General features: G+C 34.8%; 4 long non-coding RNA genes and 1 pseudogene across 5 annotated transcripts; 4 read left to right on the forward strand and 1 right to left on the reverse strand.

The window, feature by feature from the left end:
- The first annotated feature begins 5,695 nt into the window (after positions 1-5,695).
- On the forward strand, positions 5,696-7,043 carry LOC144567126 (protein NRT1/ PTR FAMILY 5.2 pseudogene; annotated as a pseudogene).
- Positions 7,044-23,663: 16,620 nt separating this feature from the next.
- Positions 23,664-24,628, forward strand: LOC144567560 (uncharacterized). The gene is made up of 3 exons (XR_013515442.1): positions 23,664-23,727; positions 23,989-24,176; positions 24,423-24,628. It is a non-coding gene; the product is annotated as an uncharacterized LOC144567560 (long non-coding RNA).
- A 779-nt stretch (positions 24,629-25,407) lies between these two features.
- Positions 25,408-27,647, forward strand: LOC144567559 (uncharacterized). Its single transcript, XR_013515441.1, has 4 exons — positions 25,408-25,862; positions 26,901-27,057; positions 27,217-27,296; positions 27,576-27,647. It is a non-coding gene; the product is annotated as an uncharacterized LOC144567559 (long non-coding RNA).
- Positions 27,648-40,480: 12,833 nt separating this feature from the next.
- On the forward strand, positions 40,481-41,747 carry LOC144567019 (uncharacterized). The gene is made up of 3 exons (XR_013515342.1): positions 40,481-40,588; positions 40,818-40,895; positions 41,117-41,747. It is a non-coding gene; the product is annotated as an uncharacterized LOC144567019 (long non-coding RNA).
- A 25,228-nt stretch (positions 41,748-66,975) lies between these two features.
- On the reverse strand, positions 66,976-68,153 carry LOC144567013 (uncharacterized). Of its 2 annotated transcripts, XR_013515340.1 has the most exons (5): positions 68,049-68,153; positions 67,881-67,959; positions 67,494-67,596; positions 67,274-67,374; positions 66,976-67,184 (listed from the first exon to the last, which is right to left on the reverse strand). It is a non-coding gene; the product is annotated as an uncharacterized LOC144567013 (long non-coding RNA). The 2 variants fall into 2 exon arrangements; XR_013515339.1 differs by having other exon boundaries at positions 67,274-67,596.
- Between the last annotated feature and the right edge of the window lie 3,936 nt (positions 68,154-72,089).

The following is a 72,089-nucleotide window of genomic DNA, read 5'->3' on the forward strand; positions in this document are numbered from 1 at the left end:
AATTGTGAAACTCCATAATTAAGATGATATATATTCTTAAGAAGTCACTAACCGAGGTAATTAGCAGGAACACTAATTAACCGTTACTAGGTTAGTATGTGGATTAAAAGATGGTTAAGTTTTACAAACCATAGACACGAGATGTCATTTTAATCACATAGATACATGTTCTAGGAACATGGTATTTGACAGACCTCGAATGAAACATTGAATAGAATTGTGTTCGTGTCATTCATGTTTTCATTCAGTGTAAAGTTCTACAGTATGAGGTATTCATCGTTCTAGCTAAGAGATGTGTATGTGTGAGTGTTATCTAACGTTGTCCGTAAAAAACAGTCATAACGGTAGCACTTCCATATGTATAGCTTAGCTAAGGAAGTGATGGCTTACCAAAAGTATTATTGTCACTCGTATTTTGTACGAGCTATAGCATCACTGGGCCCCTTGGTAGAGTTAGATTATCTGCATGCGGTATAATTACAAGAGTAATTATATTTGATAATCTACTCAAGATCAAGAAAAGATTAAGTTAACAAGGATGACACACACACCTATCTTGAAACTAATCTGATAGCTATGTGACAAAAGAACTGACACAAGTAAATTGTTTACTGGATCGTGATATTGTACAGTACAACATCATCTGTGTAATTGGATGGTCATGATGTATTCTGCCAGATGCCTCTCATGATTATAGAAGTTAAAACAGTTTTAACTCTATTTACCAACATAACACAGATCCTATTGGGTCACACCATATAGGAGCTATTCGGAGAATCTTACTGATTAATTATAAATTGATTATAATTAATATTAAGATGGTTATAATTAATATTAAGATGGTTATAATTAATTATACGTGATATAATTAAATTATAAATGTCATATAAAAATGACAAGCAGAAACAACGGTTAATTTATAAACGTACATGTTACGTTGTATAAAAGTTACCGAAATAACAACCGCAAGAAATATAATTGTTCAGAATAATTATACGGATCTTAATTGTATTCGGGCCAAGGGCATTTGGGTCTTTTCAGATTCGTCCTTATCCACATGACATGTCATCGATCTTATCCAGATGACACGTCATCAATCCTATCCACATAACACCTCACCCCCCTAGGTGGCATGCCTTGTCATAGGGGTATTTTGGTCTTTTCACACCATTTTAGAGGCTATAAATAGAGGGGTGCATGAAGATATTAAAATACTAATTCACTCGTATCGTTCCATGTCGAAAAGAATCGGTATTTTCTCTCTTTCTCGGTTTCTCTCCCAAATAGTGTTTCGGTTGAGAAAAGAAAGTTATACGTAGTTGACGTATAATCTTGCGGGTTGTTGTGAAGTATATTTATGGGATCGATGAATAGTGTTTTCCCGAATTTCACGGTATTTTAGTTTTGCTCATTGATGAAACTGAGTAATCGAAAATTCGTGTTTATGGGTTTTCGTCTTTTCCCTGTGAATAGTATTTTTGTAGAATCCCGCGGTTTATAGTATTTATGGCAAAAGAAATAAACCGCTCTCCGGTTAGTCCTGGTAGATAACATAATGAAATTGGTTGTTGTTGAAACTTTTTTATTAAATCCTGGCGGTTTATAGTATTTTTGGCAAAAGATATTCGTGTTTTATATATTAATTTTTTTAAATATATTGTTATTTGGTTGTTGTTGAAACTTTTTTATTAAATCCTGGTTCCCAATTTAATTATTCTACAAATTTAGTACAAGGACGTAGGCAGCAAAATAGGCAAGGAATTATTGAATGAAAGAGAAATAGCATAATGAAATTGATTCATTTTAATTTAACAATAGCAATAAAAAAATCTGAGTAAATTGAAAGTCCTCAAATTGTGCATTTGCTTGTGTTACTATATATGTTTCCTTCCAGCAAAATTGAAACTGAGATTCATTTTAAGTCCTAGAATTATTTTGTTATGTCATAATACCTTAATTATGAGTGTATTACAACAGTAAGTAGAGATTACTTGATGCCTCACGCTTTGAATATATATCCAATTAATTCATGTGATGATTCATATATATATCACTACAACAGAATGATTTTTTAGCGACCGGTATCAGCGACCGGTGCTAACGCCGGTCTCTGATAGTAATTTTTCCCCAAAAAAAAATAAAAAAGAAAAATCAGCGGCGACCAACACTTTTCAACGACTGGTATCAGCGACCGGCGCCATCGCCGGTCGCTGAAAGTTTTTTTTTTTTAAATCGCTGGAATTTTTCGCTGAAAAAAAAGGCGCCAGAACCCTCGTCTCCGCCAAAACCCTTCTTCTTCTCCGCCAGAACCCTAGCCTCCCCAAAAATTTTCTTCTCCGCGCCATCTTCTCCTCTGCGCCGTCTTCTCCTCCTCGCCATCTTCTCCTCCTCGCCATCTTCTTCTCCGCGCGACCAGCACCAGCCTTCTTCTCCGTGCCGTCTTCTGGACTCACGACCAGCACCACCAACGACTCGCCCAGACCGCACGCCGTGAACCGACGACACTGGTATCTTCTTACTTGATTTTTCTTGCTGATTTCTTTGTTTGTCGTGATGATTCGTAGAATTGGATTTGATAAATCGAGTGCGGATTGTTGATTTTTCCGACACGATTGAATTACTTGATTTTGGGTGTTACGCGGCTTTGATTCTTGTAACTCTGTCTGTAATTTTTGTTGCTGCCTTTTTGCTTGTGTGGTGGCAGTGTTGGTACCAATGGTACCCGTCCAGTATTGTAGATTGTATAAAGCAGTGAGTTTTGGTAGTTATAATTTTACCAGAATGTCACATTAAGGTTTTGGTAGTTATAATTTTAGTCAAATAAATAGCTTTAATGCATGTAAGTAGGACTTATATTTTTGTGTCAGTTCAATTGGATTTAAAATGAAGAATCGATGGTTAAATTAGGCATTACCAGCACATAGAACACCATGCCAAAAGACATGACGTCTGTTTAAATACAAACCCTAAAAGCAGAAAATACATAAAAAAAAACATAAAAGACCCTAAAAACTCTAAAATTATAAAAAAGGTCCAAAAGTCCATGAAGGAAGACTCGGATCGCGAATCTGAGCCCGCATGGGCAAAACGAATCATAGATTGGTTTTGCATTCGGTTTTGGGCTGTGGAGTTCCTGTCAAAATTTCAGCCCGATCCGACGGACGGATCAAAAGTTACGCCCCTTTTCGTGAAGCATGCGCAGGACCATATTGCATCAATCGGCTTATCGTTTGAAGCTGAAATTTCTCGCAATAAGTCCTTCTTGATTGGTACCCTTTATTAATTGGTGTTACTATCATTTGCATTTGTTAGATTCATGGCCGATCATCATGCTCGGAGAGAACTCAATGTGTGTATATGTATGTCATGATTTTTTATTTATGTTATATGATATCATGTTGTATGTCAATATTGAATTGTTGTACGATATTTGATATTAAATTCAAATCAAGCTATTATGTATGTTATGATTATTTGATATTATATTCGAATTGAGCTATTATTTGATATTATTGTTTGATCGATGTGAATGTGGAATTATATGTCATTTGTTGTCTTATTTTTGTTATTTGTTGTCTTATTTATGTTATTTGAAATGTCATGGAGAAATGTAAATAACAAAATATACAAAAAAAAGGCTGATATAAGTATCAGCGACCGGTATTTAGGTATCAGAGACCGGTTACACCGGTCTCTGATACCTTTTCATGACGTCAGTAAAAAACAACTGCGACCAAAAAATTTGGTCGCAGAAAAATTATCAGCGACCGGATGATGTCATTCAGCGACCGGTGACGTCATCAGGAGGGTATCTGCGACAATGCTTTCAGCGACCGGGATATTAGCGACTGTTTTTCACTTTCTGCGACCGGATTGATTTTCTGCGACCAGCGCCTATACTTTCTGCGACCGGAAAACCGGTCGCAGAAAGTGGAATTTGCTGTAGTGTATAATTGTTATAAACCATGCATGCATGCATCCCGAACAGCGTATTAATGGTGTCATGATTAGCCAGCCGCTGGGCTCTAACTCTAAGATACGCAATGCAATGCAATGATATTCACCTAATTAATATCTGACCATTAATGGAACCCTCTTTAATTTGCCAAGTGTGACTTTAGTTTTTAGCCAATTTCTTCTTTTCGAAAATGAAATTAATGGAATTTATAATTTCATACTTACAAAGTACTAAGCTGCAAATTTATTAAACAATAAAAAATCATACAACCCTGTTAATTAAATCTGACCACTTGCCCAGCAAACGATCACAGACCGGTTATAGATGAAATAAATGAATTCAAGTAGGATGTAATGTACCGGTTTGAATAAAATTACAAGCACGACATTTATTTTGGACTCGAAAGTCAAATAAGTCAAAGTTGCTATCTCATCATCATCATTCCTTTTGAGTTCTAGCTGTATCTTGTATGCATATGGTGTATTGGTACTATTGGCTCGTGCTATAAAATCAAATTTTGATTCGAACCATTTAATATAGTTTTTATATGAAATAGAAAATCATTGTTTACAAGTGATTTTCAGATAAAATTATATTCTATTCATCTAAAAAACTAATATAAAATTCAAAAATATATAAAATTTAGTTTATAATTATATATATTCATAAAATCGTCTTGAATGTTTCAACTGATCAATGGTTCAATTTTTAAAAATAAAAATATTGATCCATAGTACGGACCAATCCACGCTATGCATATTATCATAGCCTTCATCTTGATTATTTGTTATCTAAAAAATCATTTGTCACTATGTCATTTAAAGAACGCTCTCTCGAAAACTCTAAATTGTACACATAGTATGTTTTTGACGTTTTCAAAGCTTGTTTCTGAAAAAGAAAATTATAGGACTGATAAGAGGAGTTACATATTTCATATGAAGTCAATTGACTCCCAATTCTTTTTAAAAAATTATACTTCATGATTTTCTATATAATTAAGTGTGAAATGCTGTGCATTATGTAAATTGATTCCCAATGCAACTTGAATATTGTATATAATTAACATCATTCACATTTGATGCTCATTATTTGAAAGTCTAGCTCTATCTTTGAAATTGATGGTTTCATATCCAATTAATTCGTATTTTATTGTCAACCACATGCACATCAATCGAGATCATTGAAACAATTCAACTATTTTACTCAAAAAAAAAAATCAGCTGTTCAATACAAATTCAAATTAAATTGATTACAAACCCAAGTCATTTTATAGTTTTAAAACGAATCTAATTTTTTAAAAGTAACTTATAACAAATTGTTGCTAAGGCTATCAGTAAATGTTTAGCAAACTTTTTAATTACTAGTGCAAAGTTATTTTATTACTAGAATTAATTATAGTTCCGCGAAGGTTCCTAATTGTTAAGATTTTAGTTTACCACTAAAACAATTAATTGTGATTATAACAAAATTAGCAAAACAATTATAGTACAATGTATTATATAGTACATATAAAAAAAATACGGTGTTGATCAAAATAAGACGTGGTCTCTAAATTAATGTAGTTATATAATTTTTCAATTGATAGTTGCATTAAATATTATTTTTCATACTTTTTCTCCCCTCTTTCTTTCTCTTAGTCCTTTTGAAATTATTCAAGAACTTGATCAATCATTGGGAAGGTTAGGTGATCCAATTACTATTATATTATATGATAATATGCTTGATTAGTGAATTAACATGACTGTTGAGAAGACAAATTATGCAGTCCTTTCTCTTTACATCCTTGCTATTGGCACAGGTGGCACCAAACCCAACATTTCCACAATTGGTGCTGATCAATTTGATGTGTTTGATCCGAAAGAACGATTCCATAAACTCTCCTTCTTCAACTGGTGGATGTTCAGTATTATTCTTTGGTACATTATTTGCTAATAATGTACTGGTATACATCTAAGATAATGTCGGATGGACGTTAGGATATGTGCTACCTACGCTGGGTCTTATAATTTAAATTTATGTGACCATTTTTTTGACCGGTACGCCATTTTACCAGCATAAATTACCATCTGGTAGCCCTTTTACCAAGATGGCACGGGTTCTCATGGCGGCATTTAGAAAATGGCATGTTCCGCTATCTAGTGATCCCAAGGAGTTTAATGTTTATGATGGAATCTACAACTACACTAATTAAGGTATCAAATTAGTTTCTTAAAGTTAAAAAAAATAATAATCATCTCCAAAAATAATATCATTCCAAAAATAAAACTTGAAAAAGTATAATAGTTTACATTTCCATTCCAATTTTTAATTTTCTGAAAACTTTAATTTTGTTTTGTGGGGTATCGAGTTAGTTTCTCAAAGGTTTGAAAAATTAGTTGTCATCTCTAAATAGAACGTAACTCTAAAAGTTAAAAATACATAGTTCAAATTTTCATTCCAAAAGTCTAATTTTATGAATACTCGTTTAAAATTTGATCATTTAAATTTAAAATTCAGGTTTCTCAACAAAGCATTACCGACTCAGCGTGGCACGAGAGCTTGGTGTAGCACAAAGCGGCGGTAAAGTATCATTAACCATTTTCATTCTTTTGCCGCAATTTGTTCTGATGGGTTTTGCCGATGCCTTTCTAGAACTCGCAAAACTTGAGCTTTTTTACGACCAAGCACCCGAAGGAATGAAGAGTACTCTCAGTATGTCTTATGCTATGACGAGCTACTTTGGGTGTAGGGAATTTCCTAAGTAGCATTCTATTATCGACCGTGTCAGATTTGACGAAAAGGAACGGGCACAAGGGGTGGATAACGAACAACCTCAATGAGTCGCATCTTGATCATTATTATGCTTTTTTTGTCGGGTTAAATTACATAACCTTCGTTGCCTTTTTTTTATTGTTAGCCAATTGTACGTGTACAAGGTTGAGATTAATTTTCATGATGAATTGTCGTCTCAAGAACTAGTGTCGGTTGAAGATAGATTATAAGACCAAGATATAGAATTTACTGGAATGGTTAAATTGTTAAAAAAATGTTTTATGCATGATATATAGACAGTTATTAGGGAAATTTTAGATTTACCAGTAGTATGAAATTCTGATTTTTTTATTTATATTCAAAAAATAAATAAAATTTAAAAAATTATCTAAATTCCGATTGAAATTCAAAAACTACCCAAACCGGTTATCCAATAACTGGATTTGAGACAAATGTCCGGTCAATGGATTTCCGAACTCAACAAATATAACCGGTTAATCACTAACTGGAAAGTTGTTTTTGTTTTAAACATAAATTTCTAATTTTTTTTATTTTTTGTATGAAAATATTAGAAGTGTTGAGTATATTTCGATGAAATATAATATAATTTGATTTATTAGAAAGACTGCAACAAATAATCCGAATCAATATTTTTCAGGCCGGATTTTTCGCGACGATAAGAAAAATTAATATATTTCTTTATGTGTTATTGAAAAAAAATAAAAAATCCTTAGATTCTGAGTTATTGATCCCGGTTCAAAAGTCACTTGTAGGTAATCCAGAAAATATTGTGATCTTTCTAGGACATTTAATTTATAAAAAGTTGTATCTATTTTTGAAAAAAAAATTTAATTTATCTAATGATTATTTTTCAAAAAGAATTCTCAAAATAGATCTAAAATGAACCTAATGCACTCGTTCATTATTGTCCAAAGTAGAAAATAAACAGCGATCATTAATTAGCGTGATTGATTTAAAATTAAACCTGATTTTGAATAAATTAAACTGTCCAAAACTCTATGAACAAATACCCTGACAAATTAGAAATGAACAAAACAAAAGGAAAACCATCCGGGCAACGGGCATCCATCCAGCTGGCACGTATGTCAATCCATTAATGAGGTTCCTCTCAATTTTTAATTTCTAGACGAAATGGAGCGATCGAGATATCCCTAATTGAGAGGAAGGTGAGAATGTACCAGCTGGATGGATGCCCATCAATATTGCAGGTTAATTTCTCCAAAAGTATCTTCATCCCCATCAATATTGCAGCGGATCAGATCCAGTGGATTAGGCCAGTATTGGGATTCTCTCAATCTTCCTTCCCGACTATTTATCTTGGCATTCCCTGACGATCAAAAAACCAACCAAAGACCTATTCTTACCTCTAATTGAAAAAATTGAGAGGAGGCTACAAGGATGGCAATCTAGACTCCTAAGTCGTGGGGGTCGTCTACAGCTGGTTCAATCAGTATTATCAACCATTCCAATTTATTTCATGATTTGTTTCATCTTGCCGAAGTGGGTCATAGCTCGGATTGACCGAATCCGGAGGTCCTTCCTCTGGGGGAAATTTGGCAATACAGGTCGGGCTACATCTCTTTGCAATTGGAGCATGGTCTGTTTACCAAAGGATTGTGGGGGACTTGGAGTGTCTGATTTGAACATGAGAAACACAGCTCTTATCTTAAGATGGTGGTGGAAGCTGTTCAAGGAGCCAACCTCAATTTGGACTGTGATGATGGTCAAAATCAGATGGCAAGGTGTCTACTCAGAGGGTCCAAGAACATGGTCTAAACAGGGCTCCTTCTTTTGGCTCCAATTGCACTCAGTTAGGTACTTTTTTGATACATCGACTGCTTGGGTGATTGGTAATGGTTATTCGATATCATTTTGGTATGATGCGTGGGGGAAAAGGGTACTGGCACAACCTGGAACAAGGCAGCGACGTCATAGAATTTGCCTCAGGGAGGCCTTTCTTTCACCACTATGGGACCCTCAGCTTAATGGCGGATCGGCACCGCTATTCAATGATGCAAGGGATGATGAAATGAGATGGCGTTGGACGCCTCAAGGGGTCTGCACAACAAAATCAGCCTATTCAATGTTCATGACTGCTGGTGGAGTGAAATGGGAATTTTATAAAATATGGAATTATTCAATTCCACCCTCGGTGAAAATATTCCTCTTTTTGTTACTGCAAGGTAAATTGCTTACCAAAGATGTGATGCATAGGCGAAATTTCAACTGTACTAGTGAGTGTGTGATGTGCCGTCACTGTCAATCGGAAACTGCTTTGCACCTGTTTTTTAATTGCGCTTTCTCAAGGTCTATTTGGGAAAAATTGGCAACCTATGCAGGCACAAGCATACTGGTAAGGGGAAACTCAATCACTGAGACTTGGTGGAAGTCGTCTCAAAAATTCAGGGGTAATGCGAGAGTACTAAATAGGTGGCAAACAATCTTTGTGGCAACTTGTTGGTCCATCTGGAAGCAGCGGAATGCCAAGATTTTCGAAGACAGGATGCAACCGGTTGATCTGGTCTCATACTGGATAATACAGGAAGCATCTCTGTGGGAGAATAATTGCAAGAAGATGAAGAGGTTACACGTAGTTCAAAATGTAGCTCAAAGCTCAGTTCGTTAGTTTCTTTCTGTTTTGTATTTTTACTTTTTTGATTGCTTGTTGGGTTAACGGGTATCCATTAAGCTAGGTGCTGATATATGTTTTAGGAGGTTGTGGATACTGGTTACCACTATGTAAAGATGCTAATTGTACTCTTTTTTTTGGTTCCTGATAATATATCACCCAGCAGCCGCTGCCCGGTTTTCAAAAAAAAAAAAAGAGATATCCCTAATTTATCACACACACATATATATATATATATATATATTAATATTACAATACTCTGGCCGACCAAATTCCAAATTCGAGAGCAGCTAGCGTCCTGGGTCAAACATCTTTCTGCACAGACCAATTCATGAGAAAACAACATCTTTCTAGATCTTGCACCCTGGGACTGAGATTCACATCTCATATGAAGTGCCTCTTAATTTAAGAATGCACCACCAAGATGCATCTTCTCATTTTCAATTGGAATCAATGGCATCTACCAGTTTTTATTGGTTAACAAATTTTAACATATTTTGTATATATATGAGAAAAATAAAAATAAAAAACTGGATTCAACCTCTGCTGTAGCCAGACAATGAGATTCAACTATTATAGGATGACTGACAAAGATTCAACTATTTCTTAGTTGTTTTTTGACGTTTTATACGCGTTTTATTATGAGTTCGGTTCAAAAACGTTAAAAAAACGTTTTATACGCGAATTAAACGCGTATAAAACACGAGTCATGCCACTATGCTCATAATAGATTGTTTGTGTCTATAATTCTATATATATAGCCTAGCTAGCCTACTGGAAAGACCAACATGCATACTCGCTACTTCCCATTAAAAATTAGTATACCGCATTTTTATGAAACAAACAAAAAGTTCGTACAATTAGGGAATAATATGCAATAATAAATAATGCATTATTTATACAATTCGTCAAAAATAATTCATAGTATATTATCAAAATAGTAACACGAAAGCTATTAATGTTTTAGCCAATTGTTCCATATATGTTTCTTAAATCATCTCAAAATATCATTAATTATAGGAAAAATTGTGAAAATGCCACTCTAAAACTTTCAAAATGTCAAAATGCCATCCCAAACTTGAAAATTGTAAAAATGCCGCTACAAACTTCATTAATTTGTAATTTTACCACTCCAAATAATTAATGACTAAAATAACCTCCCTCCTTCCTCTTCTCCTTCTCTTTCTAATTTGACCAGTAATAACTACACGGACGCTATCACTTTAGCTGTTTAGCATTAGCCTTGCACTAATTACTTGGGTTGACCACTGACCAGCGATGAATTGGAAGCGTCCAAGACCAATTTAATCATGCATACACTGTGCTTGTGTAGTGCCACTGCGCGACGGTCAAAGTCTGACCAATGGTATTTGAATTCTTAACTAATTTAATTTGTTTTCGAAATATTAATCACCCGATTGCAAATATCTAAACATCGACACTCAGATAGGTTTCTATTGAATGTCCCTGTAAAATTTATTAGCCCTGCATAGCTTCTCTGCACGGTGTCACTGGGCAACAAATTAACTATAATAGGGATTCTACAGATGGGCTCCATTATTCAAATAATGACCGCGATCGTTATTTAGAAACCTATCTGAGTGTCAGGAGAGGAAGAAGAGAAGGAGAAAGGACATTTTAGTCATTAATTATTTGGAGTGGTAAAAATACAAATTAATGAAGTTTGGAGTGACATTTTTACAATTTTGAAGTTTGAGATGACATTTTGACATTTTGAAGATTTTGAAGTGGCATTTTCACAATTATCCCATTATAATATGTTAAATTTTTATTGAATGATAAAACACATGAATCAAATCCCATCGTTTTTTATTGACATAATATGTATACGTTGAATTATGTATATAAATGTGTTAAATTTTAATTAATTTTGCTTGTTCACGACAAAACATTTCGTCCAATGATCTAGCACGGTTTTTAATGCATGGAATCATGTATATATAATTATATATCAAGAGTGAACTATATAAGAATTTTAAAGTGAAAAAATGCCGAACTTTATTATAAACGAGAGATAGCAGCAACATTGTTATTTTATTAGTGACAATTGTCCATTTCTTTTTTTTTTAATATATAATATTACTATTTTGACCTTAGCACAATTCCCATTAAACTACTAAAAGAAAATGTCTAATTAACCAAATCAGACTATACCTGTATATATACCGGTGTCTTTAATTATGTTTTCAAAGTTGCACTGAGCACTTGAGCATAAGAATGTGATTTTTCTGAAATATCACCTTTATTTCTCGAGCAGATAAAAGATTAAAATACTTTTTTTTATTTACATTTCTCAAACAACAATTATAAGGCTTGCATGGCCGAACTCGAGTCAATGTATATATACCTTCTACAATAATTTCTAATTAGAATTTATTTAAAATCAAATCAATTGATTGAATTCGGACTAAGAGTGTGGCCATGGTAATATGATATATATAATATCCATATAGTGCAAATTGGTCGGTACTACGGATAATTCTTTTTGTTTTCAAAATTTTAACAGTTAATCTGAACCATTCAACGTAGTCTTCATATGAATATATATATATGTAGAAACTAAATTTTACATTTTTTAGATTCTTTTTATTATTTTTTTAGATGCTTAGAAATCACTCTTTTTGAATGGTATAGAATATTCAGATTATATGATTTTCTACCCGTAAAAAAGTTTAATAGAAAAATTATAAAAAAATGTAAAATTTAGTTTACAAGTACATATTTTTAAATATAGATTGAGACTATGCTGAATGATTCAGAACTTCAGATTGATCATTAGAATTTTCAAAACAAAAATTTAAGTCTATAACAAAAGCGCAGATCAATATGCACTATGCATATATAACACAGCCTGACTCGTAGGACCAATTTAAATTTTAAGAAATTAACATATAAATAAATAAAAGAACATTCACATTTTTTTGTGTATCCCAAGTCCAAACTGACACAGATTTTTATTAAAAGTAGAACTGAATTTTTCTGAACTGTTTATGTGTGCGTTGTTGTAATTTTTGTGGAACTTGAGAGCATTTTTCCGAACTTTTTTATGGTTTGTAAACAGTACGTTGTAATGATAACATGGAATATGAATGAGAAAGGAAGAAAAAAAGAAAGAAGATACTCTTTCTCTGCCTCACTTGGAATCTGGAGCAGGCCATGCCAAATTAATTGGAGTATTAATTGATGCATCATGCATGCATGGCTTGTTTAACTATTATACTTCATCAAGTCAAGTAAAATATATGAGTGTTTTTGCCTCAATTTATTTCATATCATAATTATATTCTGATCGAAAAATTTCATCTTTTCATATTATATATAATATATAACAATTAAATAAATAAATATAAGAATTATCTCTAATCACAAATCAGAACTTTTATATCAATATTAGAATCAAACTCTCGACTCGTCATTAGTTAAATTTAACTTAAAACCGACTCGATCGACTCAAATTCAATTAGAGCAAACCATCTATTAATTTGTATCGCGTATCAAAATAATCTTTTTACAGGATCGCTTGGTCAAACCGTTGTGCACTCCCTCACCTATAAAACTTATTTGTATTATAAAACAACAAACTATTCGTGAATTATTTTGTATTATATTTAAATTACGAATTTTAAGCTTTTAATAATTATTTATTGAATCACAAACTTTCTTTCACTGTAACTATGACAAACATTTAGTATATATTTTTATTAGTTCATATATATTTATTCCAATACAAAACTATTGCCATTTTTAGTGTACAAATCTCATATAGAATATAATCAAATATATATAAAACTTAACTTTTCGTTTTTTGCATCTTATTAAAATGTTTTTATCATCTTAGCTTGACAACTCAACTAATGAATGCAATATATATATATATATAATAGTAGGATATGGGATCATTGAGAATGAGTTGAATTAATACATATCAAATTTTATGTTTTTTTTTTTTTTTTTTTTTTTTTTGCAAACATTCATGCTCGTAGGCCTTTATTACTTTACTCAAAATCACTTACATCAGGTTACAAAGATATTGTAGCTTAACCTGCCTAAACCAATTGCTCAAAACTTAAAAGTAGGATACATGTATCCAGTATAACCCTCTTCCAGTGCACTACCCCCCTTGGCTAAATAGTCAGCCATCACATTGTGGCTTCGACCAATATGTGTACACTCAAATTCATTCTCCTTTAGCAATCCCCAAATTTCATGTATCTCTTTATATGCTCTCCAATCAACATCTAGGGGAGGTTGTTGAGCCGTGCATGCCTGAGCTAGAGTCTGATTATCTGTGAAAAAAGTGCAAGATTGAAGCCCCATCCTTTTAACAAACAAGACTGCTTCCTTTAAGGCTACTGCTTCCGCTTGCAATGGACAGCATGCCGTACAAGGAGCTGCCCTGTAGCCTTTTAGCTCACCATCCTTCTCAAGCACAAAGCCAATACCCCCCCTCCATGGTGGCTTCCATGATCCATCAACCATGCACCTATAAACAATAGCTATACCACCCTCTTGCACATTAACATTCTCTGCCCGAACCCCCTTTTTAACATGAGCTGAAGCCGCTATTCTAGTCTCTCTTCTTATTGAGTTCGTGATATCCACAAACCTTTCAAAAGTTGGAACTTTGCCCCCATAAACCTTCTCATTTCGGCATCTCCAAATAGCCCACGCAGTGTTTGCCATAGTTGTCCATGCCTCCTCCGATGAGTTTTCATAGAACCATGCAAAAATTGATGAGATATCATGAGGTAAACCTTCTGTGCGTAGTGCTAAAGGTCCAAGCAGCCAGCAGGCTCTTGCAAAAGGGCACCAGAACAGCATGTGCAGCATATCTTCATCCCCTTGATTACAAACCACGCATGTTGGTTCCCCTCTTGAAGTTCTAGTTGCTATAATTTTTGCCAGCGGCAAAGCCCCATGCATGAGCTTCCAAAGAAAAATTCTTATTCTAGGCAAAATAGAACCTTTCCTCCAAACCAACTTTCAAACCAAGTTACCTTGTACCCCCTGATTTATTTGAGAGATGTGCTTGAAAGCCTTCTTAACTGAAAATGCTCCAGTTGTTGAGTCAGAGAAAATAAGGCGGTCCTCACATGCCCCTTCCCTTGGCGGTTTCACATTCGTCAGTATGTACAAGCAGTTTTGATGACCGTAGAACTGAATCAAAAGATCCACGTTCCATGTACCGGTCTCCTCCACCACCAAGTCCCTGACGCAAAGCTTTCTTTCAGCCGCTGTTCGCTCGGAGTTAATCACGGCACCTTCAAACCATGGCTGCATCAGCGCACTACACCTTCTTCCATCCCCTAAACTCCAAATTAATTTCGGAAACAGGCTTTCTCTTGCCGCCATAATTGCTCTCCAGCAGGAAGTACAGTTGTAAGTTCTTTTCGCAATCCACAACTCTGATCTCGGTAGGTATTTAGCACGGACAATGCCAACCCACAGTGCGTTATTTCCCGACGCAAATTTCCACAACAGTTTCATTATTAAGGCCTCATTCATTTTGGATAGGTTTCTAATTGCCAGACCTCCAAACTCCACAGGAAGTTCAATCTTATGCCAAGCAACATAAGATAGAAATCTATCTTTATCCATCGCACCCCAAAAGAACCGTCTAATCAAACTTGTAATTTGCTTTATAACCGATTCGGGAAACCTATCCGTTGACATAAAATAAACCGGCAAAGCTTGCAACACTGATTTTATCAGGACAACCCGGCCTGCATGTGACAAAGTGCGCCCCTTCCATGCTTGCAATCTAGAAGACACTTTTTCAATCAAAAAATCATAGGAAGCCCGAGTTGTTTCTACAGGAGCCCCTAAGTATTTAATTGCCTCATTATTATCATTGACCTCCAGCATGCTCGAAATCTGAATTCTTATTTCATTTGGAGTGCAATGGCTGTACCAAATACTACTTTTTTGAGGCCCAACCTGCTGCCCCGATACCAATGAAAACCGGTTTAACTCTTGCTTGATAATTTCAGCTTCCACACAGTCTGCTTCACCAAAAATCAGCAGGTCATCTGCATAGACGCAAGATGTCAAGACAGCTGCTTGAGGAGCAATTTGTACTCCTTTAAGCAAGCCTACTGTTGCCAAATTCCCAAGTGACCTACACAACAAATCCATGCCTAGGATAAATAAATATGGAGAAAGTGCACACCCTTGCCTCAACCCGCATTGGGCCTTAAAAAACCCATCACCAACACCATTCAAAACCACCGAGAACTCAGCCGATCGAACACAGCCCATAATCCACATCACTAATTTTGGAGGAAAGCCATACAGAGGCATAATCATTTCCAAATAATCCCAATCCATTCGATCAAAAGCCTTCGATAAATCCACCTTTAAACAAAAGCCTTTTCTATGATAATTTTTTGAACGAAAAGAATGCAAAACCTCCCTTAACAAAATGACATTATCCGAGATATCTCTACCCGGCACAAATGCAGATTGTGCATACGAGATGCAATTACCAATAAGTGGCTTAAGCCTCGAGCTTAATAACTTAGAAATTATCTTGTACATCACATTGCAAACTGAAATTGGTCTGAAATGACCAACCTCCTTCGGTTCCTCAATTTTTGGAATCAATATTAAGCTTGACCTTGCCACTTGATTTGGCATTACACCCGAAATAAAGAAAGATTTTACCTCCTTCAACACAACTGAACCGAACACTTCCCAATTCTCCTGCAACACCTTTGCATTAAATCCATCGGGCCCGGGGGATTTATTAGGCCCTAAAGACATCAGAGCCGAGTATATTTCTTGATCAGTAGGATCAGCCACAAGGAATTGTTGTGCAGCTGCTGGAATGAGAGGCAAAGAGTTGAGCAAATCAGCACCATACACTGTTCTGACATTCTCACGAGTACCCTTTGTATAAATGGACCTGAAATGAGAAACAAATAGCGAACGGATTAGCTTTTCCTCAGTTATCCACGTGCCTTGGTCGGATATGAGTGAATTATGTTTTCTAGTTAGCACTAAAGAAAGTATAGCTCTGTATTTTCGGATCGCTTGGTAACATGTCTTTCTATAGGAGAAGAGAAAGAGAAGGGGCTAGATGAAAAATTAAGGCAGAGCAAGACTCAGTTAATTAGCGACTTTGACTGACTTATGAAATTTTTGGAAATATAGAGGATTTTTGTTTAAATAGAAAAAAAAAATCAAGGTGTTGGATTTTCAAAATGTTATGACACCCTTTAGTAAGTGTTTGTTCAGCAAAATGTCTTCCATGTTCCATCGTGGCACTGCTTCGGTGAAGATGCTTTTCGAAAATCCAGCACCTTGAGTGTGTATTTCGTTTAAATTAATTAAGTTACTCTAACTAAAAAGAAATTGATATAGAGACAGGAGGATAATATAACTTTCTAATTATAATTTTAATCAAGAGATATGGAATATTTTTGTTCTCTTTAAAAGTCTCATATCAAATTTTGCAATATTAATTTAGAGATGTAATGCTTAATCATTCACATCAACAAAATTAAATTTACATAAATAAAATTTATTTGAAATCAATGTGAAGAAAATTGTTAAATTGTTGATGTAATAAATTATTTTAATTTTAAAAGTTGTAGAAATTGAAATGTAAATGACGGGCGTAAAACTTGATGAGACAATTAAACCTAGCTAGGACTTGATATTTATTTCAAAGTTGCCATGTATTTTTTGAAGGGATCACTTGGTAATTTGCATTAATTGTTGTTTTCTAAAAGTCAAATAGTTGTGTACGTACTTCCTCGTATGTAACTTTTTTTTTTTTTAAAAAGAAATTTAATTTCTCATTTTCAAAAAGAAGAATTAATGGATCAATAACAAAAAGAGAGAGCACGCTGTGATCAGTATTTGTGTTTCCATATAATAATACAATATCAGATTAATTGTTATGGTTGAAGATTGAGATAGGCAAATCTGACAATCGAGTACAACACGAGATATGGAAAAGCATTCTAGAGAAGAAAATCAGTATTTATTTCTAATTCTCTCAAAAATATTAGACGGATTAAGATTGACCGCATTCTAGAGAAGAAAATCAGACAACTCACGATTTATGAAAATATCAAGGAAAAATTCAGTTCTCGTATTGTTAAAAACAAATGATCTGATTGATCGAAAAAATTATTTTTTCTCTCAAAAATGTTAAACGGCTCAAGATTGACGGCATGGAGTTTAGTATTCGTTCAGACCTTAGAGTACCAGAACAAACTGATAAATGATAATGAATATAAAATTTTACAACCAAAAAAAAATAAAAATAAAAATATTGTTCCTATTATTAAGATGTTTCTCCTTGCCAAAATCGGAAGCACATGAGAACATGAAAACTCTGTGTATATTATTATATGAGGATTGTGAGAACCAAAAGTATATAATTTTATTTTTCTTACTCGCACGTGAAATAAACAAGGTCAAAAGGTTATACTTAAAAATTGATCATAGTTCTAATTTTAGACAAGGTAAGAATCGTAAATTCGCGGTGAACAATTGCCACTAGTAAATTAAGAGGGTTGTTAATTATGGTAAATAAAATACCATTTATATATCTCTCGTGCAATATATAGTTAATCATATTTTCATTTTAAAATTCTAGTACACTGTACACCTCACTCTTCAAATATGCACTGTTCCCTTTTTTTATGCGTGCAAAAACAGAGTGATAAGCAAAAAATAATTAAAATGAACCTATTTATGTAAAATGAATTTTTAACAATGAAACGATTATCATTTATTAAGTGATCACTTAAATCTTTAACAATCTAAAATGTCTAGCCGTTGACTTATTTTTTAAATTGCATTATATTTTAGATAATAAACAATTTCAAAAAACATTCTAACGATATTTAATTGGTACCAATGTTGTAAAAAAATGTCCGTTTAGGCCGATTAATCTGTCCATTAATAGTTGATGGTGACCAAATCGTTACAGATTTTTTCGACTAATCGGCCAATTATGGCCGATTATTCTCATTTATTTCCGTATTCTCAACACGATCTCCGTATTGAAATGTGCTTGAAAACTAAATTGTATAGAGAAATTTATATATATCCCCATCAAAACCTCTTTTTTTTGATATATCCCCATCACAACTCTAAATTTAGTTATATCCCCATCAAAACTAAATGATTTTATTTATATGCCCAGTTTTTCATTTACCCTCTTAGAATTTCAGATAAATATTAATAAAATATTTAAAAGACTGTTTTGCCCTCTTCATAATTACTGTCCTACTCATCTTTCTTTCCCACTAATTCCATACGGAAAGTATCGTTACTACATCTCCAGTATCTCCTTTTTGATTTTGACCCAGTCAGAGATCGTAGTCACTACCAAGCTCGCAAAAAAAAAAAGACCCAGTCAGAGATCGTTGAAGGAGATGAAAAAGGGGGCTGGAGACGGCTGGTCAGACTCCTATCAGTAATACTAAATAAAGAGACGTAGCAATCCAAATTTAGTGATTTTTGTTGCATTAGGATCGTGTATAAATAAGGAATGTACTTGTGGAGTCAATTTAGCGAATTATGAAGTGATTGTATGAGTTCCACCTAAGACTTGATAGTTCGTCATTTGTATCGATTTTCTGAGATTTTAATCAATTGAGTTTGTTTGTTCTTTTGTTCAGTTCTTGCGCTCTTTGATCAATTACAAATGACATGTGCCATATTGAGCCCTTGTCTATGAGCTCACTTATTAGGCCAATATAAGGATGAACTGTACTGTTTTTCCAAAAAAAATTGTCGGACAAAAAAAAATCACAAAAATATGAAGTTCATTTCTTACATCTGGTCTAATTGCTAGAATTCATTTATCTGGATATTAGGCTGACATTCATGTCAGATTATGTGCCCTCTTGATGATCCTTAATTTGTTTTTTATAATGATATTGCAATATCATTAGAATATTTTTTTTATTTGCTGGCACCACCAGCATGGTCGATGCCTCTTTCTCTATCTCTCTTGTTTAGGTGCTAGGAAGTAATCCATTCTGTTTTTTTTGTTGGTAGTGCTGACAGTATAGTGGGACTGGTATAACAAGTTGCCCCTTTGTTTTTGGCATCGATCAGGTAAAACAGTAACTAGGTCTTAATATGATATTATGATAGAAAGAACATTCTAGTAAACAGATAATGTTTGCTTGTATTATCCTTAATTATTTTGTGACAAATATGGTGAGTTATTAGTTTGTTTCATATTTTGCTATTTGTTTCTTCCTATTTTATGTAGTTTAATGATCAGTTTTTACAAAAATCGATGATATTTGTTGCCTCCTATTTGTATCATTCAGCCCCTGTAAGGTCTCAAACAAAATTGATGCTAAAAAAAGCTATGAAATTCAAGTAGATTACAACCAAGCTATGAAATTCAAGTAAAACAGAAAGATGCTAAAAAAAGTTATGCGCCTCTATCTGCCAGAGAAATATGTTCTGATTTTGACAATTTCATATGAGAAAGCTATATAAAGTGCTAGAGAAGTATAGTGAGATATTAAAATAAAACAAACGCCAAATTCCTAAATAACACATAAATTTTCAATGCTGACAAGATCTTGCCTATCTTCTAGTTTGACACCTTAAAAAGCAGAAATTTATATTTTGCATGAAACAAACAAAAAAGCAATTTTTGTACCAACACCATCATCTCACATCTGATTGGTGATTTGTGAGTTGGATCAGTAAAATCCCAGTCCGCCTCCAGCACATGCCATGTTATTTCAGTACCGGTCATAGCCGTATTAGTACTGTGTCTTGTAATACCAGTAGCCCATGTTAATTATTCTCCGAGGCAAATCATCTGTACTCTTGTATGATTCAGTGAAGCTTCTAGCACATATCTCACATCTAAAAACCTTGTTCCTCATCAAATTCAAAGAAAAGTAGTGTCAAATGATAACAACTTGATCCTTTGAAATTCACCTGGTGAAATTCAAATAAAACAGAAAAATTCTTGTTCCAGTTTTACTCTTATAATCTCGATCATATAGAGAAAGCTGTGACAAGAATGAAAAAGTTGGATTTAGTACAAAAAAGAAAGAAAAAAAAAATGGAGATATAAATAAGTGCATACCGTAGATGAATTATTTAATTTGCTGTTAAATTTAGAAAAACGAAATGGAACAAATAAACTCCTCCTGCAAATAGACATTTGAACATGAACTGCTTCAATAAACCTTCAATTGCCGGAGATCAGAACATGAATTACTTCAATAAACCATGACCAAAAATAATTCCGATAAATCCAGCCCTCTTTCTTATTTCATTGACAATTGCATTAGAACAATTCAACCCAATAGATGTAATTGACTTGATTAATATCAGGTAAAGACAGATAGTTATTAGGAGACAGAAATTTTCAGAATAAGGACGACGGCAAACGGTCAAACCAATTTTTTTTGGCTTCTAAGTTCGGTAAATAGTAATTGTCTACTTGAAACTCATAACAAAATAATGTTTCTGAACTTACAAGCAGTCTGAGAGGCGAGCTGGACAGGATTGCTTTTGAGACTTAGAAGTGCAGCAACCCATGCATACCGTAGATGAATTATTTGTTGTTAAATTTAGAAAACCCAAAGAAAAAGTTCATACCGTAGATGAAGAATTGGAGTGTGCGGAGAAGAATTGAGAGGAAAGGGCAGAGTCACCTAGGAAATGGTTAGGCGGGAGAAAGAAAGATGAGGAATTAGGACTGTAATTTTGATGAAGGGCAAAACAGTCTTTTAAATATTTTATTAATATTTATATTAATTTTTAAGAGATTAAATGAAGAAATGGGGATATAAATAAAATTATTTAGTTTTGATGGGGATATAACTAAATTTAGAGTTGTGATGGGGATATATCTAAAAAGAGAAGTTTTGATGGGGATATATATAAATTTCTCAATTGTATATTTTTTGAAATTTTTTTACTATTAATTATTAAGCCACTTTGAAAATTATTATTTTTCTGTGAACAGTAAAAAACATTAAAAATTTCTAAGCAAAAAATCTGACGAGACTTGATAGCTTCGACGGGATCATTCAAACCATTTATTTATATGTCAACCCAGGAACAAAGGAGTCTCAAAAATAGAGTAAAACTAGGGTGCTCTTAAGCTCACCAAAATTTTGGTGACCTTAACTCTAAAACTCATCAAATTGATTTCAAATGACAAATCCGAACCGTTGAAACCCGCATACCTTACGTGTGATGCATCTACATGTGAAATTTTTAAACATTCGAATTAATTTAGTATAAAGTCAAGCGGTCAAAAACGTTCAAAAAATGAATGCACTAAAATTAATTTATTAACCTTCTAATTTTGACCGCTTGACTTTAGACTAAATTAATTCGAATATTTAAAAATTTCATATGTAGATGCATCACACATAAGGTGGGCGGGTTTCAACGGTTCGGATTCGTCATTTGAAATCGATTTGATAAGTTTTAGAGTTAAGCTCACCAAAACTTTGGTGAGCTTAAGAGCACCCTAGTTCTACTCCTCAAAAATAATATATATATATATATAGAGATGGACTTGGGTGAGACGCGGAGTATACGCGTTTGGTGCTCCATGGTACAGTTTAGCCATTTTGAAAATTCAAACAACCGATCCGAACCGCTCAACACGATCTCCATATTGAAATGTGCTTGGAGACCAAATTTTACATTTTTTGAAATTTTTTTACTATTTATTAAGCCACTTTGAAAATCGCTGATCCGGTGGTTCAGAAATTTTTACTGTTTTTACTGTTCACCCGGATTTTCAGATTTTCAAAAATGCTTAATAAATAGTAAAAAATTTCCAAAAAAATATAAAATTTAGTCTCCAAGCACATTTCAATATGGATTAAACATCTAACGGTTCGGATCGATTGTTTGGACTTTCAAAATGAAAATACAGCGTGAAGTATAAACGCGTATACACCGTGTCTCACCCAAGTCCATCTCTCTCTCTATATATATATATATATATGTCTGTTCTTCTCTTTTTGTAGCATACATAATTAATTTATACGTTATTTTGAAATCTCACATATCTATGTACATTTATTTTCTTCTACTAGTTCTTGTAATTGTGTGCATCTCATTTTGCCTTTGGATTTTCTTCATTAATTTTCTGTATAAAATGCATCACCATTTGATTTTTGAAGTGCCTGTTTAGTGCATTCCATTTGATTTTTGAAGGTTTTTCCTAATATTCTTTTGAAACAAAATTTTCAATCCTCAATTTTAATTTTATTAAAAACAAAATATGTAAAAAAAATTCATGGTAGTAGTGAGGTTGGATTTTGCGAAAATAAGATGTACTTGTTTATTTATTATTTTTGAAAAAAATTCAGTCAAATAAGATGTAAAAAATAAAATTGAACACAGGAGAGGAGAAGAGGAATATTATTTTCATGACAAAAATCACAAACCCATCATTTATTAAATATATTTACAAGTATATTTGATGACAATCATTAATAATAAAAATGTATATAATTTGTTATTTGCGTAAAATCATTAATTTAGTAGATCCATTCGATCTATAAAAATTTTCAGTGCATTATTTGATGACAATCATTAATAGTAAAATTTTATCTAATTTAATATATTATTTGTGAATTTTTTTACTAAAATTAAAAAAAAATTCAACAAAATTTATAAAAGTTGTAGAGTTAGTGAAATAAAAATAAGCTGAAATATGTGGCTTGCTCTACACGCAAAAGGTTGTACTGTCGAATCAAATAAAAAATGATTCATGCGGATTGCGGAATGCACCGGTAATTTCTAAACTCAAAATTTATGTTACCTGAGGTGCTATCATATCTTTCCTAAAACCTCAAACTAAAAACTCAGGTGAATCAGCTCCGCTCTCTCTCTCAGATCCTCCATTCCAAATCTGTTTGTTTGATACCTTAGGAGATCCACCAATTAAAGATTCTCACAACGGCTATTTGCCCTGCTCCTCCTATTCTTCTATTTAGTGGCATTTAGTTCCGCGAGGTAGAGAGAGATCGGGAGAGCGTGCCTCTGTCTTACGCCTCTCCTCTCGCGCCAAGCCTCCACCCCTACTCTCCTCCCGCGCGTGTGAGACTATTTCTATAAAACCTCCGATCTCGTCGCATAAGAAGCGATCGTCACCGAACCACCGCAGTAGCCCTCGCTGAGCTGAGCTGGCTCAAGTCTTTCAGGCGGTAGGAGTTGGAGGAGGAGGGGAGAGGGAGAGGGGAAGAGGAGAAAGGGAGATCAGGGATAGAAGGGGTGAGAACTGAGAAGGAGAGGAGGGAGGGAAGGGAGAAGTTAGGGGGAGAGAGATCCGGGAGAGAGCGCTTCCATGGAGCTCTGACAAGCGTCTTCTCCCTCTTAGGTACTTTTCTCTAAATTTCCTCTCTAGATTTCACATTACAAGGTTGAAATTCTGCTCAATTGGTCTAGTATTTTGGATTTTTGACCTTAATTTTGACAAATTTTTTGTTTCTTTTACAATTGTGAAATTTTGTGAAATTTTTTTATTTCGTTTAGTTTCTGCTTCAGTATCGGGTTTTTACCATAATTTCTTGATAAAGGGATTTCAAGGGTTTTTATGCATGATTATCAATTCACTCTTCATTTTTTTTTTCAATTTCAGTGAGAAATCGTGTATCTCAGGGTTTAAGATGCAGAAACAAGGATTTTCTGGGGTTTAAGATGTAAAACCACTTCAGATATCTAGTCGATCAGGATCTGGTGCTGTTAGAGCAGGTTACACTTCTAACACAAAGCTATCATTTGAATCAAACTCGTATGAAAATATTGCTAAGATCAAACTCACAGCAGGTAGATTTTTTCCGTCAAATTGAGAAAAACTAACTTCATTTCTTATAATATGCTAGAGGATCTAAGTGAATGTTGGAATTTTGATGAGATAATTTGGCAGTGAACCTCGAATTCTAGATATCATGTTTTGTTTTGCTAAGTGCAGTGTTAAACAGAGCATTTATTATGAAACTACTGGGTCGTTAATGATTTTTTTACATGTTTCAGTCGATAATTTAATATAATATATTATATTGCTGTTAACAGATAGAGAATCACCATCAAGGCTGGTGAGGTTATTCTTGTCATTATAGAATGGAGAGACAGAGGAGAGAAGATGAGGTAAAGTACCCTTCATTGAAGAAGGGTCAAGAAGCTGAGCATTCCCTCTTCATCAGGATTGGTTTTGTGTTTAATTTATTTCTTCGGGCACAATTTAATTTCACTCCGTGCATAATCATCTTATCACACACGGGTAAAAAAAAATATGTCTATTTCATAATTATTAATGAATATACTATCAGATAGTTAGTACTTAACTCTACTAATTTTTTAGCAAAATAGAGGCACCAACAGGCTAAGTTTTAGTCTATAATTTACACTTAAGTTTTGTTCCCATGGAAAACAAACACAAAGTAACAGTATTTAGAACATATCCAAATGATCAAAGCTGGTATTTTTGGCTTATCTCAATTGCCATTGCTGTTATAAGGTATATTATACTACAAGTAACAAGTCTGTGGCACCTCACTTCATCCAACCCTATTGACCGGTTTCCCAATCATAGTGCTGCTTTGAAGGCGCTTGCTTGGTGTCCCTTCCAGAGCAACCAACTAGCATGAGGAAGAGGTAGTAAGTGAATTATTCTTCTAATTAATCTTGTGTTACGATAATCTATTGTCGGTTTGATTTGCTGCTGGTTTGGGCCGTAGTCTGGTCTGTGATACTGCTATAGTTTTCTGATAAGGACAGAATTGCTTGATTTTTTTTTTTTTTAAATGTAGATGTTTAGTGTGTCAGCTTTATTGTAATAGGTGTATTTGTATGGTGACTTTCAGGATAGAAATGTTTATTAGAAATTTAGAATAGATAAGTCTTAGAAAAACGGTCAGTCCTAAATTTGTTCTCAGTTGTTGCCAAGTAGTTAATTTTTAATAATTATTTTGCCTTTTCTTTGTAAAGAAATATATGTAAATTAGAACTTACTGTCCGGTACATTGAAAAGGTTAAGAGACTAATTTTATTGTTTTTCCTTCTGTAATTTCAGGTTCAATGGAATCTCTCCAACCTGCAGATACCGAACACAAACCTACAAACTCATATGATTCTAAAGACAAGGTTCCTTTTTTAGCCTTATTAACATCTTATTATCACAATTTACTGAATGCAAAGAAAAATAAAGGACTGCAATTTCAGTTGGTACTCACACTCACAGTACATAAATGGTAACATGTTTAAGCCATAAATGGTACTCACATTAAAAAATAAAGGACTGCAATTTCAAGCACAAAATGTCATTTTATCTGACTCTGATGGTACATTTCAAGCCATAAAGGTAAAAAAATCAAATAAATTTCCTTTTAAAATGTTAGGCTTATTTGTAATATTGACCATCTCATTTTTAAAACTGTGGCAATGAATAAATATTCAGTTTTGTTCAGTGATGATGATGACTATCGAGACGATGAAGATGATGTAGATCAAGAGGTACTTGTTTTTCATCTTTTGATAACTTTTTAAGTGTGGTTTGCTATGCTGATTGATTAGTCTGAATCCTCAATGGTGATGAATTTAGGGCCAAATTACTAGTCTGTGTACTGACTTTGAGATGGTTGCGACAATATCAGTTTTGTAGTATGCTATCATATGCACTGATTACTAGTCTGTGTACTGACTTTGAGATGGTTTTATTTTCATATGGACTGGGTTTTAAAAGTCTATATATGCACTTAAGCATTGATTACTGGTCCATTTGTATTGTGCAGTGTACAAAGATGGTGGAAAGGAGAAGAAGAAAAGCGGTACCAAATACGCCTTAGTTTTATGCATATACATACTGTCCCCCAGCTTAACAAAATACATCTCTAGGTAAGTAGTTAATTCTAATTTTTTTGGCACTCTTATATAAATTCTCCAGACTGGAGAGTTATTCTCCAGCTTTGCATTTTCAATTTTACTTTTTCTTTTTCTTTGAAGCTTTTTGATCACTTTCTGACGAAGTTATGTGACAATTGTGTGTTCTTTTTTTAGTGTTGTTGTCTCTTTTTGAATGATTACACTCAAGGAAACCTCAACTTTATAGGACCCACATTATTGACTAGTTCAAGGAATCCAAGCACCTTTTGTAATTACATATGATGTCACTTCTCAGGGAATCAAACCGCCTTATGTAGTTGAGCCGTGTTGGTTCTGTAGCTTGTAGAAATTCCTTTGATTGAGTTGCTTTGTTTTCCTCTCTTTCAAAAAATTTGGAGATTTTGAATGTTTAACTGTCGAGTGTACCACATGGATGATGACATGTACCAGTGCTGGTACAGTGTTGGCGCTGGTCATTCAGTACTAGTGAGTTTTGGAGTTTTTGGTAAACTTGGGTAGGTGGCAATTCGGTACCAGTTCATCTTGCTGTCTTGTACCAAATGAATTAAGGTCACTTGACAAATAGGGCTTAGCTTGTACCAGTACGTGGTGTAATGGTAAGAAACATAGTTTAGTATACCAACTAATGCTTTGTTATCGAATGGGCAGGTTTACTTCACAGTATATGGTAAGCTGAAGCATGAATTTTCATCTGGTACAAACGACCAACTCTCAATTGCTGGAAATATACTTGTTGCTGTCGACAATGGAACTGCATGTGCAGTTGTTAGTAAACCCTTTATGGGTTGTCAAAACTCTAATCCAGGTTCTTCTCTTCTTCTTTTTGCTATATTTTTATGATGAAAATATTTTTTCGTTGCCAACTTCAACCCAGTACAACACAATTTCAATATGGACATTTTATACGTGTACCTGAACTATACTTTCTTTTTCACTTCTTTTTTTAATTGTTTTCCGATAAAAGAGGTATCAAGCCAGAACAGGTACTGTACAAAAGTACACTTTCAGCTTTAAGAACGATTAAACATGAAGAAAGCTTTAGGGGTTTATACAGGTAATATAATTTTACTTGGCCGATTTGTTAATTTAGACTTAATATTTTCTAATTTATTTTATTTTTTCCTGAAACTATTTTCTAATTTATTTGATTTTTCCTGAAAATATTTTCTAGTTCTACCATACATGCAATTAACATCCAAGACTCTTGTTATTTGAAGATAAGGCAGATCAAAAATTAAAATTCGATCAAGTATTGAATGGTTATATTGTAATTAAACAAGTGCTTGATGTTGCTTCAAATTAGATCAAGTACAAAAATTCAAGACATTTTAATTATGTTGGTTTTACTTTTCCTTTATTTTCAACAAGTGCTTGATGTAATTAAACAATGTACTGATTCATATGTAAAATGGCAGCATAAGGACATTTTTTGGATATTTTTAAATATTTTTGTTATTTTTGGCGGTGATTTGAAAAACGTCAAGAGAAAATATGTTTTTTAAAATATCACGACTTTTGTCAGCGTTTTGCAAACGTCGCTTTGCAAAGGGGCCTATAAATGCCAGGAAAGACAAAAACAATAGCGGCGCTTTGAAAACATCGCTTTGCAAATACTGGCTGTTTCGTGTACCTGACCGGTTGAAGTCAGCCAAAGCTGACTTGGCCGTTACTTGTTTGAGCTGATAGATCTATGTTATTGTTTTTTTAGGTGGTCAGATCTCACAACCTTCACTCTTGGTTAGTACCAATATTTGAGTTTTACTTTTGTTTATGTAGCTGGAGCTTTTCTTGAAGTGTGATGCTTTCTTGGAATGGCACGCGTGCAACAAACATGACTTTCCTGCAGTTTGACTTATAAGTTAAGTTTCATTCACAATATTTACTTTCTTTTTTTGTTGCACAGCTTATTTCTTTCCCTTGTGCCTGTTTCGTGTACCTGATCGGTTGAAGTCAGCCAAAGCTGACTTGGCCGTAACTTGTTTGAGCTGATAGGTCTATGTTATTATTATTTTAGGTGGTCAGATCACACAACGTTTACTCTTGGTTAGTACCAATATTTGAGTTTTACTTTTGTTTATGTAGATAGAGCATTTCTTCAAGTGTGATGCTTTCTTGGACAGGCACGCATGCAACAAAAATGTCTTCCCTGCGGTTTTTCGCTTGTAAGTTAAGTTTCCTTCACAATATAAACTTTCTTTTTTTGTTGCACAACATATTTCTTTCCCTTGTGGCTGTTTCGTTTACCTCACCGGTTGAAGTCAGCCAAGGCTGACTTGGCCGTTACTTGTTTGAGCTGATAAGTCTATGTTATTGTTTTTTTAGGTGGTCAGATCTCACAACGTTTACTCTTGGTCAGTACCAATATTTGAGTTTTACTTTTCTTTATGTAGATGGATATTTTCTTGGAGTGTGACGCTTTCATGGAACGGCACGCATGCAACAAACAAGACTTCCCTGCGGTTTCGCTTTTAAGTTAAGTTTTCTTCTCAATATATACTTTATTTATTTGTTGCACAGCTTATTTCTTTGTCTTGTGCCTGTTTCGTGTACCTGACCGGTTGAAGTCAGCCAAAGCTGACTCGGCCGTTACTTGTTTGAGCTGATAGGTCTATGTTATAGTTTTTTTAGGTGTTCGGATCTCACAACGTTTACTGTTGGTTAGTACCAATATGTGAGTTTTACTTTTGTTTATGTAGCTGGAGTTTTCTTGGAGTGTGATGCTTTCTTGGAACGGCACGCATGCAACAAACATGACTTCCCTGCGGTTTCGCTTGTAAGTTAAGTTTCATTCACAATATCTACTTTCTTTTTTTGTTGCACAGCTTATTTCTTTCCTTTGTACCTGTTTCGTGTACCTGACCAGTTGAAGTCAGTTAAAGCTGACTTGGCCGTTACTTTTTTGAGCTGATAAGTCTATGTTATTGTTTATTTAGGTGGTCAGATCTCACAACGTTTACTCTTCATTAGTACCAATATTTGAGTTTTAGTTTTGTTTATATAGATGGAGCTTTCCTTGGAGTGGGATACTTTCTTGGAACGGCACGCATGCGACAAACATGACTTCCATGCGGTTTTGCTTGTAAGTTAAGTTTCTTTCACAATATATACTTTGTTTTTTTGTTGCACAACTTATTTCTTTCCCTTGTGGCTGTTTCGTTTACCTGACCGGTTGAAGTCAGCCAAGGCTGACTTGGTCGTTTATTGTTTGAGCTGATAGGTCTATGTTATAGTTTTTTTAGGTGATCAGATTTCACAACCTTCACGCTTGGTTAGTACCAATATTTGAGTTTTAGTTTTGTTTATGTAGATGAAGCTTTTCTTGGGTTGGTATGCTTTCTTGGAACGGCACGCATGCAACAAACATGACTTCCCTGCGGTTTCGCTTGTAAGTTAAGTTTCCTTCGCAATATATACTTTGTTTTTTTGTTTCACAGCTTATTTCTTTCCCTTCTGCTTGTTTCGTTTACTTGACCGGTTGAAGTCAGGCAAAGCTGAATTGGCCGTTACTTGTCTGAGCTGATAGGTCTAGGTTATAGTTTTTTTAGGTGGTCAGATCTTATAACGTTTACTCTTGGTTAGTACCAATATTTGAGTTTAAGTTTTGTTTATGTAGATGGAGCTTTTCTTTGGGTGTGATACTTTCTTGGAACGGCACGCATGCAACAAACATGACTTCCCTGCGGTTTCGCTTGTAAATTAAGTTTCCTTCACAATATATACTTTGTTTTTTTGTTTCACAGCTTATTTCTTTACCTTCTGCTTGTTTCGTGTACTTAACCGGTTGAAGTCAACCAAAACTGACTTGGCCATTTCTTGTTTGAGCTGATAGGTCTAAGTTATAGTTTTTTTAGGTGGTCAGATCTCACAACGTTTACGCTTGGTCAATACCAATATTTGAGTTTTAGTTTTGTTTATGTAGATGAAACTTTTCTTGGGGTGAGATGCTTTCTTGGAACGGCACGCATGCAACAAACATGACTTCCCTGCGGTTTCGCTTGTAAGTTAAGTTTCCTTCGCAATATATACTTTGTTTTTTTGTTTCACAACTTATTTCTTTCCCTTCTGCTTGTTTCGTGTACTCGACCGGTTGAAGTCAGCCAAAGCTGACTTGGCCGTTTCTTATTTGAGCTGATAGGTCTAGGTTATAGTTTTTTTAGGTGGTCAGATCTGACAACCTTCACTCTTGGTTAGTACCAATATGTGAGTTTCACTTTTGTTTATGTAGATGAAGTTTTTCTTGGAGTGTGACGCTTTCTTGTAACCGCACGCATGCAACAAAAATGACTTCCCAGCGGTTTCTCTTGTAAGTTAAGTTTCCTTCACAATATGTACTTTGTTTTTTTGTTGCACAGCTTATTTCTTTCATTTGTACCTGTTTCGTGTACCTGACCAGTTGAAGTCAGCCAAAGCTGACTTGGCCGTTACTTGCTTGAGCTGATAAGTCTATGTTATTGTTTTTTTAGGTGGTCAGATCTCACAACGTTTACTCTTGGTCAGTACCAATATTTGAGTTTTAGTTTTGTTTATGTAGATGAAACTTTTCTTGGAGTGGGATGCTTTCTTGTAACCGCACGCATGCAACAAACATGACTTCCCTGCGGTTTCGCTTGTAAGTTAAGTTTCATTCACAATATATACTTTGTTTTTTTGTTGCACAGCTTATTTCTTTCCTCTGTACCTGTTTCGTGTACCTGACCAGTTGAAGTCAGCCAAAGCTGACTTGGCCGTTACTTGTTTGAGCTGATAAGTCTATGTTATTGTTTTTTTAGGTGGTCAGATCTCACAACGTTTACTCTTGGTTAGTAGCAATATGTGAGTTTTACTTATGTTTATGTAGATTGAAGTTTTCTTGGAGTGTGACGCTTTCTTGGAACGGCACGCATGCAACAAACATGACTTCCCTGCGGTTTCGCTTGTAAGTTAAGTTTCCTTCGCAATATATACTTTGTTTTTTTGTTTCACAGCTTATTTCTTTTCCTTCTGCTTGTTTCGTGTACTTGACCGGTTGAAGTCAGCCACAGCTGACTTAGCCGTTACTTTTTTGAGCTGATACGTCTATGTTATTGTTTTTTTAAGTGGTCAGATCTCACAACCTTCACTGTTGGTTAGTACCAATATGTGAGTTTTACTTTTGTTTATGTAGGTGGAGTTTTTCTTGGAGTGGGATGCTTTCTTGTAACCGCACGCATGCAACAAAAATGACTTCCCAGCGGTTTCTCTTGTAAGTTAAGTTTCCTTCACAATATGTACTTTGTTTTTTTGTTGCACAGCTTATTTCTTTCATTTGTACCTGTTTCGTGTACCTGACCAGTTGAAGTCAGCCAAAGCTGACTTGGCCGTTACTTGCTTGAGCTGATAAGTCTATGTTATTGTTTTTTTAGGTGGTCAGATCTCACAACGTTTACTCTTGGTCAGTACCAATATTTGAGTTTTAGTTTTGTTTATGTAGATGAAACTTTTCTTGGAGTGGGATGCTTTCTTGTAACCGCACGCATGCAACAAACATGACTTCCCTGCGGTTTCGCTTGTAAGTTAAGTTTCATTCACAATATATACTTTGTTTTTTTGTTGCACAGCTTATTTCTTTCCTCTGTACCTGTTTCGTGTACCTGACCAGTTGAAGTCAGCCAAAGCTGACTTGGCCGTTACTTGTTTGAGCTGATAAGTCTATGTTATTGTTTTTTTAGGTGGTCAGATCTCACAACGTTTACTCTTGGTTAGTAGCAATATGTGAGTTTTACTTATGTTTATGTAGATTGAAGTTTTCTTGGAGTGTGACGCTTTCTTGGAACGGCACGCATGCAACAAACATGACTTCCCTGCGGTTTCGCTTGTAAGTTAAGTTTCCTTCGCAATATATACTTTGTTTTTTTGTTTCACAGCTTATTTCTTTTCCTTCTGCTTGTTTCGTGTACTTGACCGGGTGAAGTCAGCCACAGCTGACTTAGCCGTTACTTTTTTGAGCTGATACGTCTATGTTATTGTTTTTTTAAGTGGTCAGATCTCACAACCTTCACTGTTGGTTAGTACCAATATGTGAGTTTTACTTTTGTTTATGTAGGTGGAGTTTTTCTTGGAGTGGGATGCTTTCTTGTAACCGCACGCATGCAACAAAAATGACTTCCCAGCGGTTTCTCTTGTAAGTTAAGTTTCCTTCACAATATGTACTTTGTTTTTTTGTTGCACAGCTTATTTCTTTCATTTGTACCTGTTTCGTGTACCTGACCAGTTGAAGTCAGCCAAAGCTGACTTGGCCGTTACTTGCTTGAGCTGATAAGTCTATGTTATTGTTTTTTTAGGTGGTCAGATCTCACAACGTTTACTCTTGGTCAGTACCAATATTTGAGTTTTAGTTTTGTTTATGTAGATGAAACTTTTCTTGGAGTGGGATGCTTTCTTGTAACCGCACGCATGCAACAAACATGACTTCCCTGCGGTTTCGCTTGTAAGTTAAGTTTCATTCACAATATATACTTTGTTTTTTTGTTGCACAGCTTATTTTTTTCCTCTGTACCTGTTTCGTGTACCTGACCAGTTGAAGTCAGCCAAAGCTGACTTGGCCGTTACTTGTTTGAGCTGATAAGTCTATGTTATTGTTTTTTTAGGTGGTCAGATCTCACAACGTTTACTCTTGGTTAGTAGCAATATGTGAGTTTTACTTATGTTTATGTAGATTGAAGTTTTCTTGGAGTGTGACGCTTTCTTGGAACGGCACGCATGCGACAAACATGACTTCCCTGCGGTTTTGCTTGTAAGTTAAGTTTCCTTCGCAATATATACTTTGTTTTTTTGTTGCACAGCTTATTTCTTTCCCTTCTGCTTGTTTCTTGTACTTGACCGGTTGAAGTCAGCCACAGCTGACTTGGCCGTTACTTTTTTGAGCTGATACGTCTATGTTATTGTTTTTTTAAGTGGTCAGATCTCACAACCTTCACTGTTGGTTAGTACCAATATGTGAGTTTTACTTTTGTTTATGTAGGTGGAGTTTTTTTTGGAGTGGGATGCTTTCTTGTAACCGCACGCATGCAACAAAAATGACTTCCCAGCGGTTTCTCTTGTAAGTTAAGTTTCCTTCACAATATGTACTTTGTTTTTTTGTTGCACAGCTTATTTCTTTCATTTGTACCTGTTTCGTGTACCTGACCAGTTGAAGTCAGCCAAAGCTGACTTGGCCGTTACTTGCTTGAGCTGATAAGTCTATGTTATTGTTTTTTTAGGTTGTCAGATCTCACAACCTTCACTCTTGGTTAGTACCAATATGTGAGTTTTACTTTTGTTTATGTAGGTGGAGTTTTTCTTGGAGTGTGACGCTTTTTGGAACGGCACGCATGCAAGAACCAAGACTTCCTTGCGGTTTCGCTTGTAAGTTAAGTTTCATTCGCAATATATACTTTGTTTTTTTGTTTCACAGCTTATTTATTTTCTTTGTACCTGTTTCGTGTACCTGACCAGTTGAAGTTAGTCAAAGCTGACTTGGTCGTTACTTTTTTGAGCTGATAAGTCTATGTTATTGTTTTTTTAGGTGGTCAGATCTCACAACGTTTACTCTTCGTTAGTACCAATATTTAAGTTTTAGTTTTGTTTATGTAGATGGAGCTTTCCTTGGAGTGGGATACTTTTTTGGAACGGCACGCATGCGACAAACATGACTTCCCTGCGGTTTTGCTTGTAAGTTAAGTTTCCTTCCCAATATATACTTTGTTTTTTTGTTGCACAGCATATTTCTTTCCCTTCTGCTTGTTTCTTGTACTTGACCGGTTGAAGTCAGCCACAGCTGACTTGGCCGTTACTTTTTTGAGCTGATACGTCTATGTTATTGTTTTTTTAAGTGGTCAGATCTCACAACCTTCACTGTTGGTTAGTACCAATATGTGAGTTTTACTTTTGTTTATGTAGGTGGAGTTTTTCTTGGAGTGGGATTCTTTCTTGTAACCGCACGCATGCAACAAAAATGACTTCCCTGCGGTTTCTCTTGTAAGTTAAGTTTCCTTCACAATATGTACTTTGTTTTTTTGTTGCACAGCTTATTTCTTTCATTTGTACCTGTTTCGTGTACCTGACCAGTTGAAGTCAGCCAAAGCTGACTTGGCCGTTACTTGCTTGAGCTGATAAGTCTATGTTATTGTTTTTTTAGGTGGTCAGATCTCACAACCTTCACTCTTGGTTAGTACCAATATGTGAGTTTTACTTTTGTTTATGTAGGTGGAGTTTTTCTTGGAGTGTGACGCTTTTTGGAACGGCACGCATGCAAGAACCAAGACTTCCTTGCGGTTTCGCTTGTAAGTTAAGTTTTATTCACAATATATACTTTGTTTTTTTGTTGCACAGCTTATTTATTTTCTTTGTACCTGTTTCGTGTACCTGACCAGTTGAAGTCAGTCAAAGCTGACTTGGTCGTTACTTTTTTGAGCTGATAAGTCTATGTTATTGTTTTTTTAGGTGGTCAGATCTCACAACGTTTACTCTTCGTTAGTACCAATATTTAAGTTTTAGTTTTGTTTATGTAGATGGAGCTTTCCTTGGAGTGGGATACTTTTTTGGAACGGCACGCATGCGACAAACATGACTTCCCTGCGGTTTTGCTTGTAAGTTAAGTTTCCTTCCCAATATATACTTTGTTTTTTTGTTGCACAGCTTATTTCTTTCCCTTCTGCTTGTTTCTTGTACTTGACCGGTTGAAGTCAGCCAAGGATGACTTGGCCGTTTCTTGTTTGAGCTGATAGGTCTATGTTATAGTTTTTTAGGTGGTCAGATCTAACAACGTTTACTCTTGGTTAGTACCAATATGTGAGTTTTACTTTTGTTTATGTAGATGAAGTTTTTCTTGGAGTGTGACGCTTTTTTGGAACGGCACGCATCCAAGAAAGAAGACTTCCTTGCGGTTTCGCTTGTAAGTGAAGTTTCCTTCGCAATATATACATTTTTTTTGTTGCACAGCTTATTTCTTTCCCTTCTGCTTGTTTCGTTTACTTGACCGGTTGAAGTCAGCCAAAGCTGACTTGGCCGTTACTTGTTTGAGCTGATAGGTCTAGGTTATAGTTTTTTTAGGTGCTCAGATCTCACAACGTTTACTCTTGGTCAGTACCAATATTTGAGTTTTAGTTTTGTTTATGTAGATTGAGTTTTTCTTAGGGTGGGTTGCTTTCTTGGAACGGCACGCATGCAACAAACATGACTTCCCTGCGGTTTCGCTTGTAAGTTAAGTTTCATTCGCAATATATACTTTGTTTTTTTGTTTCACAGCTTATTTCTTTCCCTTATGTATGTTTCGTGTACTTGACCGGTTAAAGTCAGCCAAAGCTGACTTGGCCGTTACTTATTTGAGCTGATACGTCTATGTTATTGTTTTTTTAGGTGGTCAGATCTCACAACGTTTACTCTTGGTTAGTATCAATATGTGAGTTTTACTTTTGTTTATGTAGATGGGGCTTTTCTTGAATTCTGATGCTTTCTTGGAACGCACGCATGTACAAGCATGACTTCTCTGCGGTTTCGCTTGTAAGTTAAGTTTCCTTCGCAATATATACTTTGTTTTTTTGTTGCACAGCTTATTTCTTTCCTTTGTACCTGTTTCGTGTACCTGACCAGTTGAAGTCAGCCAAAGCTGACTTGGCCGTTACTTGTTTGAGCTGATACGTCTATGTTATTGTTTTTTTAGGTTGTCAGGTCTCACAACGTTTACTCTTGGTTAGTACCAATATGTGAGTTTAGTTTTGTTTGTGTAGATGGAGCTTTTCTTGAATTGGATGCTTTCTTGGAACGGCACGCATGCAACAAACATGACTTCCCTGGGGTTTCGCTTGTAAGTTATGTTTCCTTCGCAATATATTCTTTGTTTTTTTGTTTCACAGCTTATTTCTTTTCCTTCTGCTTGTTTCGTGTACTTGACAGGTTGAAGTCAGCCAAAGCTGACTTGGTCGTTTCTTGTTTGAGCTGATAGGTCTAGGTTATAGTTTTTTTAGGTGGTCAGATCTCACAACGTTTACTCCTGGTTATTACCAATATTTGAGTTTTGGTTTTGTTTATGTAGATGGAGTTTTTCTTGGGGTGGAATGCTTTCTTGGAACGGCAGGCATGCAACAAACATGACTTCCCTGCGGTTTCGCTTGTAAATTAAGTTTCCTTCACAATATATACTTTGTTTTTTTGTTGCACAGCTTATTTCTTTCCTTTGTACCTGTTTCGTGTACTTGACCGGTTGAAGTCAGCCAAAGCTGACTTGGCCGTTTCTTGTTTGAGCTGATAGGTCTAGGTTATAGTTTTTTTAGGTGGTCAGATCTCACAACCTTCACTCTTGGTTAGTACCAATATGTGAGTTTAGTTTTGTTTGTGTAGATGGAGCTTTTCTTGAATTGGATGCTTTCTTGGAACGACACGCATGCAACAAACATGACTTCCCTGGGGTTTCGCTTGTAAGTTATGTTTCCTTCGCAATATATACTTTGTTTTTTTGTTTCACAACTTATTTCTTTCCCTTCTGCTTGTTTCGTGTACTTGACCGGTTGAAGTCAGCCGAAACTGACTTGGCCGTTACTTGTTTGAGCTGATAGGTCTAGGTTATAGTTTTTTTAGGTGGTCAGATCTCATAACGTTTACTCTTGGTCAATACCAATATTTGAGTTTATGTTTTGTTTATGTAAATGGAGCTTTTCTTGGGGTGGGATGCTTTCTTGGAACGTCACGCATGCAACAAACATGACTTCCCTGCGGTTTCGCTTGTAAGTTAAGTTTCCTTCGCAATATATACTTTGTTTTTTCATTGCACAGCTTATTTCTTTCCCTTCTGCTTGTTTCGTGTACTTGACCGGTTGAAGTCAGCCAAAGTTGACTTGGCCGTTTCTTGTTTGAGCTGATCGGTCTAGGTTATAGTTTTTTTAGGTGGTCAGATGTCACAACGTTTACTCTTGGTCATTACCAATATTTGAGTTTTAGTTTTGTTTATGTAGATGGAGTTTTTCTTGGAGTGTGACGCTTTCTTGGAACGGCACGCATGCAACAAACAAGACTTCCTTACTGTTTCGCTTATAAGTTAAGTTTCCTTCGCAATATATACTTTCATTTTTTGTTGCACAGATTATTTCTTTCCCTTCTGCTTGTTTCGTGTACTTGACCGGTTGAAGTCAGCCAAAGCTAACTTGACCGTTACTTGTTTGAGCTGATAGGTCTATATTATAGTTTTTTTAGGTGGTCAGATCTCACAATGTTTACTCTTGGTTAGTACCAATATTTGAGTTTTAGTTTTGTTTATGTAGATGGAGATTTCCTTGGAGTGGGATACTTTCTTGGAACGGTACGCATGCAACAAACATGACTTCCCTGCGGTTTCGCTTGTAAATTAAGTTTCCTTCACAATATATACTTTGTTTTTTTGTTGCACAGCTTATTTCTTTCCCTTCTGCTTGTTTCGCGTATCTGACCGGTTGAAGTCAGCCAAAGCTGACTTGGCCGTTTCTTGTTTGAGCTGATAGGTCTAGGTTATAGTTTTTTTAGGTGGTCAGATCTCACAACGTTTACTCTTGGTCATTACCAATATTTGAGTTTTAGTTTTGTTTATGTAGATGGAGTTTTTCTTGGGGTGGAATGCTTTCTTGGAACGACACGCATGCAACAAACATGACTTCTCTGCGGTTTCGCTTGTAAGTTAAGTTTCCTTCATAATATATACTTTGTTTTTTTCTTTTCACAGCTTATTTCTTTCCCTTCTGCTTGTTTCGTGTACTTGACCGGTTGAAGTCAGCCAAAGCTGACTTGGCCGTTTCTTTTTGGAGCTGATAGGTGTAGGTTATAGTTTTTTTAGGTGGTCAGATCTCACAACGTTTACTCTTGGTCAGTACCAATATTTGAGTTTTAGTTTTGTTTATGTAGATGGAGCTTTTCTTGGGGTGGGATGCTTTCTTGGAACGTCACGCACGCAACAAACATGACTTCCCTGCGGTTTCGCTTGTAAGTTAAGTTTCTGTCGCAATATATACTTTGTTTTTTTGTTTCACAGCTTATTTCTTTCCCTTCTGCTTGTTTCGTGTACTTGACCGGTTGAAGTCAGCCAAAGCTGACTTGGCCATTTCTTGTTTGAGCTGATAGGTCTAGGTTATAGTTTTTCTAGGTGGTCAGATCTCACAACGTTTAATCTTGGTCAGTACCAATATTTGAGTTTTAGTTTTGTTTATGTAGATGGAGCTTTTCTTGGGGTGGGATGCTTTCTTGGAACGTCACGCATGCAACAAACATGACTTCCCTGCGGTTTCGCTTATAAGTTAAGTTTCTTTCGCAATATATACTTTGTTTTTTTGTTTCACAGCTTATTTCTTTCCCTTCTGCTTGTTTCGTGTACTTGACCGGTTGAAGTCAGCCAAAGCTGACTTGGCCGTTTCTTGTTTGAGCTGATAGGTCTACGTTATAGTTTTTTTAGGTGGTCTGATGTCACAATGTTTACTCTTGGTCAGTACCAATATTTGAGTTTTAGTTTTGTTTATGTAGATAGAGTTTTTCTTGGGGTGGGATGCTTTTTTGGAACGACACGCATGCAACAAACATGACTTCTCTGCGGTTTCGCTTGTAAGTTAAGTTTCCTTCACAATATATACTTTGTTTTTTTGTTGCACAGCTTATTTCTTTCCCTTCTGCTTGTTTCGTGTACTTCACCGGTTGAAGTCAGCCAAAGCTAATTTGGCCGTTACTTGTTTGAGCTGATAGGTGTAGGTTATAGTTTTTTTAGGTGGTCAGATCTCACAACGTTTACGCTTGGTCAGTACCAATATTTGAGTTTTAGTTTTGTTTATGTAGATGGAGCTTTTCTTGGAGTGGGACGCTTTCTTGGAACGACACGCATGCAACAAACATGACTTCCCTGCGGTTTCGCTTGTAAGTTAAGTTTTCCTCACAATATATACTTTCTTTTTTTGTTTCACAGCTTATTTCTTTGTCTTGTGCCTCTTTCGTGTACTTGACCGGTTGAAGTCAGCCAAAACTGACTTAGGCGTTACTTGTTTGAGCTGATAGGTCTATGTTATTGTTTTTTTAGGTGGTCAGATCTCACAACGTTTACTCTTGGTCAATACCAATATTTGAGTTTTAGTTTTGTTTATGTAGATGGAGCTTTTCTTGGAGTGGTATGCTTTCTTGGAACGGCACGCAAGCAACAAACATGACGTCTCTGCGGTTTCGCTTGTAAGTTAAGTTTCCCTCCCAATATATACATTCTTTTTTTTTGTTGCACAGCTTATTTCTTTGTCTTGTGCCTCTTTCGTGTACCTGACCGGTTGAAGTCAGCCAAAGCTGACTTGGCCGTTATTTGTTCGAGCTGATACGTCTATGTTATTGTTTTTTTAGGTGGTCAGATCTCACAACTTTCACTCTTGGTTAGTACTAATATTTGAGTTTTACTTTTGTTTATGTAGCTGGAGGTTTCTTGGGGTGGGATGCTTTCTTGGAACGGCACGCATGCAACAAACATGACTTCTCTGCGGTTTCGCTTGTAAGTTAAGTTTCCTTCACAATATATACTTTGTTTTTTTGTTGCACAGCTTATTTCTTTCCCTTCTGCTTGTTTCGTGTACTTGACCGGTTGAAGTCAGCCAAAGCTAACTTGGCCGTTACTTGTTTGAGCTGATAGGTCTATGGTCTAGTTTTTTTTGGTGGTCAGATCTCACAACTTTCACTCTTGGTTAGTAGTAATATTTGAGTTTTACTTTTGTTTATGTAGATGGAGCTTTTCTTGGAGTGTGAAGCTTTCTTGGAACGGCACGCATGCAACTAAAAGACTTCCGTGCGGTTTCGCTTGTAAGTTAAGTTTCCTTCGCAATATATACTTTTTTTTTGTTTGCACAACTTATTTCTTTCTCTTGTGCCTGTTTCGTGTACCTGACCGGTTGAAGTCAGCCAAAGCTGACTTAGCCGTTACTTGTTTGAGCTGATAGGTCTAGGTTATAGTTTTTTAGGTGGTCAGATCTCACAACGTTTACTTTTGGTCAGTACCAATATTTGAGTTTTAGTTTTGTTTATGTAGATGAAGCTTTTCTTGTTGAAACAGTACGCATGCAACAAACATGACTTCCCTGCGGTTTCGATTCTAAGATAAGTTTCCTTCACAATATATTCTTTCTTTTTTTGATGCACGGCATTTTTCTTCCACTTGTGGCTGTTTCGTGTACCTGACCGGTTGAAGTCAGCCAAAGCTGACTTGGCCGTAACTTATCTTATAAGCAAAACCTTCACTCTTTGTTCGTAGCAATATTTGAGTTTTACTTTTGTTTCTGTAGATGGAGCTTCTCTTGAAGTGGGATGTTTTCTTGGAACGACACGCATGCAACAAACATGACTTCCCTGCGGTTTTGCTTGTAAGATAAGTTTCATTCACAATATGTCATTTCTTTTTTTGTTGCACAGCTTATTTCTTCCCCTTTTGGCTGTTTCGTGTACCTGACCGGTTGAAGTCAGCCAAAGCTGACTTGGCCGTAACTTGTTGAAGCTGATAGGTTTATGTTATAGGTATTTTTTAAGTGGTTAGATCTCAAACCTTCACTCTTGGTTAGTACCAATATTTGAGATTTAATTTTGTTTATGTAGGTGAAGGTTTTTTTCAAGTGGGATGCTTTCTTGGAACGGCACGCATGCAACAAGCATGACTTCCTTGCGGTTTCGCTTGTAAGAAATTTTCCTTCACAATATATCATTTCTTTTTTTGTTGCACATCTTATTTCTTCCCTTTGTGGCTGTTTCGTGTACCTGACCGGTTGAAAAGCTGAATTGGCCGTTACTTGTTTGAGTTTATAGGTCTATGTTATAGGTATTTTTTAAGTGGTTAGACCTCAAAACCTTCACTCTTGGTTAGTACCAATATTTGAGTTTTACTTTTGTTTATGTAGATAAAGTTTTTCTTGAAGTGTGATTGCTTTCTTGGAACAGCACGGATGCAACAAACATGAATTCCCTACGGTTTTGCTTGTTAGATAAGTTTTATTCACAATTTATACTTTTTTTTGTTGCACAGCTTATTTCTTTCTCTTGTGGCTCTTTCGTGTACCTGACCGGTTGAAGTTAACCAAAGCTGACTTGGCTGTTACTTGTTTGAGCTGATAGGTCTATGTTATAGTTTTTTTTAGGTGGTCAGATCTCACAACGTTCACTCTTGGTTTGTACTAATATTTGAGTTTTACTTTGATTTATGTAGATGAAGGTTTTCTTGAAATGAGATATTTTTTTGGAACGACACACATGCAACAAACAACTGTTGTGGATTGGGTTACACTTGATGGAGTGTAGTCAATTTTGTATGAGAGATCTCGTGACCTCCTATGGAAGTGGGGGACTAGGAATTTACGAGCCTTTCTTTTCGTTTCTTTGCTTTTACTTGATGTTTTGGTTTGATAATTATGACTAGATCGTTGTGTAGTTCTAATTCAAGTTTAGTATTGTGATTTGTTTGTAACTATTGAGTGTTTCTTTGGATCATGGTTGTAACATGATGATGGCTCTAGTTCGGTTAATACTTTCACATATAATATAAAATTTTGCTTCGCACTCTTTTGTTCTGGATTAGTGATAACGAATATTTGGTGTTAAAGCATGGAAGTTTATGTACTACAAGGTTTATTCAGATATCACACCGTTACATAAAGTGGCTTAAACTCTGTCAACTATGATAAAAAAGAATAAAATGACGATCTGTAGAGTCTAAGCGCATATAAGAACCAATTAAACATCTAAATTAAATCCTTTAAAAACAACATATTAGTTAACATCGCTTGTCCAAACTGATAGAAAAAATAAGACAAAATTATAAAAATGAAAACAATGAGCAAATCAGGGGGTCATCACAGGTTTCCCACTTAGTTTTAGAAACGAATCACTTTTTTTGCTTTTGAATCATATATCTAAAAAAATACACAAGGGATTTTTTTTTTTTATTAACATACACAAGGAATGTTATTTCAAAATAAAAGCCCAAAGCGTATATTATGTCATGAGAATGCATTTGCTTACATCTTTTTAACTAATCTTTGATAAAAATAAAAAGAGATATTATTCGTTGTTGCCACTTGCGAGTGAATGAAACATGGGAGAGTAGTCCTATCAGATGTTATCATCGGTTCTAAGTCGCATGGATACTTTTATAATTGTTTGGATTAATGTTCTAAATAGCTAGCTATAGTTGTACTATAGTTTTTTTAGACCCTAAAAGCTATGGCGCTATGAACAATATATAGCTAGTTACTTAGTGCAATTGCTTTTTTTTTTTTTAACTGTCCCACTATAGCGCTATAATCGCTATTTAAACCATTGGTTTGGATTAAGTGTATATGATTTTTTTATCATAATTGATCTCAGGTTAAAAATGCGAGCTTATATGCAAAATTTGATATTTATTGTATTTTTGGATCTCAAAACTAATTCATAAAAAAAAAAGGTATCAATAAAATCTAGAATTATATATAATATTAGATTTATTTTACCCTTGTCATATAAAATCTGGATACAGTTAACATATATATATGATCTATCTTCTACTAATATGCAATTGAAATCAATATATAATAGTTGGGCCTATATGTAATATCAAGAAGACCTAAAGTCAACACTCGATGCAAAAGGAGAGTAGTTCCACATTATTGTGAAGGTACAATATAATTATTGGTGTCACCTTGCTCTCGGTACAGATTCCATGTTTATGGATAGAAGTCGAAAATCGGATCAGCTGATTTTCTCGATACAAAAGGATGGTGCTTTTGGATGGGAGAAGATTAATAATCACTAATCCAGATTAGCAGTATTTTGAACTATTATTTTATGTTTGTATGTATTTGGATTAACAAATATAACTAATTTTTGTTTGTCTTTTGTAGATTTTCTCACTATTCGACAAACCCAACAAAATGTTGGGCTATCTACTATCCTCAATCTTAGTGTTAGCTCTATTCTTGCTCTATTTCTTGTTTCATCCAAACGTTTCTAGAGAAAACGAGTTTGTATCGTCCGGTATAGCACCGAATTCCAAATAAATATGGCACGATCCCGAGCGATTGAAATTCAGTGCCTCACTATTACATAAAATGCAATTATACACAGTTAAAAAAGCTAATGACACACAATTCTGCAACTATGTCCGCACGTATCGTGTATAAAAAGGTCGATACATTGTACACGGTTGAGGAATTGTGCCCGATCTCTTAAAAGAAGATGCTGAAATAGGTGATTTATACACGGTCATAATAACCGTGTATAATAACAAGGGTTATATACACAATTTCTACAAGGAATCCGTGTATGATATGTGTTAACCATGCACGGCTGGTAATTACGAACTGTGTATGTTATTCTTTGTACACGGTTTGTTTTTAAGAACCATGTATAATTTCTATTTTTTCAATTTTCATTTATAATTGACTATCATCCATATTATCTAGCCATTAAACACAAATTACACATCAATAGTTCAAAACAATATTTACAAAATACATCAAATAATATTCTTCAATATGCACATTTTAACACAGAAAACAATTACATTCACTGTACAACATTCACTTAATAAGCAATATAAAATAGTTGGACCCTCATTTAATAATGTTTACAAATTTTATAAGCAGGATCAGAAAAAATTCCCAATTTTTTTGAACGTTAGAATAATCTACACATATTAAAAAAAAAATCCTATAGTTAGATATATATCCTTCAACCTTTTACAAAATAAAATATACTAGCAAAACCATTGGTGCATTGAAAAGAGCACAAACCAATTTAATTGAGATGGAATTAATAAACAGGCGACACGCTGAACCACAGCAGCGAATCGCAGCAGCTAAAGGGGTGGTAATGAGCTAAAAAGGTGGCAATGATCTAAAATACGAAAAATACAATGGTCACAATCAATGTTATTAAATGTGATTCTTATGCAGTATGTGGAAAGTCACTGCATACCGCATATACAGATTATTATTCGGACTTATGTATACGAAATTTAAAATGAGAATTCAAATATATATGTATGTATTTGAATTTATTTTCATATAAATTCATGCAACAAATATAATGCCATAAAACACAAGATGTGTGTGTATCGGTCACTGACTTTTGTACTTCACAATATATTTATATATGTTTTAAATGAATATAAAGTGCAACCAATTTATTTCTAAGGTCTTTTGTTTTAAGACTTTAAAAAATTACAAAAAGTGACTAATGAATAAGTTGTGCATTATCAAGATAGGCCCAAAATACATTGCATTTGATAGTGCGTTACAACTCAGTGAGACGATGATGTGGCATTAAAGCTTCTTTAGTCCGGCGGTATAATAAAGATACTTTAGTCCCACAACACTAATAAATAAAATGGAACTGTTTGAGAGCCTATAAAAGGCGCTGGGAACTAATGAAAAAATTACTTGACCAGACCAAGTCTGGATGAGTAATTTATGGATTTTGGATCAGATCCGACATGATTGGTCTGATTTTGATCCAAAATTTTATTTAATAATTAATAAATATTTTTAAATGGATTTCATAAAACAGCGGGGTTGGTCTGATTTTGATCCAAAATTTTATTTAATAATTAATAAATATTTTTAAATGGATTTCATAATACAGCGGACCGAATAGCCATATCTTATGTGGTTTCTTACCGGATATGTAGGGGTGGCAATGAGTTGACAATGAGCTGCTAAAGAGCAAACTAAGTCTCACTCATAATTAGTTTTAAGTCTCATTCATAATTAGTTTGTTTGTGAATCAAATAATTAGTTTGCTTATGAATCAAGTCTCACTCATAATTAGTTTGTTTGTGAATCAAACTGAGAACTAAGTCTCACTCATAATTAGATTGTTTATGAATCAAACTGAGAGAGCGAGTTGGGATTTTAGATCTCGAGCTAAAAAGAGATGTTATTTGTTGTTGCCACGTGCACAACACATGATCTGCTTCATTTCAGGTCCTTTTATATATATAATGAAATTATGTGGCATGGCAAATATGGTACTTGTACTAGCTAGGTTATACTAATCTTTGTCCAAATACCTCGGGTTGTTAGCTGTGGATTTGCACATTGAGGTTGCATTAAGGCGTAGTTGGTCAATTCTAAAATAACACAAAATTGGTCAAGTTAAGAATAATTGATCATTAATTTCCCAATTGTTGCTATGATACAAATTTTGTCGAATCAAGGCTTAATTTAATTCGATTTAGAAAAAATGGTAATGTCATTGTGCTAAACTGGATTTGCAGAAAGCAATTAAGCTTTATTGCACACTTGAGATGTGGTTACATATAGTTAAATAAACTATTCTATTATTAACTTACACATAAACAATAACAATAATTGGTTTAGGGCATCAGTAAGCGTGTGTGATATTGATTGTTACGTTGGTCGCGACAGCCATACCTGTGAGGGCCATAATGCCTTGATTTTGACTGTACAGTCTTGCCATATGCCGTTCTTGTTGCTAGGAAGGCCCCCCCCCCTCCCCTTTGAGAGCTCTGTATGCAGACACATCACTTATCACCATCGTTCTCTTTGCTTTCTTGTGCTATTCTATCTCCATAAGGTTCTACGGACAGTTTGGTTTCCTCGAGGAAATGACGATAATAACCCCATGACGGTTGAGTATGTTTGTGGGCTTTTGGGAAAAGGGTTTGATCTGAATACTATTGGAAATAGACTGTTTTTTGTGTTGGAAAAATATGAACTAACCAACTAATTTAAATCTGAATTTTAATCAATAAAATAAATAAAAAATATATTTAAAAATTTAATCAAGAATATAGAAATTAAAACTTTGTTACCCGGAGTTGCAAAATGCGGACCTAAGGCAACTTCCCGTCCTAAGCGCAGGAATAATCGGTTAAGACTGCCCCAAGTTACGCCGGTATTCCTCTGCCTGCGGGCGCAACCGTGGTAGAGGTTGATGTAGCTTCTTTCAATAATGATAGCAGAATTATATTTTATTTATAATGAATATATTTGTTTGTGGGAGAATAGAAATTGAGTTTATGATATATGGAGCTAACAGGAAGAAGAGATATCAATTATTGGATAATTGCTTTCCAAATGGTATGTGTTATTTATAGGCAAAACCATAGATATCAATCAATTTGTGCATTCATGACTATTAAAAATAATATTCAATATATATTACCGTTTCTTTTGTTAATAAGAAATTGAACCGAAATGCATCAATGAAAATGAAACGGTAATAAATGAATAAATGGTAATCATGTATATATAGAAACTCAAATGGAAAATGGATTTATTTCCTGCGCAACCTCTGGTTCAAGTTGTGCCAATTAACTCAATTGATTATGAGTAAATGCCAAGATTAGAAATTGCATTGACAGCTTGCTCTCTACCATACTATGATTCGATTTTCTGTGGCAGTGGATAGTAAGTTTCATGTATAAATTGGATCAAATGATTCACCATTAGCTCCATAATTCATAAAATTAAAACGTTAATATTAACATATTTATTTATTTAAATAAATTTTGTGTTTTCAAAATATATTTCTAACATTTTGTTGCCATGCCCCTTTTGTTCTGGATTGTGGGTCCCATTTTGGTGTTCTTGTGCTATGTTTGCTTGATGGTTATATTGTATAATGTTGATGTGGTCACAGACAATAAAGGGGAAAACTAGGGCTAGAGCCTAGATGAGAGTTCATGGAGAAAAATTGCTTCACAGGTGCTGTGTCATGTGTGATTATTATACACTTGCAATATTTTAATTTTACAATTTCTTGCAATTGGATCAAACTAATTTAAGACAGGTTTGGAATTTTTTTTTTTTCTTTTTCTGAGGATATAAAAGTTATGGAAAAAATTTCATTAGGTGTCTAGTGTGTGGGGCCCACATTGTAAATTTCATACGCTATTCTATTATTAACTTACACATAAACAAGAAAATACTCAAATTTAATTTTCTCGTTCATAATAAATGCAATTACAGAAACATAATTAATTGTATATATTTATGTCACAAAATGTATTCAGTAATTCAATTACATTATCATAATTGAATTATTTTAACTGAGCAGTTTTTTAACAAAGCAGTTTAAAATAATTGTTTTAACAGAGCAGTTTTTTTACTTCATGCAGCGCTCGAACCATATGCAGCTGTGTTTTTATTCTACAGTATGTGCGCTGCATGAAGCCAAAACTGGTCTATTAAAATCTTTACCCAAATATGAGCATTATCTTGATCTCATATTATAGCAACTCAAATCAACTAAATTATCATAATTAAATCCATAAGCCATAATTACAGGATACCTCCAGTTTTTTGTAAATCCGAAAAAATGTGTGGTAAAGAACAAGCGTGGGTCCACACATACTCCGGAAGCACGAATTCCGATGCGGCATTACGATGGCCATAAAATATGATGCTCAAGTTTTTATTGTTTGGAATCCAAAATTTCAATTTTGCTATTGGTATTTACATTTAAATATTCTGATAGGACCTCCCTATATCTATATATAGACAAATTAATTGAAGTTCATCTTTATTTTATATACATGTAAATTGATATTTCATAAAAGTAATTCCGTTTCAATACCTAATTAATTTCAATAATTGAATCAATCATTTATTATTTTCAAACTTAATAATATGACTGAAAATTATAAATACTTTTTAATAATAATTATTCACAATGTGTAGGGTATACCAAATTTAATGACTAAAATTTTATTTCTATTATAAGGAATCACCTGTACATTTTTTGACATATTTTTTTATGTTGCATTCTATTTGATTTATATCATTCGATATAAAAAATAAATTCTTTCTGCCAATACGTAGTTTGATTTTTAAGATGAAAGGCAAAATGAGAAGCGGATTTTATGTTTATTCTTTTTTTTTTTTTGAGATTTTAAAAGTCTTTTTTTGTTTTCTTAATTAATTTTGTTTTGAAATACACAATATATTTATTATTAACAAAAAGATAAAAAGAGAAGTCAATGACAAAAAATAAATAGGAAGAGAAAAATATGACTGCAGGAGTACGCCCGTAGCTAGCGCTCTAGTAATTATTATATATATATATATATATAGAGGAGGGTTCAAATGTCTCTATGTTTTTGTGCCTCCATCATGCCTCCATCTCTCTCTATTATTTTCAAAGTTCAAACAATTGATCCGAACCGCTCAACCTAACCTCCATACTAAAATATGTTTGGAGACCAAATTTTATATTTTTAGGAATTTTTTTACTATTTTTTTAGATAGGTACAAAATCAGTAAATCTGAACCATCTAAAAACAGTATTTTTGTACCTATCTAAAAAAATAGTAAAAAAATTCCTAAAAATATAAAATTTGGTCTCCAAACATATTTTAGTACGGAGGTTAGGTTGAGCGGTTCGGATCGACTGTTTGAACTTTGAAAATGATGGAGAGAGATGGAGGCATGATGGAGGCACAAAAACATGGAGGCATTTGAACCCTCTTCATATATATATAGCCTAAATCAATTGAAGGGACATATATATATGTTGGCATAAATCTCGAGGCACACCCAATTTAATTTTTACAACAATTAATAAATCTCGATCGAGTTCTTTAAGAATATATGGGCATTGCACCCAATTTTATATATATAGCCTAAATCAATTGAAGGGACATATGTGCAACTGGGGTCAGAAGGGTTATCTAGTTTTTCTTCTATTTAATTTCTTTTGTTCTTATGACGACGTTGCAAAAATTTATTGACGGGACTACTGAAATACTTGACCTTCCCACTGTTGCTCTTGTTGACTTCAATTTAACAAACTCAATATAATATATAATATACAATGAACAACACTTGCATTTCCAATATAATTAAGCCTTGCGATGATGAAATTAAAGAATATTATGTGGATGAACAAATAATTTTTGCATGATCGTCAATGCCTAATAATGTACATGTACCAAATATATATGAGCATTCCTTGCGTAATGGTAACACTACAAATGAAGTTGAGAAAATAAATTACAAGCTTGAGCACAAATTCAAATACTTGGTTGTTTATATATTATACTATTTTAATATTTATTATTTATGGATTTTTAATTTGCAGAAAGATGTATAACTTCTTTCATAATAGGTGAGATTTTGACTATTTCATTTTTATTTTCTATTTTTTTGTATGTTTAATTTTATTTTTTAGGAAAAATATAGTTTCGTAAATTATAAATTTGAGAAAAAATTTGTTGTGCATGTAATGTAGGAAACATTATAAAATAATAAATTATTATTATAGTATTAATTATTTAAAATACTAGTGTACTACAACTGACAAAATTAATGTCTTTCAAAAAGGATAAATTTATCAATGATATTATGGTTAGTTTATCAATAATAAATTTATCAAGCATTAAGTACCAAATTGAAAATATGGTCTCCCTCGATCGTGCCCGATTTTTGTGGTTTTGGACGGATCTCCATGAGAAATGAGAAAGGTGTCCGGCCATTTTTATTAATATCCCTAAAACAAATTAAAATTTTAAAAATGTCTCTGTCCCCAAATTTTTATCAAATATGCCCTGACCGCCTGGGCCTGGGGCGGCCCAAATAACCCAGTGAGGCGCCACTCTCACGGGCGCTCCATAGCTCTAGTGAGGCGCCCCAGTGTGGGGCGGCCCATGGTGTTTTTTTTTTTTTTTAATATATAGATCTTAGTATTTTGATTTGAAGAATTTTGTGAAGAAAAACGGATTAATCTGAACCGCACATCTTAATGGATAATTTGACTAATCTGGACCGTCGGTTAAAGGATTTTTGTAGTCTCAGACACCGCTCGCAGCCTGCCACCCCCCGCATACATAGACATACACACATACAGCTTATGTTCAAAAATTTCTAGCATATTCAAAAATAATGCAGCCCATGTTCAACCTAAATACCAGGAATTTAAAATTCATAAAATCCAAATACATTACTAAATAATACAATACCGTCGAGTCCATAAAATAAGGTAACATAAAATTCATACAGCAACAACCAGTTCAAATAGCAATTATACAAACCGTTACAATTAAAACATAAAATACTACAACAACATACAATTGGGGTCTAAGCCTTACGAGACGAGAAGCTTGCTCCCTTTTTTTCCTCAGCCCGACGGACGCATGCAGGACACTCCCACGTAGTGAGACGAGCGTCATTCAGCAGATCTGCATGCGGGTCCATGCAATTGGGATGAACAGCTTTGCCACATTTATAACAGAAGAACATATCCACCATATCTCCGTTCAGCTCACATAAGCAGCACTGTCCCCATCAAGGTGGAGGGACCCTGTCCACCCAGCCTTCCATCAGCATTTTTCTAATTGATGGATCAAGAATGCTCAAAAATTCTTCATTATTTTTGGGTGAAAACAATCTTTCCAAATTCCTCATCGCGTAGGCTTCAGCCGTCCAAAAATTATTAATGAGTGTTCTTTTTGCTTCGCGTTCGGTTTCAGTTCTTCCTCTATTTTTTCCAACTTTGGGTGCCATTATAACTAGGGTTTCAAGTGACAGCAATTGATTAGGAAGGCTAATTATGTGCGTAATTAAATACTAACTGTACAGTAATCAATAGCTAATTAGAAAATAATTAGAAAATATATAAAAAATAATTGAAATAAATATTTTAAAAATAATGAAAAGAAATATTTAAAAAATAATTACAAAAAAATTTTTAAAAATAATTACAAAAAATATTTAAATTACCTGTAGCTGTAGTCGCCCAGAAAATCGCCTGAAATCGCCTTGAGCGCTTTCTCCCTTCTCTCTGCCGTTGAGGTGGAAGGTAGACTGATGTTGGAGTGAGAAGAGAGAGAGAAAAAACGAATAAATAGGCATCCCTAGTGGACCGCCCGTGGCCCAGGCGGTCAGGACCCTAGCAAACCGCCCCTGTCACAGGCGGTCTGCTGGGAGTGTGGGTCGCAAATAGTGAAGAAATTGTAATTACTTGAATATAATTTCTTAGTTTGAATGTAATTACTTGAAGTATACTGTTAAGCTTTTAATTATATTGTTGAACTTTAATTGTATTGTTGAACTTTAATTGTATTGTTAAACTGTGTTATAATAATGAAATGTAAAGTGCAAACAACATAATACCAACATGAACATAAAATAAAAAAACGTAATGTCAACATAATACAGCAATCCCATAGTCAAAATACTACAGTCAGAAATATATCACAATAAACAAAAACTCTACAATCATCATCTTCGTCTCCTTCCGGATAGAGACAACCTAGGAGCCGCTACGCCCTTGCCATGCCTGTGCAGCTGCACGCGCCTCTGCGGACTCACATCTCGTAATGCATCCTCTCCCAAATCCTCCTCATCGTCCCCCATATCCTCGTCCCCCGTATACATGTGCTGCGTACCTGTCCTGGCTGCCCATGGATCAAATCCAGCAGCTGACTCTGCATTGGCGGGCTGTGTACGCAGCTCCCATGGATCTTGCTCCCAGCTTGGAGGATACGTGGAAGGAGGCGGTGCGCCAAATAATGCAGAGACAAAGCCATCTGCAGTCTGAGATGAACTCCCACCAGCCTCAAAGTCATGCTCCATCTCCACTCCATATCGTGGTCTGTGGGAGCCATACGCCTCTGCATCTGTATCTGCCGGGTCCAGCTCATTTATGCTAAATATGGGATCGGTATTCCAACGAGGTGCTCCATCCTAGATTAAAATAATGTTAGTTTTGCTACATACAAAGAACTCTGCAACAAATAATGGTATAATTGGCGACTGACCATGCCAAGCTCTACTGCAACTCCGTATTTATTTTTATAAGCATCCCATCCTTGGGTATTCAACACCCAGTCGTGGAACGCCCAACCTGATTCATCACCTACATAATTGAATATAACTTAGTTAGAACAAATAATTCGAGAAAAATAAAATGATTGTTTATGTCATACTTTGAATATTAACTTGTAATCACCTGTAGGAGGTGGCGTCATCTCATCGTCGTAGACAGGGACTCATTGATAATCTGGATTTCGCGGTGCAGACTTTATCTCCCGCCAATTGATGTTCTCCCCAGCATCGCGCAGCATGCCAACGAGGCGGCCTTCAAAACCGCCTGTCTCCACGATTGGTGCAGTGTGCTCGAGCATCTGGCATCCTATATATCGCCGAGCATCCTTCGCCATGCACACCAAGCTGTGTCCAACTCCTCTCATAGCGGTCAACAGCTGCACACAACATGATTATGCCAACAGTAAGTAATTAAAATTTGCAATTTAAAATTAAAGTATGTTTCAGTTTTACTTACCGCGCGAGCATTGATCGGACCCTAGGGCATATAATTGCTGGATGAATCCATCAGCCTACGTCGTAGGGTCTCGCCATAATGGCATGTCAGGTAGACTGACGGCATGCCCCATCTCTGGTACCATACGGCGTATCTCAGATCCCCGGGACCAGCACCCAACGTTGTAGTACATGGCGGGCTCCATAAGTGCTGCTCCGGATGTCGAGCCCAGTTGTACTGCATGACGAAATGCTGGCTCCAGTCGACTTTAGCCTTAGTGTGCGCCGTTCTGCAAGTGCAATTAATTAGAAAGTAGAGAAACAGTGGATATATTAAAGTGATAATGAAATTAAGTAGATGGTACTTACTTGTGGGACTTGTCGATAGCATCCTTGCCCATCAACGGGTGCTCCGGGATGAAAGCATCCAAGCCAAACTGTCGGGATACCCGATCGGGGTAATGGTACTCCACTATCCAGAAACAGACGACCGGTCCCCAGTAATACCATAGATGTGTCTGCTCTAATGTCAGCGGGCTCAGCCATCTACGCTGATTGATACGATACTTAAGAAAGAAATATTTTATTCACATCGATCCCTTTCTTAATTGTTTAATAAAAAATGATTGATCTACTCCAATGACTTTAGATCAGATCGAATGTGCACCATATTAAAAATGTATTTAATTTTAAGCGCATCTGAATGAATGAATCTGGCTCAAATCATGTCTATTATTAGATAATTAATAATGAATAGGGACAATTTATTTTGAATTTTACAACCTTCATTACGTAATTCTCTATATATAGAAGATATTTATTGTATATAACTAATTAAGGTGATTAAATTAATGGAACCAACTCATTGTTAAAAGGAAGAGCTAGTAATTTTTGGGCCAATTGATAGATCAATAGCACATATTAATTGGTCTGTATTATAGATCAATAGCATATGGTCTTGATCATGCACACTCCACAATATATCTCCACTCAGTATTTTTTTATTATTGTTTCGTAAAGTGCCCATTATGAATTAAATAAGACAATATGCAAGGTGAATATTGGGCCCCCAAACAAATTAAGCCCATAATTAGGTCCAATAAAATTTTAAGCAGTGCTCACTAATTGTTAGTAAAAACTTCATTTTCAATTTCATAGGATCGATGATCCGTTAAACACCATTTGGCTCAAGCAAATTGCCAACACCTAATTTCGTTAGTCCCAAATAAATTTATTCCTTGTAATTTAGTACAACAATAAATTTATTATGCGTTTGTTTTTTATTTTTATTGCAAGAACTTCAGTGAAATAATGATTTTCTCTTGGGTCATTACCATAGAAGGAAAAATCGGTATTGGTATCGAGATCGGTCCTGGCCTATATCGATTTCGAATCGGTGTATCGGCCTGTACCGGCCGATTTGGCTCGAAAAATAGGACTTTTGGCCACAAGCTTGTTTTACAATATAAAAATAGGAAAAATATTGATAATAAAAATAATTTGTCAATAATTTATAATTTATGTTTAGATAAATGATTACAATCAAATAATCCACTAATACAATATAATACAAGCATAAAACTATAAACACACTATTTCACTGCCAGAAACTATGTTGTGCTGACTGGATCACTTCATCGTTGTCTATATTATGATAAAAATGGAGATATTATTACCCGGAACCAAAAAAGAAGACATTGTAGACCTAAATGAAGGATTGTTAATATCTTCATATCCATATGCATATGGTGGCTGATTATACCCCCCACTAAACCCTATGTACTCGACATCTCATCATAAGAACTAACATTTTGATGTCTTGTTAGTTCGTTAATATTTTTAAATCGCGTTTCTCTTAGTTCAATTCTTGAGGTAGGGCCCCGTGGTTGTTCTCTGTGCTGATTAATCATGAGTTTTCCTCTATTTAATCACGGGTTCTCCACTATTTAATCACGGGTACACAGTGGATGTGCATAGTTCATTCTGTTTAAGTCGAATAATGACCAATATCAGACCAGAATGGCAGAAATTGGACGAAAAACGCAGAATCCGCAGTATCGGGCCAGTATCGGATCGGTCACGGCCGATACCGATACTTCCTTCTCCCCGGGAAACCATAGAGGGGAAGGAATTCTCTTATGTAATCCCAATGAAGCCGATCAAAAGCTTTCGCTAGATTCACCTTCAAGCAAAATTCCGAGTTCTTATAATATTTTTGTTTAAAAGAGTGAAGCACCTCCTTGAAGAGAATCACATTCTCAGAGATATCAGTGATGAGATGAAAACGCATTGAGAGTCAGAGATCAATGATGAGATGAAAGGTCTCATTCGGTTTGACAGAAATTTAGAGATAGCTTGTAGGTCACATTATAGACAGAAATTGGCCTGAAATGGGAGACTTGCGATGCACTCTCGGTTTTGATTATTGAGATCAAATTAGATCTAGCTACAAGTGAACTCTTTGAGCCTCTTTGAAAAAAAGCTGTTACTTCGGCCCTAATAGCTGGCCCAAAATCCTTCCACCTATCTTGCAGCAATTTCCCATTGAACCCGTTTTGGTATTCTAAATATGTCAAATATGTTTACATGTTTCAAAAGCAAACAAATATAAAAATTAGCATATTTTTTTCCAAATTGAGATAACCAATTGATCTTTGAAAAAACTTGTATGATTACATGATAACTAGAAATATAGAATTAATGTTAAAAAAATTACCTCATATTTGACATATTTAGAGGATCAGAACATGCCAAACTATATATTTGTCAGCTTCTGATCAGCCTATTCACATAAGAAAACAAATACCTGTTTATGTTACAAATGAAATACTTGAATCCCCATATCTTCAAATCAAACGAAAGACATGGTATTAATTTATACTCACAGCGAGAAAATTTTCATTAAAAACCTCCAAACGATAGTTTTTTTTATATTCGGCCGAATATATTTTTCCGCATATTATCTATTCAGCCGAATATTTTCAAATAGAGAATAAGAATCCGAATAAAAACAGAATATGAACCGAATATTTTCGAATAGAGAATAATAATCTGAATAAGAATCGAATAAGTTATAATTTCATTTATTTAAATTTGAACTTATATTTTATTTATGCTTATTTGTAGTTTTGTAATTTGTACTGTGGATTGTTAACTTATTCTAACTTGTGTTATGTTTTATTTATTTTTATTTGTAATGTTTATCTATGTTTATTAGAGTTAATGCCTATGATTTTTCATTTGAAAATTCGAATATCCGGCCGCATACTGTATATTCAATATTCGGTGGCTTTCCGAATATCGAATAAGAACCGAATATTAAAACACTGCTCCAAACGATAACATATAAGTCACCTGTGAGACAATTTAAGAAAAATGTAAAACAACAAACACGAAAACCAAATATTGCAACTTTTAGAATTCACATCTAAAGCAAACAATAAATTTCAAAATGAAAACCTTGTCTTTTCACTAGTGGAAAACTTAGAATTAGTGTCGGCTGTTTATGGGTATTAGTGCCGGACATTGGGTGATACTAATGGAGCTGATACTAATACTTTGTAAATGACCGACACTAAAAGTAAGGCATTAGTGTCGGCTATTTAATAAAAAGCCCACACTAAATGTTTTTTTAAAAAAAAAAATTTAATATTTTGCCAGCATCTCCACTAGGCTTTCTATCTCTGATTTCTTTGCAGATTTAATCAGAGTACAAATAAGCTAATAAACAAACTATCAAAAATTCTTAAATTATCTTAACAAATCTCTGGAACTGTACCAGTATAGTTTTTACAAACCAAATATACCTGACAGTACGCAAATCAGCCCCTAAACTTTACCAAAACAGCCTGACACTAAGCAAATCAGCAAACTATATGTCTGTCATATTGTCGTACAAAACAATTATAAAATACCTTTGGATATATGCCATGTTCATTCTGGGGACAGTTCTTGCTCAAGTGCCCTGATTGTTTGCAGATAAAGCAGCTCGCAAATTTTGTACCACCTAGAAATAGACCATTGCATCATTACACAGCAATCAAACCTCTTAATAATAACAATTTTAACACAAACCTTATTTCTCTTCCACTGTCCTTCTTGGGGCAGAGCTTGGTGTCGTCAGATAGAGGGGCGGAGGTGCAATGCGCCTGGTGTCGCGAGAGAGAGAGGCTGAGGTGCGATGCCTGGTGTAGTCACTCAGAGTGGGCACGAGAGAGAGAGACGGAGAGGGAACCCTAAGTGAGCGGCGCAAAATGAGAGAGAGAGATGGAGAGGTAATTTATTCGCGTAGGAATGGAGGGAAGGAGAATTTGACTTATTAGTGTGGGCTGTTTATAAAGAGCTGACACTAATAACTGACAATTAGTGTCAGTTTTTTATAAACAGCCCACACTAAAGTATTAGTGTCGGCACGAGCCAGCTCGGTCGTTAACGAGCTATTTAATATACATAGTTTAATAGTTTAATCGGATTCGTTCACTTCAGATTGGGGATATTATGGTCTATGGATGTTATAGCCAATATTATGGCAATTGCACTTTGGACTGTGTTTAAGTTGATTGGTAATTTTGTATGGAATGTGTGTGAATTAATTATAAGCAATTAAGTTACTTTATATGAATTTGTTTGATTTGGTATGCATGAATTTAATCTGTAAATATGTTTGTATGAATTTAAAATTTTGATATATTTGTATGTATGAATTTAGCTGTAAAGTTAATTTATAGTAGTTGATTTGATTACAATTTAATTAAGAGTATTCCTCAGTAATTAGTCATATAAATATTATTTTATTTTAGTCATAATTAATAAGATGTGTTATGAAAATTTAAGATATAGCAGAAAATAAAATATACAAATTTATAAATCAGCCAAGCTAGTAACAAGCTAGGTCGGCTCGCTCGAACAAGCCACGAGTCGGTCTTGAGCAATAGTTTTAGCTCGGAACCTAAAATTCAAACTCGCTTTCTCAGCTTGATACACTAACAAGCCGAATACGAGTGTGACCTAGCTCGCTCTTTAACTGCTCGTTGCCACCTATAGTACTGAATCCTTAAGAGCTTAAGGAGCCTTAATCTTGTCTAGCCGAACCGGGTCTATAAGCCTATCAGCTATATTATATATGATAATGATACCACTCAATTGACAACTAGAATACTACGGACGGTTACTACACCATCTATCAGAGTGCGTATAATCCTCTGAGATATCTCAACTTTGAAGTTGTACCAACGGACGCTAGTTGCGAAAAAAGATTATCGTTGATGTAATTCAAACTGTCTGATCCTAATCTAATGGTAAAAATGAACCCCGCAAGGATCCTCCTGATCTGGCACTTGTAGAGGTTTCTTTACCAAGAATTGCAAACTCACCGAAATGAATTCTGGACCTGGTCGGTTGAAATTGTATAGATTTTATTCATTTAAGATTTGACGTTTTAATTAAACTGGACAGTATACTAATTAATAGTCACTGCTTGTCCATGTGTCTGATTTTATTTTAAAAAATGATCTAGTAAAACTATTTAATGTTTATTAAGAGGGTTTAAAGAGTAAATATATTAACAATGTTGTATATCTTATCTATCTATCTATCTAACTGTCAATTCACCTTCTTCCTCTCCTCTTTCTAGCAAAAAATCGAAGAAAGACTTGTATATATATGCTCGATGATTGAATTGTTTATTGTCACACCCCGGAACTAGGGGTCGTGCAGTTACGCCGTGAATATATAGATGACTATACATTCACAAGGCAATTACGGTGTAAACCTAACATAATATCGGTTTACAACATCACCACTTATCATTTAATCCGATTTAAAATCATGTTTATACAAATACATTTATAGATTATCAAACTATACTCAATAGTATATGTATAAATTCGTGCAATAACTATATAATCGAAAGATTAAACAATCTCAAATCAATTCCCATTTAAATCAGACTTTGAAACAACAAACAACAATTTCTGCACACCTCTTGCGGCCCGCAAGCCCATTTTATACCATTTCTTTTCCCCGATTTCAACTCGATCGATCCCCATATTTCCAAATCAATATAAACCATTCTCATTAACATTTTATACACAGTTTAAAACATAAAAAAAAATTCATATTCAATCACAGTAAACGTTTAATATACAATTAGGTTTACAAAACCACTCGACACGGTCCGATAACATGGTTATACACAAATACCATACCAAAACCCTATCGACATCAAAATGGACTCAATGTGAGGCATACCCTATCGCTATGCGGCTTAAACCTCACTGGTCGAGCACTCGAATCCCTTCTATTCGCGTTTACCTGCAAACACATACAAAAGAATAAAGTTCCCCGAGGGGATAGGGGGTGAGAAAACTTGTCAACCGTTTTCTCAGTGCGGAATTTAGTCAGGGCTACTGGATTTGTAAGAAATCCATTACCGGAACTAAATAAACCCGCAACGAGTTTCAATTCAACAATTCGATAAAAGAAATGCATATGCAACATATATAGAAGCAATTGAAATCCAACTCATATCACAATCAAATGAAATCGAAGAATTCATAGAATGGTTTGGTATAACAGATACAATTGCTAAGTCCGGTTACAATTGATAGATATCGACTATCCATCTCATTTGGCTTAACATTTCTCTGGTCTGGTTTATAGTCAAACATTCATATCAATTCGTCAATTTCCAATTTAGGATTGCATATCTCCCGATCATGCAACGGGTTGTCACTCTTCCAAAGAGAGACCAATAACAATCAATTATCCACAGTTTCAATCCTCCTGCTATACTCTACCTTTTTGGTATCAGTTAACCTAGCTCTGCCTTTCTCCTTGGTTACCGATACCCTCCACAATTAGGGTTATTCACCGTATGCGCATATGGGCCCTGAGACAAAGTCTAGTAGCTAGCTAGACATTGTCCCTACAATTCACTCATTTCATTCACAATTAACTTATTCTCTGCCCTCTTCACATTTCAGTACTGGGGTTCCATTCAATTATCAAGACGATAGAACAATCAATCGAATAACAATACCAACATGCTAGATCAACAATATCATATCAATTCAATTATATCATTAATTATTTTCATGCAATGCTGCAAATAATGCTAACAATAGAGATCCAACATGAGGTCATGCACAATAAGTCAATTAACAATTCAATCGGTATATATATATAAGCACACATATATATATATATATATATATATACATGTACCGTTATTTAATTCTAAGTAATAGAATCCAAAATAGATCCCGTGAACCCCCGCACCTGATCAAGTAGGGCACTTGGGTAGGATCCGGTATCGCTAAACTCGACGACCTCGTCTAATCCGCTAATCCTCGGTCAATCGGGTCTATGCCTAAATTACATGGCATAGCAAGTCAATTTCAATATAATTCATAATTCCTATACCCAATCGCATTCTAATTCTCGTAAACGGTCAATTCAACAAATTCGGACGTTTTACCATCTTACCCTTGCAATTCACCCTTTTTTTTAGGGTTTAAGTCACATTTCTTCTCAATTGGGGTTTATATCGAATAGATAGCAATACGGAAGTCTCAATTCACTCAAACTCGTAATCACGGTCATTTACAATTCAATTCGTTCGAAAGTTGGTTCAAAACCCTAATCAATTTGGGATAATCTCACCATTCGGGTTTTAGTTGGAATTGAGACATGAAATCAATCAAATAACGCTCAAGAAGCAACAAAGACATTGATTCTCGAGTTTGGTTCAATTTGGTCGGGTTTCACCGAAACCCTAGAAATCAAGGGACGAGAAAATAGAGCAAACGAGAAGAGGGATTACCAAACCAAGTGGAGGAAGGGGCGAGATTTGAGCTCCTCTACGATTTTCTCAAGTTTCGGCCAATTCCGCGGGAAATCAAACTCTCTCTCTCACTCTCTATCTCTCTCTCGTGTCTCTCTGTTGGGGCGGCCAAAGAGAAAAAGGGGAAAGGGGGAAGAGAAAAAAGGAGAGAGAACAGGAATTTTTGCTAAATAAACCCTCACTTTATCGGATAAAACGTTATGACGTTTTGTTAAATCGTTATAACGATTCAGCTAGTGAAAAACGCAGGAAATAGTGTATAAAACGCATAATTTGGTGTATAAAACGTTATAACGTTTTCTGAAAACGTTATGACGTTTTAATTGAATTCAGCCTTCATAAAATCGTCGTTTTTCATCAAGTTTTACAGTGAAAAACGTTTTAAAAACGTTATAACGTTTTAGGAATTTTTTTTTTTTTTTTTTTCAAGGTGTTACATTTATTTTCGTAAAGCAAACGGCAACTCGACACAAATGATCTATCTTACCTATCTATCTATCTATCTATCTATCTATCTATCTATCTATTTGTCCATTCACTTTTCTCCTCTCCTCTTTCAAGCAAAAAAGAAAAGAAAGGCTTGCTATATATATGCTCGATCATTGAATTATTTATTTTCGCAAAGCAAACGGCAACTCGACTCGACTAGTTATATTATTAAAAACAACATTTAGACAATAGCAAAATCAGATTTTAATATTATAATTTAATTAATTCGTACAAGATAGAGTAAATTAAATTAATATAAGACTTTTAGACGCTACGATATGTGTTTTCCTTTCCACCAACCAATGCATTAATTTTATCTGTACGAACTACTTAATTAATTAAACTTCTCAACCTGTACGTGCCTGTGATGAGAAATCGAAAAGAAAGGATCAAGTACATGAATTAATTAAGACCAAAGTGAATGACAATCAATGTATACAATTAATATCGATGTATTTAATTATATGATATAGATTTATTATTAAATTAATATTAACAAATCAATGCGATTAGGTTTACCTGGACTGGACTGGAGAGAATAAAATCTTTAATTTCCAGAAACAAACTCCTGGCCCTATATCTTGTTAAAGGACCTCCTAGCTAGCGCTTTTTTCAAGAGACGATTACGGTCCGCATGTATGTTAAATTGTTTCTATATAAGGGTGGCAAAAAAGCTCGTAGCTTGTGGCTCGATCGTAATTCGCATCTGACTCGCTTGCTAATAACTTGCTTGTTATTGGACTGAATTGTTAATGAGCCAGCTGACTACTAACTCAGTCCAGAATTAACGAGTTCAAGCTGAGGCTTAGCTTGCTCGCCAGCTAGATCGGCTAGGCATTAATTTATAAATTTGTATGCATTTTGTGTGCATTTTATACTGTATAGCTCAGTTCAGCTCGATCCAAAAAGTTTGTAGAATTTATTTTCTTCTTAAAAAAAGATCTAAACAGAGTCAACTCATCAGCTCGCGAGCTAGCTCAGGCTGACTTGTCATGAGTTCAAGCTTAGGTTTTAACTCGGATGCTCTAGATTTAGTTCGCTAGATTATAGCTCGGTCCATAATTAACAAGCCGAGCTAGGGCCTAACTTGGACCGAGCTAGCTCGTTGACACCCTTATTTCTATACATAGTTGCAGAGAATAAGGATTCATGCTATGTGATGTGATACATTTCAGGAAATCTAATAGTTACTTGCAATTTTCTTTTTTAAGGGATCCCATATATGATCATGATCCCATCCCCCATCTTTTTTGCAGGGCTGAAAAGTAACTAGCCATTTCTTCCTTATAAATTATATATGCATACTAAACAATGAGCATACCGAATTAAAAAAAAAATGAAGCTATATATGATCTAAAAAAAAATTATAATTAATATATAATCCAAATAAATTCTAAATAAAAACTGGAACATTGGTGCTTTTGTAGATTTATTAGTGAGTTACTAAGATTGTATCGAAATCGAATAACTTAGAAACATGGCCTATAAAAATTAGTCTGCTTAATTTATTGAAAAAACAGCGCTGAAAACATTGGTTGAAATATTTTGAGATATGTAGTTGTGATTTTGTTTGTTTGTTTGTTTAATTATGTCGGATTTGATTGTGTAGAGATTTAGTTTACAATATTTAGGTGACTGATAAATGACTTTAATGCATAGACTAGCGGTAATAAAGCGAAAACAAAATCTTCTCCCAAGAAATCAAGAGAAGGTAGCGTGTTAAATAAGTCACACATTCTTTTCTTTTCCCAAGAAATCAAGAGCAGACTTGTTAAGAGAGAGCTAAGCCTAAGGATCTCGTACTCATTCCTGGGATGGGAAGTTGAGGTCACAAGGCAATTAAGTCTTCTCTTCTCTTGTGAAAATATCTCAAAGGGTTAGTATTCCTTTGGATGTGTGCACAATAAAAATGAGGCAGCTGCAATTCTTTGAGGGTACGGGGTAGGCTCAGTTAAAACGAGTTGTTGATTAGTCATTTCACATTCCGTTCAATTTCACTTTCAATCATAGTAACAAGATTCGCGTTTAATTTGCAAATAAAATGTTTTCAGGAGATTTCTACACTAAACATCAAACTATTTGATTAACCAAACCTTTCACCGAATAAAATGCAAATTTTACGAATAAAACACGAATTTTACAAATTATTCGTGTTTTTTAAAGATTATTCACGATATTTAAAGAAATTTCATTTTTGTGGGCCACTGTAAATGCCCAGTAGGCCACGAGTCTCCTCTTGAAAAGATGACTCATTGAGGGCGTGTTCGGATGTCAAATTCCTACAGGAAATTTTATGGGTTTTGGGATGTTCCTGTTATTCCCATTTGAGGGTGTTCGACAGACCATTTTTTTACCCAAATTTTTTCTGAGGGAATAACCCACTCTTCCCATTTCAATGCATTTTTGGGCCTCAAAATTCCCGACCTCAGAGTGCATTTTTTTGTTCCCATCTACTCCATCTCCGCTGGCATGGACCCCCTAATTAAAATATTCTCTCTTTCTCCACGTGACACATGAATTTTTGACTCTCCTCTCTCCTCTCTCCTCTCCTCTCTCCTCTCTCCTTTTTCCATCATGTTCATGGGAGATGGGTATATATAAATGATGCCTCTTCTTCTTCAAAATTGATTGTGGGACTAACCAAATTGTGGAACCGGATTTTTTTTCTTTTTTGCAATTGCTGAATTTATAAGTTGTTTGTAAAACAAATCACAAACTGTTAAAACTTTGTTCGGTGAATGTTTATTTTTTTAAATGATTTTAATTGTTGTTTTCTTATTTTTTAATTATATATTTTTAGTGTTTGTTTGTTTTCAAATTGGTTGTTTATATATTTTAAGTGTTTATTTGTTTAAAAATGTTTAATATTTTTAAATGTTTTTAAATATTTATTTTTTGTAAATGTTTCTAATTGTTATTTTCTTATTTTTTTCAAGATTTACATATTTTCTTATTTTATATGTACCCATTTTAGGAATAATTTTTATTAGATATGTTTCATCTATTTAATATTATTATTTAATCAAATTTATTTAATTACATTATTATAATTTTATTAATAAAAATAATTGTATAATTTAAAAAAAAAGCAAACGAAAATATTGTATTAATCGTCCACAATTTTATTTAATTTCATTAATATAATTTTTTTTAAAAATATGTTTATCAAATGTTACAATTTACAACTCATTAAAATATTAAATTTATAGTATATTATTGGTCTAAATAAATAGATGGTGGCACGGAAAAAAATTTCCATTGTAATTTTATATTGAATTATTTTCTTATATTAAGTTAACTTTAATATAATTTGTTAAAATCAATACAGAACATAATGCTATACTATTCACAAAAAATCATTTATAACTAAACTAAACTAAAACAATCAAATAAATATACATATTTTAAAATAAATAAAGATTTCCCACAATTAATCCCATGATACAAACGAACACTTATTTTCTCATATTCTCATAATTAATCCCGTGCATTCCGTACCTGTGGATTCCCACTTTTTCAAAAGTGAATTCTCATTCCCATTCCTATTCTCATTCTGTAATCCCGTCACATCCGAACACGCCCTGAACCTGTTCAAATTGTACCTATTCTTATGCATCCCAACCTCCAATCAGAGGCGGAACTAGAAAATAGAGATTGGGGGGGGGGGGGGTTGAAAAATCAAATATAGTGTAATATCATTTTATAAAGGGGGCTAAAAGATATTAATGCATATAAAAATTACAAAATTTAATGGACCAAACTATAAATTTTCAAACTATAGGGGGTGCTTAGCACCCTTTCCCCACCACTATGTTCCGCCCCTGCCTTTTATTATAGGAACTTTAGCGCTCTCATCATATTTTTTTCTTTCATGTGGGACTAGGCTTGCGCAAGAAGCAATAGAAACTGGACAAGGTTTTTGCTCCAATTTTTCAAGACATTTATATTTTTTTTCATGAGTTGGCAGAAGCTGCCAAGTAAAATTTTATTATACAAAAGTAAATAATTACACGCTGCATTGGTTTAGGGGGATTTATATCCTACACACACTGCCATCCTTCAAGGCTTTTATATTGATAGCCTAATTTCATAGAAAAGTTAGTTCAAATTCTAAAACTTTTATGTCCACATAATTCATATGGTTTAAATTCCAAATAAAACTATTTGTTAATTGATTAAGAAAATAAATTATCCACTACTCCATATATATTCAATGGTTACTGCTTTTGTAGTGATGTAAAACATCTCATCAAATGTTTTAAATTGTCTTTTTTTTTCTTTTTTTGGGAATTAAGATTTCTGATCTGAACATAATGTATAATTTCCGAATTATATCCGAATTATACTCGACTCATGAACTTTTGACCTCACCGAACTGAACTCGAATAATTCATTTGTCACTATGCTTCCAGTTGCCTCATTCATTTATGTGGACCTCCGGACTCATCTAAGCTAGTTGTGAGCCCTCCTGTCTGTGATGGTTGGTTAAGGTGGGTGCTACCCATAGCATAGAGGGCCTCCGTGCAACGGCTCAATATTTGAGTTTTTTAAATTCTAATGGTCGATCCGAACCGTTCAACATGATATCCGTATGAATATGTACTTGCAAGCCAAATTTTACATTTTTTAGAATTTTTTTTACTATTTGTTTAGATAGGTAGAAAATCATTTGATCTGAATTTTCTTAAATTTTTGCAAAAGATATTTTTGTTAAACAAAATTGAATCTAAATAAACGAATTATTTTGGTAAATTTGTGTTTCCCTCTCTGTCAAAATTTTTTATTTGACCCTCTGCCAAAAATTTAACTCTTCTCTCTTTCTTGCTGAGTACCAAAATCTCAAAATTTCATTTTCCCAAACCTAGCCACCACCTCCGCTGCCCACTCTCTAGCGGACCAACTGTTTTTGTCCAATCAGGTAATAAGGCAGTAATTAATTTCAAAAATTACTAGTTTTATATTTTTTTGGTTTAGCACTGTTGGTTAGCATTTGAATTGAAGACTAACCAAACATAAACTCTTGGTTGAAACATTTTATCAAATAGCAAGAAAGCATGACAATTTTGAACCATTTTGATTCAGGCATTTCATCAAATTAATCAATATATAGTTCTATTGTAGGAATATGGCCAGTATCGCTGAGATAAATCAGTGAGATATCGAAATTGCTTATGATTCAGTTTAGAGAAAGCACAAGCATCTCATATATATACATGTCAAGAAGGTTTTAGGGGTTTCGCTGCAAAAATTAACTGAAGAGCAAGCATCACTATTGGCTGGTATGTAGTTATACACACATGCTCATACTCTCTGAAATTGCAATTTGTCTCAGTTGACTTTCATGAGCAAATTACCTTGATATTGGGTAATTTCTTTATGTACTGTTTTTTTAGAAAACAGAAAATGACTTGATAATTTGAATAATATTGACTCAAGTTATATTAGACATGATATTTTTAACTTAAAAGAATGCTGGCTCCTTAGGCATGATATTATGTTAACAAAGAATGCTGGCTCCTTATATCTACACAACTCAAATCCCTTATTCCCTGTCAAATTCTAACTACATGAACTGCTCCCAATATTTACCTTTTCATTTGCTTCTGATATTTATTTTAGAATCGCATAAAGCACAATAACTGTAGATGTAATTAAAATTCGTATATACTGGTTTTTGATACTTAGACAAGTTAACTTCCTTGATGTCTCTTTTCTTTCAACTAAAATCCCTTAATGATAAATTGTCAGGTACTGAATTGATTGGTACAATTTCAAAACACTTCTAGATATGCAAAATATTAACATCTTTATCAGATATATGAATTTGTCGTGAAATTCTCTGCTTAACCAGACAACATCAAACGTGGAAAAGGAACCAGGAAATTCATGTATGAGTCCCAATAAGAGAAGCATGATCTCGCATATTCCAAATAGGAGTTATTTGTATTGTGTTTTTATTTTCTTATTTGAATACCTGTGTCCTGTGAAGACTCTTAACCTTTCTATGACTAAGTTGACAATGCATTATCGAATTTTATTTGTTGCACTCTTGATAGGTTGATAGTTTACCTTGACCAACTACTCAAGTTAGCACGAGAAAAGATAAGGAACATAGCATTGCTAGTTCTGGTAAACTTGTCTTTTTGTTTACTGGGAATAACAGGAACAATGCCATCAAAATCAATGCCATCAAGTTGTGATTTGACATCCGAACATCCGAACATCCAAAAACATCCCAAAACAATGCCATCAACTCATTGTTTACTGGCTTCTTTCAATTAGATTTGCAGTTTAGTTACCTTCAAAATCAATGCCATCAAGTTGTGCTTCTCAGCTCAGCTGCCGCGGACTCCTCCCTTCAAATATTCCCCCAGCTTCCTTCAAAATGTCACAATAAAAGCCCTTAAATTAAAATGCAACAAAAAGTGAATTCAATTGAATGGGATGATAAAACAGAAATAACTAACAAGTCACGGCCAATTCAGCTTTAGTTGACTTCTACGGGTCAGGTATACGAAACTGCACATCTAAGGGAAGGAAGCACACATGCCAGCAATTCCTCAGCTATCTAATGCAATAGAGAAAAGGTAAAAAAAAAAGTAAACTACAATAATTGAAACTTACCTTTCATAAAATATGACAAGAATAATACCTGAATCAAACCAAACAGATTTGCAGTTTAGTTACCTTACAAATCAATGCCATCAAGTTGTATATCTCACCTCAGCTACCGCGGACTCCTCCCTTTAAATATTCCCCCAGCTTCATTCAAAATTCCACAAGAAAAGCCCTTAAATTAAAATACGACAAAAAGTGAAATCAGTTGCATAGGATGATAAAACAAAAATAACTAACAAGTCACGGCCAAGTCAGTTTTGCCTGACTTTTACCGGTCAGGTACACAAAATTACACATCTAATGAGAAGCAAGCACACAAGACAGCAACTACTCAGCTATCTAGTGCAATAGAAAGAATGTAAAAAATAGTAAAAAACAATAATTGAAACATACCTAACATAAAATATGGCAGGAAGAATACCTGACTCAAACTAAACAGATTTGCAGTTTAGTTACCTTCAAAATGAATGCCATCAAGTTGTGCTTCTCAGCTCAGCTGCCGCGGAATCCTCCCTTCAAATATTCGCTCAATTTCCTTAAAAATGCCACAAGAAAAGCCCTTAAATTAAAATACAACAAAAAGTGAATTTAGTTGCATGGAATAAGAAAATAGAAATAACTAACAAGTCACGGCCAAGTCAGCTTTGGCTGATTTCTACCGGTCAGGTACACGAAACTGCACATCTAATGGGAAGGAAGCACACATGCCTACAATTCCTCAGCTATCAATTGCAATAGAGAAAAGGCAAAAAATAGTAAACAACAATAATTGAAACGTACCTTTCAAAAAATATGGATAGAAGAATACCTGATTTAAACCAAACAGTTTGCAGTTTAGTTACCTTCAAAATCAATGTCATCAAGTTGTGCTTCTCAGCTCAGCAGCCGTGGACTCCTCCCTTTAAATTTTCGCTCAGCTTCTTTCAAAATTCCACAAGAAAAACCCTTAAACTGAAATACAACAAAAAGTGAAATCAGTTGAGTGGGATAATAAAACAGAAATAACTAACAGGTCACGGCCAAGTCAACTTTAGTTGACTTCTACGGGTCAGATACACGAAACTGCACATCTAATGAGAAGCAAGCACACAGGCCACCAATTCCTAACCTATCTAATGCAATAGAAAGAAGGTACAAAAAAGTAAACAACAATAATTGAAACGTACCTTTCATAAACTCTGACAAGAAGAATACCTGAATCAAACCAAACAGATTTGCAGTTTAGTGACCTTCAAAATCAATGCCATCAAGTTGTGCTTCTCAGCTCACGTACCGCGGACACCTCCCTTGAAATATTCCCTCTGTTTGCTTCAAAATTCCGCAAGAAATGCCCTTAAATTAAAATACAACAAAAAGTGAAATCAGTTGCATGGGATGATAAAACATAAATAACTAACAAGTCACGGCCAAGTCAGCTTTGGCTGACTTCTACCGGTCAGGTTCACGAAACCGCACATCTAATGGGAAGCAAGCACACAAGACAGCAACTACTCAGCTATCTAGTGCAATAGAAAGAAGGTACAAAAAAGTGAACAACAATAATTGAAACGTACCTTTCATAAACTCTGAAAAGAAGAATACCTGAATCAAACCAAACAGATTTGCAGTTTAGTTACTTTCAAAATCAATCCCCTCAAGTTGTGCTTCTCAGCTCAGTTGCCGCGGACTCCTCCTTTCCAATACTCGCTCAGATTCCTCCAAAATTCCACAAGAAATGCCCTTAAATTAAAATACAAAAAAAGTGAAATCAGTTGCATGCGATGATAAAACATAAATAACTAACAAGTCACGTCCAAGTCAACTTTAGCTGACTTCTACGGGTCAGGTACCCGAAACTGCACATCTAATGAGAAGCAAGCACACAGGCCACCAATTCCTAAGCTATCTAATGCAATAGAAAGAAGGTACAAAAAAGTAAACAACAATAATTGAAACGTACCTTTCATAAACCCTGACAAGAAAAATACCTGAATCAAACCAAACAGATTTGCAGTTTAGTTAACTTCAAAATAAATGTCATCAAGTTGTGCTTCTCAGGTCCCGTGCCGCGGACTCCTCCCTTAAAATATTCCCTCTGTTTCCTTCAAAATTCCACGAGAAATGCGCTTAAATTAAAATACAACAAAAAGTGAAATCAGTTGCATGGGATCATAAAACATAAATAACTAAGAAGTCACGGCCAAGTCAGCTTCGACTGACTTCTACCGGTCAGGTTCACGAAACCGCACATCTAATGGGAAGCAAGCACACAAGACAGCAACTACTCAACTATCTAGTGCAATAGAAAGAAGGTACAAAAAAGTAAACAACAATAATTGAAACGTACCTTTCATAAAATCTGACAAGAAGAATACCTGAATCAAACCAAAAAGATTTGCAGTTTAGTTACCTTCAAAATGAATGCCATCAAGTTGTACTTCTCAGCTCAGCTGCCGCGGACTCCTCCCTTCCAATATACTCGCTCAGATTCCTTCAAAATTCCACAAGAAAAGCCCTTAAACTGAAATACAACAAAACGTGAAATCAGTTGAATGGGATGATAAAACAGAAATAACTAACAGGTCACGGCCAAGTCAACTTTAGTTGACTTCTACGGGTCAGGTACACGAAACTGCACATCTAATGAGAAGCAAGCACACAAGCCACCAATTCCTAACCTATCTAATGCAATAGAAAGAAGGTACAAAAAAGTAAACAACAATAATTGAAACGTATCTTTCATAAACTCTGACAAGAAGAATACCTGAATCAAACCAAACAGATTTGCAGTTTAGTTACTTTCAAAATCAATGCAATCAAGTTGTGCTTCTCAACTCAGCTGCCGCGGACTCCTCCCTTCCAATACTCGCTCAGATTCCTTCAAAATTCCACAAGAAAAGCCCTTAAACTGAAATACAACAAAAAGTGAAATCAGTTGAATGGGACGATAAAACAGAAATAACTAACAAGTCACGGCCAAGTCAACTTTAGTTGACTTCTACGGGTCAGGTACACGAAACTGCACATCTAATGAGAAGCAAGCACACAGGCCACCAATTCCTAAGCTATCTAAAGCAATAGAAAGAAGGTACAAAAAAGTAAACAACAATAATTGAAACGTACCTTTCATAAACTCTGACAAGAAGAATACCTGAATCAAACCAAACAGATTTGCAGTTTAGTTATCTTCAAAATCAATGCCATAAAGTTGTGCTTCTCAGCTCACGTGCCGCGGACTCCTCCCTTGAAATATTCCCTCCGTTTCCTTCAAAATTCCGCTAGAAATGCCCTTAAATTAAAATACAACAAAAAGTGAAATCAGTTGCGTGGGATGATAAAACATAAATAACTAACAAGTCACGGCGTAGATAGCTTTGGCTGACTTCTACCGGTCAGGTTCACGAAACTGCACATCTAATGGGAACCAAGCACACAAGACAGCAACTACTCAGCTATCTAGTGCAATCGAAAGAAGGTACAAAAAAGTAAACAACAATAATTGAAACGTACCTTTCATAAACTCCGACAAGAAAAATAACTGAATCAAACCAAACAGATTTGCAGTTTAGTTACCTTCAAAATGAATGCCATCAAGTTGTGCTTCTCAGCTCAGCTGACGCGGACTCCTCCTTTCCAATACTCGCTCAGATTCCTTTAAAATTCCACAAGAAAAGCCCTTAAACTGAAATACAACAAAACGTGAAATCAGTTGAATGGAAAGATAAAACAGAAATAACTAACAAGTCACGGCCAAGTCAACTTTAGTTGACTTCTACGGGTCAGGTACCCGAAACTGCACATCTAATGAGAAGCAAGCACACAGGACACCAATTCCTAAGCTATCTAATGCAATAGAAAGAAGGTACAAAAAAGTAAGCCACAATAATTGAAAAGTACCTTTCATAAACTCTGACAAGAAGAATACCTGAATCAAACCAAACAGATTTGCAGTTTAGTTACCTTCAAAATCAATGCCATCAAGTTGTGTTTCTCAGCTCAGCTGCCGCGGACTCCTCCCTTCCAATACTCGCTCAGATTTCTTTAAAATTCCACAAGAAAAGCCCTTAAACTGAAATACAACAAAAAGTGAAATCAGTTGAATGGGACGATAAAACAGAAATAACTAACAAGTCACGGCCAAGTCAACTTTAGTTGACTTCTACGGGTCAGGTACCCGAAACTGCACATCTAATGAGAAGCAAGCACACAGGCCACCAATTCCTAAGCTATCTAAAGCAATAGAAAGAAGGTACAAAAAAGTAAACAACAATAATTGAAACGTACCTTTCATAAACTCTGACAAGAAGAATACCTGAATCAAACCAAACAGATTTGCAGTTTAGTTACCTTCAAAATCAATGCCATCAAATTGTGCATCAAAGCTCAGCTGCCGCGGACTCCTCCCTTCCAATACTCGCTCAGATTCCTTCAAAATTCCACAAGAAAAGCCCTTAAACTGAAATACAACAAAACGTCAAATCAGTTGAATAGGACGATAAAACAGAAATAACTAACAAGTCACGGCCAAGTCAACTTTAGTTGACTTCTACGGGTCAGGTACCCGAAACTGCACATCTAATGAGAAGCAAGCACACAGGCCACCAATTCCTAAGCTATCTAATGCAATAGAAAGAAAGTACAAAAAAATAAACAACAATAATTGAAACGTAACTTTCATAAACTCTT

The sequence above is a fragment of the Carex rostrata genome, chromosome 16 (assembly GCF_964058835.1).
Source record: "Carex rostrata chromosome 16, lpCarRost1.2, whole genome shotgun sequence".
Lineage (NCBI taxonomy): Eukaryota > Viridiplantae > Streptophyta > Magnoliopsida > Poales > Cyperaceae > Carex > Carex rostrata.